This window comes from Syngnathus typhle, linkage group LG10 (genome assembly GCF_033458585.1).
Source record: "Syngnathus typhle isolate RoL2023-S1 ecotype Sweden linkage group LG10, RoL_Styp_1.0, whole genome shotgun sequence".
Lineage (NCBI taxonomy): Eukaryota > Metazoa > Chordata > Actinopteri > Syngnathiformes > Syngnathidae > Syngnathus > Syngnathus typhle.
The window spans coordinates 12,414,111-12,484,168 of record NC_083747.1 but is presented as its reverse complement, the minus strand read 5'-3'; the positions used below and the strand labels follow the sequence as shown (position 1 = coordinate 12,484,168).

General features: G+C 45.1%; 4 protein-coding genes and 2 long non-coding RNA genes across 10 annotated transcripts in view; 2 read left to right on the top strand and 4 right to left on the bottom strand.

Annotated features, from left to right (window-relative positions):
• Positions 1-4,370, bottom strand: part of LOC133161169 (uncharacterized) — a 15,663-nt gene extending 11,293 nt beyond the window's left edge. The window contains exon 1 of the long non-coding RNA XR_009716021.1: positions 1-4,370. This exon is cut by the window's left edge and continues 6,062 nt beyond it. This is a non-coding gene — a long non-coding RNA (uncharacterized LOC133161169).
• Positions 4,371-14,594: 10,224 nt separating this feature from the next.
• si:ch211-79k12.1 (uncharacterized protein LOC568891 homolog) lies at positions 14,595-25,737 on the bottom strand. The gene is made up of 7 exons (XM_061289448.1): positions 25,578-25,737; positions 24,298-24,419; positions 22,346-22,544; positions 21,408-21,553; positions 19,776-19,917; positions 17,140-17,281; positions 14,595-16,043 (listed from the first exon to the last, which is right to left on the bottom strand). The coding sequence occupies exons 1-7, from the start codon at positions 25,627-25,629 to the stop codon at positions 15,950-15,952; spliced, it is 897 nt and encodes a 298-aa protein (XP_061145432.1). The 5' UTR covers positions 25,630-25,737; the 3' UTR covers positions 14,595-15,949.
• A 2,221-nt stretch (positions 25,738-27,958) lies between these two features.
• Positions 27,959-29,931, top strand: taf12 (TAF12 RNA polymerase II, TATA box binding protein (TBP)-associated factor). 2 transcript variants are annotated; one of them, XM_061289407.1, is made up of 6 exons: positions 27,959-28,189; positions 28,636-28,827; positions 29,105-29,182; positions 29,282-29,396; positions 29,530-29,618; positions 29,686-29,931. In XM_061289407.1, exons 2-6 carry the CDS (start codon positions 28,747-28,749, stop codon positions 29,719-29,721), a joined length of 399 nt encoding a protein of 132 aa, XP_061145391.1. In that variant the 5' UTR covers positions 27,959-28,189; positions 28,636-28,746; the 3' UTR covers positions 29,722-29,931. The 2 variants fall into 2 exon arrangements, with proteins under 2 accessions (XP_061145391.1, XP_061145390.1); XM_061289406.1 differs by having other exon boundaries at positions 27,961-28,144.
• Positions 29,932-30,910: 979 nt separating this feature from the next.
• LOC133161139 (ras-related protein Rab-39B-like) lies at positions 30,911-33,823 on the bottom strand. The gene is made up of 2 exons (XM_061289405.1): positions 33,429-33,823; positions 30,911-31,752 (listed from the first exon to the last, which is right to left on the bottom strand). Exons 1-2 carry the CDS (start codon positions 33,644-33,646, stop codon positions 31,311-31,313), a joined length of 660 nt encoding a protein of 219 aa, XP_061145389.1. The 5' UTR covers positions 33,647-33,823; the 3' UTR covers positions 30,911-31,310.
• A 793-nt stretch (positions 33,824-34,616) lies between these two features.
• ctps1b (CTP synthase 1b) lies at positions 34,617-40,856 on the bottom strand. 4 transcript variants are annotated; one of them, XR_009715995.1, is made up of 19 exons: positions 40,680-40,855; positions 39,902-40,082; positions 39,628-39,798; positions 39,444-39,544; positions 39,114-39,230; positions 38,931-39,014; positions 38,777-38,857; positions 38,554-38,705; positions 37,947-38,079; positions 37,780-37,868; positions 37,499-37,593; positions 37,311-37,373; positions 37,191-37,234; positions 36,816-36,912; positions 36,673-36,728; positions 36,462-36,558; positions 35,556-35,700; positions 35,342-35,487; positions 34,617-35,146 (listed from the first exon to the last, which is right to left on the bottom strand). XR_009715995.1 is itself a non-coding variant. In XM_061289290.1 (18 exons), exons 2-18 carry the CDS (start codon positions 40,065-40,067, stop codon positions 35,409-35,411), a joined length of 1,770 nt encoding a protein of 589 aa, XP_061145274.1. In that variant the 5' UTR covers positions 40,068-40,082; positions 40,680-40,855; the 3' UTR covers positions 34,617-35,408. The 4 variants fall into 4 exon arrangements, 2 of the variants coding, with proteins under 2 accessions (XP_061145274.1, XP_061145275.1); XR_009715996.1 differs by having other exon boundaries at positions 34,617-34,683; XM_061289290.1 differs by having other exon boundaries at positions 34,617-35,487.
• A 10,502-nt stretch (positions 40,857-51,358) lies between these two features.
• On the top strand, positions 51,359-56,623 carry LOC133161075 (uncharacterized). The gene is made up of 2 exons (XR_009715997.1): positions 51,359-53,014; positions 55,670-56,623. It is a non-coding gene; the product is annotated as an uncharacterized LOC133161075 (long non-coding RNA).
• Positions 56,624-70,058: the final 13,435 nt, after the last annotated feature.

The window sequence follows — 70,058 nt, the reverse complement described above, 5'->3', positions numbered from 1 at the left end:
CGCGGGTGCTTTGCAATGATAGAAGTACAATTTTGTTGGAATGATTTGCATCCGCAGTTTACAACCAGCATTTATTCCAGGACAGCAGTTGCCCCAAAATGACAGTGTGTGACCAGCAGCTGGACGCAAGATATGTTTGAGATTCACAAAATAGCCCTATTGTCTGCATGAGCGGCAATAGACTCCACAAAAAAACTCAAAAACTTGCCTTGAACTGAATGAAGAACTTTCCATGATGGGAGCAGCCACTGCAGTGCGGCGTTAAATCATCAGCGTGCAATCTTACATCACACATCCAAAAGGAGCCTTATGAGGCTTTGGCAAGTAGGCCACGATCCCGAGTTAACTGGGAGCCCCCCCCCCTTCCAATCGACTCTTTATTGTGCCGTAATGAATACGCAGCCCATAAAAGAAAGTTGCTGCAGGAGAGAGCGGCAGAGAGCTCAATGACAAACAAGAGGCAACGCGGGTCGTTTACGGGCCGGCTGTAAAAGATCCCTCCTGGCTTTTACGACATCCAGTTTAGACTAATACCACTTTTTTGGTCACACTTTTGATTTGCACCCCAGGCGGCACCCTGTCGGTTTGCAGGTGCCTCTAAATAAGCCTCATTAAGAAGGCAAGCAGCAGAGAACCAAAGTGTCCACGCATCAAGGTGGGCTCGTCCCGTCACGCTGCCCCACCCCCAGCCACCCCCTTTTCACCTTGCCCACTTAAGGTTGCGATTGATTCCGGCTTGGTCGCCACCGTCCAGAATACAAAACTTGTTTTGTGTTTTGCCAGGAGCAAATAACATATTACGACCATCTTTATTTCCTACAAATATGTTTGCATTGTTTTCTAATATTTATTTTCTTCTTTCATGTAATATCTTCACTTCATTTGTATTTTTAAAATTTTTATATTCACAAATTTGTTTATTTTGTCAGATATTTAAGTATTTGGGGTGATTTTTTTAAAAATTATTTAATAATTTTATATAATATACAATGATAATGCTTTAGAGCAAATTTCTTCTCTGGCCTCTTGTCAATTAGGTCACTTCTACAGTTGGGCCTCCAGAGACCACAAAAATAGGGGACGGAAGGTTTTGGTCCCAAAATACAAAAGGGCATTTGATAGCATACAACCGGCACAAAGGAGGAACAACGGAAGATTGAGCGGGGCCAAAAGGAACAAGACCAAAAGGACACAGACAGTAGAAAGCTGGTGATAAATTCATAAGTGGACGAGATGGCGAGAGAAAATCGTGAAACTGAGTGACACGGGAGACGTGGCCGTGTGTTGAAAGGAACAAAAAAAATATGAATAAAAGATGGTGGAACAGACGGAAAGAATGGGTAAAAAAAAAGCAGAAGCAGAGGTGAGGGAGACAGCTGCTGGAACCATCATAATCCCAATAGTTGTGTGTGTGCGTGTGCGTGCGTGCGTGCGTGCGTGTGTGTGCGTGCGTGCGTGCACGCTAAATTGCCTGCAGTTATCAAGTCCAGCTCCATGCGATGATGTTAATGCGGCAGCTCGATGCATTCTCACGAGAATTTAGTGGGAAATTCACACACAGCAAAATAATTCAAGGCTATATTACTTTCATAACTTCCTCATAACAACTTCCAATAATGGGCACTAAAAATGTCATCATAAGCCAGCCTGACGGTTAATTGTATCTCATGTTTACATAGAGATGAATCAATTATGGCACTGACTTGAGATAGGAGCTTATTAGAGTGCTTACCACACTTCTCATTCTGCTGTTCATGAGCCTCCTGGCCACCTGAGGGCGGTATGAGCAGAGAAAACCAGAGAAAGCCTGGTTGCGGCAGTCAAATTTGTAGTCATTCATCATCGAGAAAAAAAGAATCACACTATCATCTTGTACTTAAAAATAATGAATTTGAATGTAAATAATTAAACAGTTAATGTGGCAATTGAATTCATTGTGCTGCTCCTTCTGGTTTGCAGGTCTTGGCCACGGGGAGGCAGTATAATGCTGTACAGTCAGACGGACAAATAAAGACCAAGCCCAGATAATGAATATAGTTTTAGGTAGCATGCCGACTTTCTTAAATTGGAGGGATGCAAAGCGCCTCAAGGGCCGAGTAACGAAGATGGAAAAAAAGTGGAGGAGGAACAAGATGCGAGAGATTGAGGAAGCGAGCGAGGGAATTCAAAGGGCCTGTAAGGGAGCTCAACTGCGCTTTACTGCAAATAACAGCAAGAAGTCAAAGTTAGGCAGGAGACAGCAGGTGGGTGATCCACGGGGGGAGCAAAGGATGGCGGGTGGGGGAGACGGCCGGTGGGGGTCCCTTAAGTGCACGGCGCCCGCTGAAAAGTAAGCCTCCGCCTCCAGAATGTTGCAGTGTGCCATCAAAATGCATACATCAGCATTCCTGCGCCCAGAAAGCCGAAAGGCAACGAGATCAAAAGGAAGAAGGAAATCGGCGGCGAGGAATCCAAGTGAAAGGACGACAAAAGAAGGGAGCCAAGAGGGAAACAAACTGCACAAGTGATGCAGATGCAAATTGGAATGTCACTCAGTTGAGCGGATTGCCAGAAAATGTGCGAGTAGGAAGATTTGTTGTTAAGGACTGATTGTTTGGATGACCTCACAAAAAGTGTAAAACAGAAAAAGAAATGTTTTGGTTTCAATTCTTTCCGGCGTACCTGGCTTGGCCACCGGGGGCAGTACACCAACAAAGAAGAATTTCACAACTACAACGCAACATCTTTAAAAGCATTACTGATGCCACCAGTTTATGGCGTTTTGCATTGTATGAGAGCATTAAGCTAGCTGTATGTTTTGTTTTAGGTTTGCTTTGGTTTATGGGTTGAAAATGATGCCAACAACGGAAAGGACACGAAGTCCCTGCTTGATTCAGTGGCTGCACACTGGGGAGGATTTCCAATGAGGCTGCGGATAGGCGGCTGGAAGGATTAGATTTTTGCTACAAGTCCAGTTTGGAAATGAAACCTCAAAGTTCTCTTCTAGGTGCTATGTGCATGACAAGTCGAACAAGTTGAAGCATGTCATCCCAGCTGAAAACGAAACCGCCGAGCTCAAACCTGCAGTGGAACAAACGGTGATGCTCTCAGCGAGCCCCCTGAGAGCCTGTTGAGCATAGGCGTCAAACTCAAGGCCCGAGGGCCAGATGCGGCCCGCCACATCATTTTATGTGGCTCGTGAGACAAATTTTGCATCGACTTTGTATCATAACCATAATTACAAATTGTCTTCACTTTTAAAAAAAATAGGTATCGCTTGCTATTTTTATTATCATTTGTCTTTATAGAATATTTGAACAGTTTGTATTACTCTCTGATTTCAAAACTAGTTCTTCATCAGTTTTTTTGTAGCCTATACTAAATATAGAAGATGTTGACAATCATAATGGCCCTCCGAGGGAAACTATGACTACGATGCGGCCCGCGAGAAAAATGAGTTTGACACCTCTGCCGTAGAAGCTTACGCATGCAAATGCATGTCCCCGCCGCCTCCCGCAATCATAAGACCGCGTGATTTATCCATCAGTCATCTTGGGGGATCCACCTGCTTCCTAATTACCGGTGTTTTATGTTTGTTTTTAATTCCACCCCCGCTAAGATCGTAAATCGCTTCTCCCGCAGCGCTGGGCTGCTACCTGAGCCTTGTAAATGGGGACTGTCATCATATTAAAACTCAGGCAGGGACAGATGCCAAAAAGCGGACAACAGACAGGAAAAGGGGGCTTTGCTTCTATTTTTATTTTATTATTTTCTGCTTTTGTTAAATGTGGGATGATTTTGCACTTGGTGGAGGTGGTGCTATATGCGACAAAAGTCTCCTGCAGTCACTGGCTGTGTGGAAAAGTATGCTGCGTTCCAGCAAATAATGCGCAATAGAAAAGTGAAGAGCAGCAAATCGAGAGATTACTGCATCTATTTGGAGGCCTTTATTGGCTGAGCGAATGAATTTGCTTACCAAAGTGGCCGTTAAAAATTGGAGCAAATTATGAGGCAAGAAATTGGGAAAACGTCCCCTCCCCCCTACCTCCAAACAAAAGCCACTTCAATTATTGTGAATGAAATCGAGTTTAGCCAATTTGTGCTTTTGTTTTTGGTCAGTGTCAACGTGCGGACAGAGTTACTGCGCTTGGTCAATTTCGGATAGCCATCGTGGCTCTTAAGATGAAGGGGAGAAAAAATAAGCGATTCCCCCCCAGCGCTCACTTTTATGAGCTTCTCTGGCAATAAAAGCGTTCCTCCTCTACACGTAGCCAAGAAATGACGGCGCCTCGCTGCGTCCACCGTGGGACAAAAAAAGGATTGTACTCGATGCCCTTGGATGGAAGCCTAAGTGCAGAACCCCACTGCTCCCTGTAGGAGACCCCCCCACTACACCCCCCCCCCCCCCCTCCCAATCCGCCAGCGTGACCCGGCAACAGCGGCATGGCCGCAAAGTACGCCCAAAGTATCAAAGTGCTTGCGAGCGTCTCGCTCCTTCTGCGGCACCACGATAACATTATTGGCCCTGCCAGATGGACCTCAACGATAGCGACGACTCCCGTCCGAGCCTGCAAGTCTCTTGCTCCGCTCAAGGGGGGGTGGGGTCGCTCACGCCAAATATCCATACGGCAACGTAGAGGCCTTATCTCACAAACGCCGGCATCAAATATCAATATTGGCGCAATTTCCCGTTCAAGCTTCTGTGGTTTATGATGTTTATGTATCACCTTCAACGCTGTGATAAAAACCTTTTATTAGGTCGTATTTGTAACGATTGGCTGCTCGCTTTGTCTCTATAAAGTGTAAAAGCTTACAGCCTCCCTCCCTTCATCCATTCTCTGTCTGCAGGGTTCATCCACAGGAGGATGCCGTACAACACGGTCGACACCTCACAGTTAAACGATTGCATATTTCCAGTAGCGGTACCACTGTGCCCACAAAAAAAAAAAGAAAAAAAACTTGCCGTTGCTAGCCGATTGTAACAATGCTAATCATAAAAATAATTCAGCCTTGAGTCACTGCAATGTCATTTTCAGTCAATGACAAGTATCAAAATGGCCGCCTCAAAATGGCCGCCACAGAGCTGGGAAAGAACAATTGAAATCTGCTGCTTAACTGGTAGTCCACAAATGGAACATTTTCTACTTGACTAATTAATTCTACTACAGAGTAGCTGATCAATACGCCTCCACAATCTGCGCTAGGACTTCAAGACACATCAGGCTTTGCTATACATGTGCACAAGCTCGTGGTGGAAATGTCACTCGACATGATGCCCTCCCCCTGCTCCCTCCCCCGCCCCCGAGCCCCAGCTGCGCAGTACAAAAAGCATCCTGGGAAGAATCAGCCGCCCGCCGCAATCCCCTGAAGGTCGTTGCGCTTTGCGGCCAAGTGCAGTAACAATCGCGGCGCTTCCAATTTTGCTCCGGTTGAGGCCGCGCAGTTCGTTTCCCGCCGTGAATTGACGACCTTGTGAATTTTCAATTTAAAAAGAAAAAAAATAGTGTAGGCAATCTCAAGTCGGGAGATAAAACAGCAGGAGGCTTTTAGAATTTTCCTTTTCGACCCATTTGTCCATCTTTGGCTCTTTCGGTGGGGGGGTCGGCGATACCTGTCTAATTCTTTTTCTGGGATTGTTTCCATGCGCCGCTAGTTAATTAGCCCTAATGAATGCTTGTTTGCCGACAAGTGATGAAGCGGTTGGAAGAGCACTTTGCCACGTGCCTACAGAAAAGCCCAAAAGAGTCGAGTCAAAGCTTCCACGTGCAGACAAAGCCAGTCGAGGAATTTACTTTGATCACGCAAAGAGATGAAACGCTTTTGCGGATATTATCGTTGCTAGCAGAAGATGTCTGGCAGCGCCTCCAACCCAAAGGAGGAACCGCCTGTCAACAATTTGTGACGTGACCAAAGAAAAATCCTATTCAAAACAAATCCATCAGCGGCATGTAGCTATCGGTATTTTTTTTCCTTTCTAGCCAAAGTGTGGCCTTCCTGACACCGCCGGCAATTTTGCTCCCGGTAATGGTGATAAAATGTTGTGATGGTTTCATCCGCAATCATGCTATAGCATTTTGGCTGCCTGTCACCCATGAGACACGTTAAACCCAAACGTGTGTTTTCCAAGGAGAGCCGCCATCATTTTCATTCCCTGAAAACCCACTTGGACCATTCTTGGAGCACAAAGTGTTGGTTGAATTTACGCAGCGATCAAAGCTTGATCAGAGCTAAGTAAAGAAGAGAAGCAAAAGCCAGTTCTCGTCCTGTTATCCTCAAGAGCCCGTCAACCGATATCGCTAATGGCAAAAGGCGACGTCTAGTGGGCGTGGCTTTTTTTTGTCCACGTCCGTCTGTTTTTTCTTCAAGGACGGCAAGCGCGCGTGGGGGAGGGGGGGGGGGGGGGGTCACAAGCCAGAGCATCTTTGGTGACCTCATCCATCAGGAGCTGGCGCGACTCTCTCAAGTGGTCCCTGACTTTGCCTTCACTCCATCTTCATCCCACACCATCACCATCCATCTATCTGCCTCTTGTTCTTTTTCCTTCCCGTTCTGCCTTTTTTCTCCCTCATCTGACAGCCCAAATGCCGCCATTGTTCACTCGTTTGTTGGACTTTCCCGCCTGACTCTCCTCCTGAGCTTTGGCACGTTTGCGCTTCACTGGTCTGCAACGTCTGCCCCTTGGCGACTCTCACCCCTACCTCCCCCACCCCTCCCCTTCCTCTTTTATACACTGTCCAGCCAGCCGGTTCTGACCTCATCAGCCCCTGGCTGGTCCAGGCTATCTGTCTGGTCACTCTTCATCAGCTGGCCTCGACTGGACTCGCAGACCTCCCAGAGGGCGACCTGAGAGAAATTGGCCTTTAGTGAATGGCTGGACTTTCTAATGTGGGATGAGCACCTCGTTACAAGTCGCCCTCTTCATTCCAGTTGACAAGAAGAGTACACAGAACCTCAGCCCATCAATTTTCCCAACTTCGCCCAATCACAGCATCTACGTTCTAGGAGGGGGTAATCGCCAAGGTTACCAGCGTTAGCGACCGTCTTGACGTGCGAGCGACGTGCCCTACGACAGGAGCAGAAACGAAGGCTGGCTGTTAAAGCGGCAAGGGAGCGGACAGGTTGAGTCCAAACATCATAGCAACAACTGGGAATGCCCCCCTCTGTGTTATCAAGCTCAAGTACCCCCCCCCCCCCCCCCCTCTGTTTAGCCTTCTATTCATCTCCAGGAGACCTTAAACATCACTCAGCGTTGACCTCCAAATAAAGACACTATGAAGTGGTGCTGCGGAGGGAGGGATTCTATGTTTACTCAGCCTCCCCCCCCCTCCCCCCCGGTAAAGACGACACACCGGGCTATGGCTTGGAGGAAAGCTGCTTGCTCAGGAAGCTAGAAGGCCAAGTTGTGCACCGAGTCCAAAGTCTTTAAGGACACCTGCATCACGGGCATCATGCTATAATTGCAAATGAAAATTATTGGCTGCTCAGCAAAACAAAGATCCGAAATGTTTCAAGAAGTGGCAGGCACGATTTGTTTTAAAAAGCAACAATCACTTGCATTAGTACAAAATATTAGTTGGAATTGATTCATTCAATTTCCATTGCTGTTAATGGGAAAACCAAAAGTTAAAATTAAAAAAACTTTTTTATATTTGTTGTTGTCGTCTGCGTCTCTCAGTGGCACAATAGGCTTTACGCCCCCTCGTGCAGACACGCGGCGTCGGCGTGGCCCGGCACGGGATGACAACACTCTTATCAATGGGACAAGCGGTGCAAAAACAATTACAAACGGCATTGGACACTACGGAGCAGCTTAGGAGAGAATCCCACAAAAACACAGCAAAGTGCCGCAGTGACCGCGGCTCTGAGTAATGGAGCCATCAAATCCTCCGGGGGAATAAAAGCCATCCCGCGATGAGCTGCCAGACGCTCTCAGTCATGACTTTGCCCCACTTGCAAAACGCTCCAATTTGTTTATGGCGCTCTTGCGGCCCGGACCGTCGGGACTCTTTCACATGCCATCGCTTGATCAAAACGCAGGTGAGATTTGTTTCTTCTATCGAGGCGACCGACATGCCGACTCGCCGACTTAACATCTTAACTGAGTTTTGGATTTGATCGAATAAATTGTGTGATGAACACACACACACACGAGGATTTATGACGGCAATTATCGAGCAGGTTTACTAGTCCAGCAAGCCAAATAATCACTCAAGATCTTTCGGATCAAAAAGAAAAGTCTCTTTTAAAACAACCAACACTGCAGAATAATCAATCAGGTTAATCTTCTTTTTGGTGGCTCAAGAAAAGAAGACGATCGAGTATCGCGTCCAACAAGCAAGGGCAGCGAGTCGCCCGCCGCCTTGAAGCTGCTGTGAAGAAGCTGTGGCCGACAGCTCGAGCAGTGCCGCTCGTTCCAATTAAATTGTTGACAAGTTTATTTGTGGGCCAATTATTCCTCCAAGGTTTGGATCAAAGGATAAAGTCTGCCGGCGCAGCGGCAACAAAAGCGCAGGGAAGGCCATTTTTAACTCCGGTGACGCAATCTGACAAGCACGGAAGGCAGCGAGAGCGCCGCCGCCTCTGACAAACGTCAGCGTCCAAGCGTGTTCCTCAACATGCCGCCTTCGCTCAAATAACGGCGGTGCCGCTCGGAAACATCGTGCGAGGGGATACAGTCCCATTTCAAGCCTTTTGCTAACCAAAACAGCAGGACCTAGCTGTCAAATGTCTCTTGGGTTAGCAAATGTGGGTTCTCACTGTTGATGATATGACGTTACGTGAAAAAGTCCAGCTTGCTGTTTTTGGAAAAACGTACTTCACCAGACAAGACTGACCGAGACTGACAAGAAATTCAGTAACCATGGTAACAGCCCGCGTGACCTTAACCTGATTGTTGGCAGGTTTTGTATACCAAACCTGGACTGTATCCCGCCAACAATTTTAAAACATGAGCAAACTTATTGATAGGAAGGTGAAACGGTTCAGTAGAAAAAAGTGACTGGCATGTAGAGCTGATGCCCCCCACCAAAGATGTGAAATGGTTGGAGGGGGTCATGAAAATGAGACACAACTCGGCCTGACCTGAATTGTAATGGCAATACGTTACAAATAAAGTCCCCCCCTCCCCCGTCTTCAGCTGAGTAAGTGAATGCAGTGAATAAACGAGTGCATCTATACTGTGTGCATACTTTCATTTCCCCATATTTTTGCATGTGCATGGGGACGCGCGTTTCCGCCATAATTGGTATTCATATCTCATCACACAGAAAGCAGAGTGCCCAAGCGAAGACCTACTATAATGGTGGGGGGCCGGGGGGAGGGGGGTCTCATTGCAGGCATTCAAACAAACAAATGGATGTGATTTAATGCTTACAGCCAGAATTCAGGTGCTCATGGAGTCACCAAATGGTGGGGGGAATGCAGATGTGGTGGTGGGCCGGGCGAGTTGTTAATTGTGGGTGAGAGGAGGGGGCGGAGCCAGTGGCATTTATCTTAGTGCAGGGGCTGCAAACGCTCGTGTGTCCTTCAGGGTAGCCCTTTAGGCACACTGTCACGCCGCAAGGCTGTCGCCGTCCTGCCATTTGGCACAACCAATGCAAAGATGACACGAACAGCGACTTCATCAACTGGAAATACGAGGAAGGCAATAATATAACTTGGATTATTTCTGGGGGGGGGGGGGGGGTTATGAATTCAGATTTCATCTGTTGCATGAAAATGGCTCTGGATCTTCACCCGGCCTGGCCTTCCATGACAGCAGCTGGCTGCCAGACGCGTATTTGAAAATAGGCAGACAGCAACAACAAATATAAATAAATAAATTTAAAAAGTATTTGCCGGTTTCATTTCACACTTGATGGGCAGCCAGAGCTGCCGGAGAGCAAACTATTTGTATACAAGCAATTAAAAAGTACATTTCCATATCAGCGAACGGCCCCTCAAGCACCATTCTGACGGGACCAGCGAACCAAGGCAACGGTGACGGCTGCCAGGACTCAACACGCGCCTGTCCTTCCACTTTAGCGACACGGTGGGCCATCCTCGCGTCTACCTCCAACACCCCCGCCCGCCATCTCCCCTCAAGATTGCTTCTGCTGATTTCCTCCCACAAATACGAGCTTTCCCGCACAATCTCACTGCGTATGATTCACAAAGAGCCCGCCTTTATGGACCCCCCCCCCCTCCCGTGCACGGCCCATCTTTTCCATCCCCTCCGTCTCTCCCAGCCCTGCCAGTGGCTGCGAGATTAATGACAGTGATCGGCCAGCACCCCTCGCCCCACTACTCCCCCCCCAGCGACTGCCGCAAAAAAGCCGCCGCTGTAAGCGACGTGCAAGCGGCCTGCATTTAAATGCAACACGCAGGCAATTTCATAAAGATGTGCCACATCACCTTTTGCATGAGACGCAAACGCCTCCACGTTCATGCATATAAATCCTCATTGCGTCACTCCTGGGGCCTCTCACACACACACACACAAACAGGAGGGAATCAATCAATACACAAGCTATAATAGAGGCGACTTGGCATCAGAGCAGACGTGGGAGCAGTGTAGGTCTCCCACCTGCGCAACAACAACATCACAGCAGCGTGACAAGAAGCAGCCTCGCACCTTTAACCGGCCCAACAAGGGGAGACAAGCATCAAGAGCAGACATTTGATTTCAGCCGCAGCATATTTCCGTAAATAGTGTGCACTTAGGGAAAAGAAAACGCATCACGTATATAAATGTCCGCTTTTATGCAATCACAAAAGAAAGTTGGAAGAATTTCCATTTGTAGCAGTTCCCATTGACACACAGACAAGAAGGCTCTGTTGCTAACCAAAACAGCAGCACCCACTGAGAAAATACTGTTACTCAAGTACAAAATACGTATTTTGTTACTCGACAGACTTTTTTTTGGTAAACTTGCAGGGCCAGGAGCCGATCCTTCGAACCCAACGACCTCGCCAGCTATAAATACAAAACAATCAAATATTACGCGTAAAAACTAACCTGATGCCATAAATGAACGTGCAAATACATTCTTATGCAAATGGGTTTTTTTGCTAATGTATTTTCCAAAATAACTTGCAGACTCCACAAAAGCAATATTCGAGCCTGACACCTCTCAACAACCCGCCTGAGGCAGAAATGCAAAACAAGCAAAAGCAAAGACTGAAAGTGTGTCCGTGTGTGCGCCTTCTCGGGCCAATCGCGACACGTCCGTCGCACATCGTCTTGGGAGCACCGGGAGGAGCACCGGGAGCCCATTCAAGGTGCACACGCACTCAGAGTAGCTCAACTGCAGTGTGACACATGCATTGGAATGAAAAAGGCACCTTTCACTTTTACAGTCCAAGTAGCGACGCGCACACAAGCAGCTGTAAACAAGTCAAGTACACTTGACAGCCAGCACAGGTTGAAGACGCAAACTTGCACGCGGAACAAACACAAAATCAAGCAGCGTCTTACCTCTGTGTGCCAAACAAATCACGGCGATGGCGACAAAGGGGACGCCGTACTTCCACACGGACGCGAGCGCCATGGTCGAGTATTCCTCTCTGCTTCTTCTGTCCTCCCTCCTCGTAGTAATTCCTCTAGACGTTTGCAGGACGTTGCTTGGAGGACTCGCTCGCAGCGGGAACGTGCGCTCGCTCGCTCGCTCCGGCTGGGCTGGCGCGCACTCGCGGTACGTGCGTGCGTATATTGCGCGCGCCACTTTTCTTGTGGTTGCGCACGCCCACGCCCACTTTCTCTCCGCGGGAGTGACAAAACACACACGCAAAAGGGAGCGGGACTGACTGACGACTCGGGCCGGTTTTTCCTGGTGCTGCTGACTGTTAATAACCCTCAGGCAGAGGCGGGAGCCGTCCGGGAGGAGGACTAATTGGAATCAGTGCGCCCCCCCTAAAATGTGATCGATCGCCCAAAAAACAAATCGGCAACTTATGGCTAACACGAAGCAAAGCGAACACTGGGGACGAAACACATTATATGCCCAAGTGGTTATTTATCTTGATATGCTTTTGTTAAGTGTACACGACTTGGAAGAAGTTAACAGTGACGTCATGGTTCCGAGTCCGACCCCTATGCAGTCAGAGCCAATTAAGAGCTTCAGCACCAAAATTGGTTGTCTGTGGAAAAACAACATTTGACTTTTTAGTCTCAGGTTATACAGTATAAATATTTTTATTCTGCTGTTTTTTTAACAACCGTTTCAAATGCTGTATTTTTCAAACCTGTATCTTTGACGCCCTCCACAGTTGACATTGTGTATAGCGTCAGTATTCAGTTCTTTCAATTTACATGGATTCTCGAGTCGATACATTTTGGTGCATACAAATGGTGTCATAAAATTGCAGATTTATTTGAAACCATAAACTCCAAGTTTTTTTTGTGATGATGGTGGCAAACGTTGAGAACCCAAGTACAGATTAACATTAAAACGGTTAAAAAAAACTATGTGTATATATATATATATAAATTTATAAGACGACGAGGCAGACCTGGACAAGACACGAATGATTGATTGTGACACAAGGAATGGGACTGACAAGAGCAGGAGGTAACAAAAACCTAATAAGTTGACAAGAGACAGGGAAACACAAAACAAAAAATATATTTAAAAGACTGTCTGGAAACACAGATTGAGATATTTTCTCCTTCAAGATGATGGAGCAGCATGTCGACGGAACCGAGCTTTGGCGGGATAACTCCTGGCTGCTCACAATGGCCTGAGCATCTGACACTTCCTGACCCAGAAGACACCAAAGAGAACCTCTTCAAATTTTGCACACAGAGCAGGGGGGGACATGTCCTCCCGTGCGTTCTCACAAGTCAGCTTGGTTCCTCAACTGTCCTTGAGGTCTTTAAATGGAACCCTCAAGAGACCTTTTAATGTCACATCAGCAACAGTAACCTTCGTCTCTCGCAATCCACCATTCCTTTCCTCGTCGTCATCCTCTCTGCGAGTGTTTGTTCTCTTTTTGGCAGGGAGTCTCATCCTCGTCCCAGCAGCAGATGGGTCATTGTCAGAGAGTAATGAGTGGCAAACACCTGCTTGCTTGCGCGCTCTCAACTCGTTTCTTTCCTCGCCAGCCGCGTGACACGGCATATGCGGTGTACACATACAAAACCAAGCGAGCGTGACGCAGGCAGCTTTCGCCGTTTTTACGCCAGCCCCGCGTCTCCTGATGGAGCTCCATTCAGCAGAAGGGCTCAGAAGAGAGGGCTGCTTAGGCAAACGGCCATGAGGTCATCCCAGATGGATTGTTTCATCTGACAAAGGACAAGACAAGGGGTCCATGCGTCGTTGTGGGAGTGACCACAAGTGATTCAGTTCCAAGTCTTTAAATTCAATGCAGGAGGGGCACGCATAGTTTTTGACATTGCTGAAGCGGAAACAAATTCGCAGATTGAAGCAAATCTTTTTTTCTGGGATCTCAGGTTATGTGGAATTTTCTTTGGAACATCATTCCTAGAATTCCAACACTTGGTCAAATTTGTATTGGGCAAGGTCCATAGGTAAGCTAATTTAGGGACCTAACATTGTCATGAAGTGAATGGAGCTGGGCGACCACATGCTGTGACAGATCTTGACAAACATGTCTTAAAGTAAAACATCCACTGAGTCTTTCTGGTTGAACGTAAAAAAAAAAAAAATTCCATCAGCAGGCAGGCCCATACCAAGGTGAAAAGGTCACTGTTCACCATGCACAGCATTGTAGCTGCAAGTTGTGCTGTGCCGCATGAAAATAATCAGCCACACCTGAAGCCTTTCGGAACGTACGGCTGGCTGACTTCCTGACCTGTGATCTCCAACTTCTTGAAGACTTTCTCCCAGCACCCCTGAGGCGTTAAGCTACTTGAAGCTGGTGTCGTTTGAGCGGCCATACATATAGTGCGTAAAACATTCGCTGGGCGCTTGAATAATCAGTTTAATAACATTATCCCGACCCGGCGCGGCGCAGCGCGGGCTGTTAATGAAGTGTCATTGTTAAAGTGCCACTTCGCCCCGTTTATTAACGGCGGCCTACGGTCAGCTACGCGCCGATAATAAAAGCGCATAAAAGCCAACATAACTTCAGCCGACAAGCATCATGAAAAGCGCCGTGTTGCCAGCACGCTCATGTTAATAAGCGACGGCGGCAGCGACAACCAAAGCTTTGTGGAAAATTAAAAGATGAGCTTGCGGTCCGTGACGGTTATTTTGGGGGAGGAGGGGGGAATCGGAACTAAGCTCATTTGAAGCTGCCTGCACTCCTCATCATTTTCGTTTTTTGCGTTTTTAAGGGTACCTGACTTTTCTACAATCTTCTTATTATAGTTCACAATTTCCCTTAGATTAAATTATTGATCACAGTTTAGATGTCACATAAAATGATGTAATGATGAATGCTCTAAAATCAGCTGTTTGTTGGACAACAGTAAAATGCAGAACACGGCAAACTCAAGGCGAGCAGGCCCTGCCTCTTTAAGGCACATGCGCGTATCTAACGCCAACACGACAAAAAGTACTGTACATTTTAGGCTTACAATTTGTGTGTAGGTGTGTTGGAATACACTTACAATGTGTGTAAAAAGGGTGTATTGAAGCCATATGAATGCATATAGTACTTTGTACAGAAGAGAATATTTTTAATTTGGTCTTTATTGCAGATTTTCCCCTATGGAAAGTAAAATAAATGCGTGTTGAGCGTAGTTGGCATCCCACTTGTGGAAGATATTGACTGTTTGTGCCCTCAAAAGTGCTTCTCCATATGGAGAGCAGCCCGTGGCCTCCCACTGATCGAACATTATGAAGATTATTATTCATAATGCGCTCTCTCCGATATGTTGCGACTGTGGGCGGTCAGTGAAACTGTCTTCACAAAAGCGCAAAAGTTGTAAAAAGCTGCTGAGTGTTAAATGCTGTCATGGGAACAAGATGAAGACGTCGTGAAAAAAAATCAACAAACTTAGGTATCGGCTTGGCACTCGGAAGAAGGAAAATTGATTTTCAAGTGCGTACACTTGAGAAGCGGCTAGCTAACAATGCTAAAAGCGGAAAGCTCATCACCTGCCAGGTCGCCAAATATATAGGAAGAAAATTGCCTGCCTTTTGTACCCCGGCGAGCATCCGCAAAGCAATTGTTAGTGCTCACTCTAACTTATTTGCAAGAACCACATGGGAGACAGTATGCCCTTTGTGCACCAGCTTAGTGGCCTAGTGGTAGGGTGTCCCCCCTGAGACTGGAAGAGTGTGGGTTCAAACCCTGGCCGGGTCATACCAAAGACGATAAAAATGGGACCCATTGCCTCCCTGCTTGGCACTCAGCATCAAGAGTTGGACTTGGGGGGGTTAGAACACCGAATGATTCCCAAGCGCGGCACCGCTGCTCCTCACTGCAATCACACGGGGATGGGTTAAATGCAGAGGTCAAATTTCACCACACCCAGATGTGTGTCTGTGTGACGATCATTCGGACTTTAACTTGCAAGTGGAGAAATCGTTCGTCACTGTGCATACAGCGATGTTCGAACGAAATCTGACTTTGGATTCTTGCAAGAGAGTATTTATTTGGAGAAAACAGGGTGGGGGTGAGAGTGGACAGGTTTGGTGAACCCCTGGCCTCTGGTCAAATCAGAGCAGGGGGTGTTTTATGACGTTGGGGGAAACAAAACTACTTAGATTGCTTCCTCTGCAGCTGGTCAATCAAGCAGAGGATGCAACCACTTTATTTTATTGCGTTGTGAGAGCAGGAAAAGTTTGGTTAATCATTATAGTCTACATTCCAACATAATCACACGATCAAAATAATCTATCAACCTTAACAGCAATCACTTGCACTTCTACTTTTTTTTTTTTTGCTAGCTACTTATTGTGAACTGCGCCGTCCATCTAGCATGGCTCGCTCGGCCGCCCGTCATCAATAAACATTCTTGAGTAGTCACCCGACGCCATCCATCACTCTCTGGCCACGCACTCCGTCTTCCTCCTCGCGATCATTAGACGGCAACCAGAGGCTGTTTGTCTCCGTAGTTGCAGTGGAGAGCCTCCGTGCTGTCCTTGTAGATGGGCTTGCTCTGACACTTGTCATTGCTACAGAAACCAAAAAGACAGGCGGGTGCCGTTAGGTGGCTCAAAGCACGTCAGAGACCCTCAGAATCATACCATTTGTGTAGGAACGCACTACCCCAAGTCACTCTTAAGCCCATATCTCACTGAGCGTGGCAAACTCGTGGAGCGCTTGTGATCGTAGAAAATGTTCACAAAGACGTTTCCCAAACATTCCCAAACTGTTTTAACGGTCACAAAAAGAAATTTTGAACATCTTGAAAATGTTGAACAAACTATCTTGCTGTTCTTTGTGTTCTTGATCCACTAGCGGAGCTAGAGGGGGAGCCACGGGGGCACTGGACCCTTTAAAATATGCTTGGACTCCCCAGATGCCGGGCTAAATACCGTATTGCCCCAAATATAAGACAACCCTGATTATGAGACGACCCCCTCTTTTTCAAGACAAGTTTGAAAAAAGACTTTTTGAACACCAAATTTATTTTTTATACAGAAAATAATTACAGTACATCTGAAAGAAATGATTATAACAATATATTCGAGAGAAAAAGCATGTTATTTTGCCTCATTGAAATCATGCAAAAACTGGCTATCACATCTCAATATCTGAATATTTAAATATGTAAACTAAAGTGCAATCACATTTGTAAATGAATGGCTTCTGGTTTTAGAGATGTAAATAAACCTACTGTTTCTCCATTTTCTGTTATCTCTTCTCTCATTTTCTTCTCTTTTGTTTCTTACCGCAATTTTTTATATTTCTTATATTCTATATTTTTATTTTTATTTTTATTTTTCGTAACAGGGGTTCGCTTTGGCCTGGGGAGTTAAGTTCAGTATTCGCTTTAAAGATATCTGGCGCATCTAGCGTTGTGAATGGGTATAATGTATAGACCCCGAATGCAGGACGTCATATTTCAATGCAAAAAACACCATCTTATATTCGGGCCAATACGGTAATTGATTTGTGGCTATATTCCGGGGTGCTTTTTAAACTTCAAATAGTAGCAATCTGTTGAAGCTGCGTTTGGCTCGGATTTGCGAGGCAACACTTGTATATTCGCCACATGCGCGCGCACACAGATGCAACGTAGCGATCCAGGTGTTGGGTGTGGCTTACATGAGTTTGGTCTGGACTCGCTTCTTCCTGCAGTAGAGGCACACGCTCAAGGCCGTTGCCCACATCACGACGATACACGCCACCACAAAGGAGGTCATCAGTACTACACGGCCGCTTTGGGTCTCAAACCAACTGGCGTCTTCTGTCGGCAAACACATTTCACAATTGGGATTTATGTTAGCAAATATAATTAGTATGGATGTCAAATACAGTCAAACCTCGGTTTTCGACCACAATCCGTTCTAGAAGGCGGTTCGAGAAGTAAATCGTTCAAATTCCGAATCTAATTTTCCAATTACAATTAATTGAAAAGAAATGTATCCATTCCAAGACATAAAAAAACGCCTTTCTTAAGCATTTTTTCATTTGCGCATTTTTGTCCAATCGCGCATCTGCAGCGCACCGCCGACCGCGCAACCGTAGCGCGCTGCCGACCGCGCAACTGCACCGCGCTGGTCGCATTATTGTGACAGAGCCGTCGCTGAAATTTAGAAAATAGTTTTAAAGTCCTGATGCATGATTAGAGGGTAATACAATCCTCAAAGTAACGAAAACACAAGAACAACGGAGTCAGTCGGCATCCGGGCCGCGCGGTCGGGTTTTCTCGGGTCCTCTCGGCTCATCTTGCGAGGTTTGACCTTCGGAATTTGTTCGACAACCGAAGCAAAAGAATCTCGAATTTTTTGTTCGAATTTCGATTTGTTCGAGAACCGGGACATTCCAAAAGCGAGGTTTGACTGTACTACTGTTTTAAGACTTTTCACGCTTTTTAGTATTTTTGATCAAAATTTGTGAAAATATTTTTTGACTTCATTATCGGTGACTGCTATCTACATCCCCCTCGGTAGTCGATACTTCAAAATAAGGCCGATATTGCTCCGGTACTTATCGATACTCGTCCGTCCCTAAAAACAAATCGGCGTCAATTCCAAGTTTTTTACGTAACCGCTGCGTTTAAGTTTGTTTGGGAATCACGAGCCTCGCAAATTGAAAAGACAACTTCAACAACCGTAGAACAATTCCTAACAGGCCGAGGCGCGATTTTGAACGATTTTACCTGGCTGTTTTCCAGTAGCAAAGTAGCTAAATGTGACATTCCCAAGGATGAAGAATCATTAGCAGCATCCCCAAGAGTTTTCCTGTTTAATTAGCAGACGCACTCAAGGGGGAAGTGAGGAGAGACACTTTGGCACGCCGGCGACCCGCGAGTCAATTGCCACAGCCGTACCATCTCCCCCCCATCATGAATAACGCACGGCAGCTTCATGACACTTTTAGTGCGCGAGACAGGATGGCGTTTAAAAGCGGCCGGCGCATCCCAACGCTGCCGTCCTCTCACAGGTCACTGATAAAGATGATGGAGACAGATGAGGCGCCCTAATTGGATTAGCCGGGAATGTTGTAATGAAATTAGCAGCGGGGGAAAAAAAAGACAGTTTGCCTGTTGGGACAAAGACGAAGCATCGGTCCCGCGGGACGGCGGCCGTCAAGATCATCCGTGTTTGGCATCGACGTGACTTGCACGACTTTCACATTTCATTACACTCGTCTGTGATCGAGCGCTTCGGAACCGGAAAGGCGGTGTGTCGGGGGCTCTTTGTGCCAGGGAACAGAAAACTGATTCAAAATGCTCCAAGTTGCTTTGTTTAGGACTAAGGGGGCTGGCGACAACGCTGGGTGGGTGCAGTTATGGCTAAATGACAATGAATGTTTTTGCTTCAATCCGATACATTTTGTGCCACTCCTTCTGGTGCGTGAGCCACAAAATAAACATGGATACATGTGGAGTTGGTCTTTGTCGTTCTTTGCAGAAGATAAATAATACATGCCTATGAGAATTGGTACATTATCTGTCTACATGTGTTGCTACACAATTTTTGTTCAAATATTCATCGCTTTAAGCCAGTGGTTCTTAACCTTGTTGGAGGTACGAACCCCACCAGTTTCATATGCACATTCATCGAATTATTTAGTTCATGAATTTTTTTTTTTTTTTTAATTCAAGACATAGATCTTTTTTACCAGTGTACAAAATGAGCCGTGCATGAATATCACCTTGTTCAACGAACAAAACCAACACAATGCATGAACTCACAACAAATTACATATTGGTAAATCTGAATTTACACAATAAATCAGGTTTGTTAGGACCTTCTCAGTGGAGTCTCTGTTGAACCCCTGAGACCGACTCACCGAACCCCTAGGGTTCGATCGAACCCAGGTTAAGAACCACTGCTTTAAGCGTTGTAAAATCGTAATCGTCAATGCTACCTTTAAACATGTCTGTGGCGTTTACCATTCTCTTTATCTCTCTTGTAAGTTAGCATAAACCTAGCAGGACATTCTTCAGCCAACGGGGTTTACTTGTTTTCAATTCACAAGGTGTAATTGTTTTTTCTATTTAGTGTGAGTGTAAACGTCAGGTGGGAGTGGCTTGAAACAGCTCCAACCCACTTTTGCAGTTTGCATCTTTCATGTCCCTGTTATTACAAGTGATGTTTTGCACATTACTACTTTACTCGAGGCAATTTGAAATGAGCCGTCACCTTCAAACTGAGGCACGATCGTGACTTTAGGCGTACCGTCATGCTACCAATTTTCCTTCATCGTCTCGTCCTCTCTGTTGTTTTCCTTACCAGGCAGAACCACGAGGGTAACGTTGCGCATTATGCTCAGCGGAGCGGTGGGGTGTTCGGCCGTGCACGTGTACATGCCGCTGTCCTCGGCGCTCACGCTCTTCAGAGTCATCACGGCTGAAGGCAGGATCCAGTCGCCACCCTGAATGGAACAGCAACAGAAAGTTCAAGAGAAAAGTTCTATTCCCCAAGTAAAGTCGGTCTCATCGTATCCAATACAACCTACGTGAAAAAAACTGCGCGGGCATTGACACAAGTCAATGACCTAGATAAGGCCGCCGTCTGCAGAGGGATGCGGCAACGATGACAACACAAAGTGTAATGAGATGGCGAGGGATGAATCCTGCCATGCAAATAGCAAGACTATTTACAGACGCCGCTCCAAACCAACGCGGAGGTGGCGCTGAGGAGCAACACAAAAAAGCACCGTGAAAGCCATTTGGCTCCTGGGAGCGGCGGCGCCTGCCAACAAAGACCGTTTCCATTTGAATGCATCCCAATTAAGATGATTCCAACCCAAGCCCTAAAAAAGAAACAAATAAACAAGCCAGCTTTGGCCAAAGCAGCATTTTCTATGCAAATCTGCCGGCGGGCCCGATTGTGTCTGTGTGCCGCCGTCATTGCTGCCGGGCTACGGCGCCCACGCTTCCTCGACATCCAGCGCGCTTTCAATGCTGCAATTTTCACATTTCATTTATTATAAAGATTAAAAATTCTAATAGTTTATTACATTGATCTACTGTTATTATTGTTCATCCAAAGTATTTTCATGCATTTTAGAGATACACCCAATAATCAACAACCAATTATCAAAATAATCAAAACTTTGATAATCAATTCATTATTTTGAAACCTTTTCGATTGAAATTTCAGCCTCTGAACTGCAAACTGGAGTAATATTAAAATTCATTTTTTTAGTTATGTAAAATGCAATTTCTGAAAGGAAAGCTTTTTTTTAACAAACAGATTTAATAAAAAGAGATGAAATAATAATGTGCAGAACTTTTGCCACACTTTCTCGTGCGGCAACGTGCCTTCTCAGCATTCTGGCCATAACGATGGCTCGGAGCAGACTCGAATGACGATGTCGCCGCCGCCTTGACTTTTGACCCTCTTCGATAGCGCTCAAAATCAATAGCGTTATTGATTTGACATTTTGTATTGTCCGCCTTGGCCTCCGACGTTGACTTTGAAGCTGGCGCGCATCTGCCAATTCATCAACTTTTGTCCGCTCGGCACATTCCCCGTCACCGTGCATCACATTCCATTCCCTTCGGCGACGACTGGAGCACACGGCTTGAATAATTCAAACGTTTGTTTTGCCCGGCAGTCAAAAGAAAACATCATTAGAACTCGGCCCGTATCATTGCTGTGTGGTGGCTTCCTTCGCTCTCATCCAGACCTCCTTAGTCCGTCCCTTCTTTAAATGGGCCAGCGAGACGAGATGACGAGAAAAGGCCAAAGAAGCCGCTTGACGCCACGCTGGACAAAATGGCACCAGGTGTTGCTCTCCAATAGTTGTCTTTTTTTTTTTTTTTTCAAAAACAGTTTTTAAATGATCTACCTCATTTTTTGGATATCACAAAAAGCTGATGTTTGAGCTGGGGCGTGTAGAGTGCACTGTGGCCTCACCTCCTTATACCAATAGTAGCTGGGCTCTTCCGAGCAGCTGGCTGAGCACTCGAGCGCCACGTCATCTCCTTCCCGCACGCGAAGCTCCTGCGGCAGACCCAGGAACCCGCTGAAACCCTTCCTGGAAAGATGTATCGCTGCCAAATCTACCAAAAACACACGCATAAAGATTGACAGCTCAATCCTTGGCGAGAGGGATAAAGCGCTGTGTCGTAGATGGTAGTTATATTAGTTAACGTTAGCATTGAACTAGCGGACTGAAATGCCAAGCTACGGTTGTTGAAGTCGCAAAAAGTTGCTTCTCACATGAAAATCAAAGCACCGCCCTGAGTATTTGCTAAGACGTAGCTAGCACTTCACAACGACAGAGTCAAACTTTACTTACTTGGCGTGTGATAAACTCAAGTAAGAAAGCCTCGTGGCGAGTCATCAATAACGCTCATACAGTAATGGACTTATTGAGAAGGAGTGTTGTGAATAATGGCTCTTTTTCTCCTCCATCTCAATAGAAGCCCTTCGTCCTCACCGTCCTCTCGCCACCGCCTAATCTCGACTTCTTATTGATCCCCCCCATGAGGCCGAGGCGGTCGATCAGACGGCCACGGAGAAGATGGAGGACGCCGATAGTCCGAGCGGCCTCGCCGCATAACGCAAAGCATGCTGAAAAATTTGATCTCCTGCTGAGGAGGGAAACAGTCTGAATCTGCAAAAGAAAAGGGCAACATTCGAGCTGCGCCGCGGGAATCTTTCTCCGGTTATGAACTATGAATGCATTTTGGGTCCCTCGCTGAGGAGAGCTGAGAAGAGCTACAGAACTGCACAGAAGTGTGTTTTACTGGCTGCTGGGACACAAATATGAACAAAACTCTAATTCAAGCAAATACATACATTTTTAAATATTAAATAGAATGAATTTAAGATTCGATATCAGCACTCACATTGCATTTTTAAGGACAGCGTCTTGGAGACGTTGTTGGGCGCGCTCAACGTGTGGTCGTCCGACAAGCAGCGGAAGCGCCCCTCGAAATACCAGGTAACATGGGAAATGCGCAACACCATCTTGTCATCCACCTGCTCCATAATAGAGTTGCAGAAGCTCCAAAAGGTCGACCTCACTGGGTGCCACATCTGGAGAATCTGGGCAGTGTGTAAAATAACATGAAATAAGAACAAATAAAAAAAGACATGTGAAAAATATGTATAAAAATATATTTTACCGTATGGCCCGAATATAAGACGATCCTGCATATAAGATGACCCCCACTTTTTCAAGACTCGTTTAAAAAAAGACTTTTTGAACACCAAATTTAATTTCTATAGAAATATATGTATATATACAGAAAATAGGGGAGCCTCGGTTTTCGAACACAATCCGTTCCAGAAAGTTGTTCGAGAAGTGAATCGTTCGAATTCCGAATCATATTTTCCCATTAAAAATAATGGGAAAAAAATGTAGTCCGTTCCAAGCCCAAAAAAAAACCAAGGCCTTTTTTAAGCATTTTTTCATTTGCGCATTTTTGTGCAATTGCGCAACTGCAGCGCACCGCCGAACGTCCAACTGTTGCGCGTCGCCGACCGCGCAAGGGCACCGCACTGGTCACATTATTGTGACAGAGCCGTCGCTGAAATTTAGAAAATATTTCTAAAATCTTGAAGTACTTTTCAAAATTTAAGTGGACATCAGTGCGCAGGGAGCTTAATTTTGTCCGATCGCGCAACTGCAGTGCACTGCCGAACGCGCAACCGTTGCGCGCCGCCGACCGCGCAACTGTACCGCGCTGGTCGCATTATCGTGACAGAGCGGTCGCTGAAATTTAGGAAATATTTTTAAAGTCCTAATGTACTTTTCAAAATTAAAGTGAACCTCAGTGTGCAGGGAGCTTAATTTAGTCCGATCGCGCAACCGCAGCGCCCCGGGCGCTCAGCGTCGCATTGCTTTGGGAGCCTCTTTGTGTTTTAGGATGGCTTTACTGCTCCCACTTGCTTCCTTTGGAGGCATAATTAGAGTTGATGCAATCCTCAGAGTAACGAGAACGTATACGAACGGAGTCAGTTGGCATGCTCAGTCAGTTGGTCCTCTCGGCTCATCTCGCAAGGTTCGGCAACCAAATTTTGTCCGACATCCGAAGCAAAAAAATCGCGAATTTGTTTTTCGAATACCGATTTGTTCGAGAACCGGGACGTTCGAAAACCGAGGCTCCACCGTACAGTACATCTGAAACAAATGATTATAACAATATATTTGAGAGAAAAAGCATGTTATTCTGCCTCATTCAAATCATGAAAAAAAACTGTTTATCACATCTAAAGTGCAATCACATTTGTAAATGAATGGCTTCTGGTTTATAAACCAACCTACTGTGATAAAACAACAAAATTGCAATAATTATCTCTTCTCTTATTTTCTTCTCTTTTCTTTCTTACCGCTCTTTTTTATTTTTCTTCTTCATGCTACTGCTATATTTGTTTTTATTCTTCGTAATAAGGGTTCGCTTTGGCCTATAGAAGAAAAGATTATTGAGACCCGTCTCAAGAGGTTTTCAAGATATGAGCCGTAGTTTGACCAAAGACATATTACATTAGGGCAAAAGAAGAGATTTGTGCAGGGCCGGTTATTGCTATGGGCAATATGCGCAATCCACGTGGGGGCGCACGAGTGCTATCGAGAAGAAAATAAATTGCCAGTTTTCTACCTCAGTGAGTCGTGTCGGGTCGGGGTTATTTCGTTTGTTCTAGGTGCGTGCATGTCAGAAGAGCAGCCCTTTCCTCTCGCCCCACCCCTCCCTGCCCACCTCGTTCAGGACTGCCTCTGGATTTGTGACCATCACATTTTAAAAAAATATCTCAAGGGAGCACCTTTACTTTACAAGGAAGTCCCTCGATAACTCACCTGCGAGAAGCTTTCAAATCTTACGCTGCTGATGTTGTGCTCGTTGTCTGAGTACTGGCACTCCAAGGTCACGCTATCACCTTCCAAAACGTTCTGGTTTGGTCCCCGAATGGACAAGTCCCCTGCACCCAAACAAAAATTAAAACGATCGCAACTATACGTCAGACCAAAGAACAGCAGGAACGGCAAATGAAAAAAAACACTGAAAAGTAGCCAGGGTCTGGGGGCCGCTGCCCTACTAGAGCCCCCCCCCCCCCCCACCACCACTTGCTGCAGGGGGCCAGGGGCCGCAGGCCCTTCCGAATGGGGGCCGCAGTGGGCCAGGGGCCACAGGCCCCTATTGGGGACCACAGGCCCCCATTGGGGGCCGCAGGGGGCCAGGAGCAACGCCCTGGAGTAGGCTCAGGGGGAAAAGCTCCCTGGAAACTCCTGGATTTTGGCAGTATAGCAACCCCAAAACCATTAATTTCATCACTCAATTCCAAGTTTGGTTAAAAAAATATTCCTGCTTGGTGAGCTACCAAGGTAAATATAATACAGTCAAGCCTCGGTTTTCGACCACAATGTTCGATAAGCGTCAAATTCAGAATCTATTTTTCCCATTACGAATAATAGAAAAAAGAATTGTCCGTTCCAAGACTTTTTTAAGCATTTTTTCACTTGCGCATTTTTGTCCGATCGCGCAATTGCAGCGCACCGCCGAACGCGCAACAGTAGCGCGTCGCCACCGCGCAACTGCACCGCGCTGGTTGCATAGCCGTTGCTGAAATTTAGAAAATATTTTTAAACTCCTCATGTACTTTCCAAAATTCAAGTGGGCCTAAGTGCGGAGGGAGCTTAAATTTCTCCGATCGCGCAACTGCAGCGCACCGCAAAGTAGGCAAATGATGTGACGAAAGTAGCGCCAAAATGCTACACCCCCCCCCCCCCCCCCCACCCCATATAAAAACTATTTTCTCAACGGATCTACACGATTCACGAAATTGATACTCCAGACGGAAATAAACACGGAAATCCCCGGATCTGCAGAAAAAATACAAGGTACGTAGCAAAACGGGTTCTTCCATGGGAACGCCCTAACTTCTGCAATTCCGGAAAAGAAAGTGGAGAACTCCAGTTGCAAAATACACAATGTAAAAACATAACATTAACTTTTACTGTACAGAAAAAGCGGCAATACTTAAAGAAATGTGAACTTCTCAGTCCTGAAATATATTCAAATAGAAGAATGAATTAAGATTTTGAAACTTTTTTTTGATTTTGAGAAAATCTAGATTTACCATTAACTATGGAGGCCATTCCAAGGCAAAGAAACACAATGCTCGAGTCCATTTCTGATAATCCAAATCGCTAGTTGTTTGTACACGAATGTACGAGTTAAATCGGCCTGTGTGTTAGTAGAAAATGAAACTATGAAATTGTTTATAGAATTTGAAACAGGCGTGGCTTACCAAAGTGGATGAACAAGTCAAACCCGTCTTAAATTATACACTGCTCAAAAAAATTAAAGGAACAGTATTTTATCAGGGTATGGCATACATTCAATTAGACTTTTCTGATAAGGTTTTGGTCAGGTACGTGGCAGAGGGGGGTGTTAATCAGTTTCAGCTGCATTGGTGTTGATGGAATTAACAACAAGTGCACTAAAGGGGCAACAACGAGATGGTCCCCAAAACAGGACGGATTTTGCAGGTGGAGGCCATTTCCAGTTCCTCCCTCTTGAGCTTTTTTTTTACAGTTTTTCCACAAGTGTTGGCTTTAGCTAGAGTCATTATCACGACTGGGAGGCGATTTCTTAACCCTCCTGAAGTTGCGCAGATTGTCCAACTCCTCCAGGATTGCACATCCATGTGTGCTGTTGCAAGAAGATTTGATGTGTTTCCCAGTACAATCTCCAGAGCATGGAGGAGATTCCAGGAGACAGGCAGTTACTTTGGGAGAGCTGGTCATTCCATCTGCTGCTTTGTGCAAGGAGGAACAGGTTGAGCACTGCCCGAGCCCTACAGAATTACCTCCAGCAGGCTACTGGTGTGAATGTCTCTGCCCAAACAGTCAGAAACAGACTTCACAAGGGTGGCCTCAGGGCACGACGTCCTGTAGTGTTTCCTGTGCTCATTGCTCAGCACCGTGGAGCTCGACTGGCATTTGCCATTGAACACCAGAATTGGCAAGTCCGCCACTAGAGCCCTGTGCTTTTCACAAATGAGAGCAGGTTTACCCTGAGGACCTGTGATAGACGTGAAAGGGTCTGGAGAAGCCAAGGAGAGCGCTATGCTGCCTGGAACATCATTCAGCGTGACCGGTTTGGTGGTGGGTCAATGATGGTCTGGGGAGGCATTTCCATGGAGGGACGAACAGATCTCTACAGGCTCGAGAATGGCAGTCTGACTGCCATTAGATTCAAGATTCAAGAGGTTTTATTTAGGGGGTTTTTAGGTATCGGGATGAAATCCTTGCACCCATGGCTGGTGCAGTAGGTCCTGGGTTCCTCCTGATCCACAACAATGCCCGGCCTATTGTGGCAAGAGTATGCAGACAGTATCTGGAGGATAAAGGAATTTACACAATTGAATGGCTCTCACGATCACCTGATCTAAATCCAATAGAAAATGAGGTAAATTTTGGATTCTATGCGTCTCTGTATGACACCTTAAATGGCGACCTAGCAGCAGTGAGAAGACCATAAGCTATTTTTGCGGTACAGAGAAGCTCTAGTTTCAGTAATGTGTAGGTACTTAGAATATGGAAAGGCCATTCGTCCGTGATCAGGAAGACCCTTGTCTATGCCCTTTTAAGGGCACCGGAAGTAACCAGTAGAGTGAGACTCTAACCGCAACTGTTGTCTTACGAGGTACAAATGATGGGGGAGAACAGATAGAGAGGGACAAAGGGCAAGAGCAAAAAGCGCGAGGGCTTTTTGGGGCGAATATGTTGGCTGTCGAGAGCTGAAACATTTTTGCTCTTGGGGCCACTCAAACCTTTGGAGAGACATCACTCTGACATCGGTTGAATAAAATATTTTCCCAATCAGCCGTGTGTCGCCGAAGTGCTTCCTTAGCCAGCCATCGTCCACCGAGTGTTTTTTTGGAGACCAGCGAAACAACAAAGACCATTCACCACAAAAACCTCTGGGACATAATGTTTCGGTCCATCATACGCCGCCAGGTTGCTCCTCAGACTTTACAGGAGCTCACTGATGCCCTTAGACAGATCTGGGAGGACATCTCACAAGACACCATCCGTAGTCTCATTAGGAGCATGCCGCGACGTTGTCAAGCATGCATACAAGCTCGTGGGGGCCCACACAAGAGTTTTGAGTGGCAGAAATTGAATTTAGGCCAAAAGGACGAGCCTGCCACATCATTTTTTCACTTTGATTTTTGGGCTGTCTGTATACTGAGCTCTCTGTAGGCTGAAAACATTTATTTCCATCAAAAGATGTGGCATCCTTTTGTTCCTGAGACATTAAACTGTCCAAATCAGTACAGATATCCCCCCCAAAAAATGTCACCATTGAAATCTGATGTGTTTTCAAAGTGTTTTTTGAGGAGTGTATATACCAGCCGGCGCATTTTAGAGCGAAGTATGCACCGACGCAATTGTATTTAGTTGTAATGTGTCAACATATCCTAAGAGTGGCGTAAGAGAGAAGTTGGAGTAATACCGGAAGTGTACGCAGGCAACCGGAAGTAGTGGAGTGAGAAGGGGGGAAAAAAAACAATCCCGCTGCCTAATTTTTAACTCCCTACTTTGAAGCAGCCTCAAGGCGTAACTTTTCTGGACTAATCTCATCAATCTTACCGTTGTGGCAGCACCAAAAATGGACAGATGATGTCAGCGTAGTTGGGTAAGAGGATAAATTCGGTGATCTGCATCAATCTGTGTTGAAAAGGTACGGACGCTAACCTTAGCTTCGTCGGCTAACGTCAAAGCGTCACGGCTGCTATTGTTTTTAGCATAACTCGCCGTCACTTTGGACGTTAGCCACGAGAAGTCCCATTTGGAATCATCCGCTGTTATTAATTGCAAGTCTATTGTTGCGTGCGGCGCTGAAAGTGAGGCTGCATCTGCTTTCGTAGCGCCGTTATAATATTGTAATAACTGGATAATGACATTTCTGTAGCAATCGGATGCTTGACATGCGTTGTAATTCTTGTTGACATGTAAAACGTGAAACTTGCTGTGGCTGGACGGGGCCAACAAGTGTGTGCGCGTGGGGTAATAAAATCAAGAATAGTTACTGTAGATGGAAGTGAGCTGAAAATGTTGAATGTTTCAATCGCACAACAGGGTCCCTAATATTGTGGGGCCGACACAATTGCCCCTCTTGTATCGCAGGTGTATGGACGCGGTGCCGCTCTGCACATAATCCAATCGGCAGTGTTTCCTCTGAAAGTGACCCGGCACTCGAACGTTGTGCATCCCGCCAATCATACGGAGGGCGCCGGCATGGCTAACAGTACCGCGACGGCAGTGAAGGTGATGGGAGCGCCTGGTCCTGCGGGCAGAAGCAGCCCCGAAGGATCTCAGGTGGGTGACGTGGAGTCAAACTGCCTGGCCTCGACGACATCGCAATCTTCATTTGAGTTTGATCAATTGTTCAGTCCTACAATGGGGAAATAACTACTGGATCAAAAAAAAAACGTCAGTACATGAGGGGAAATGTGACAATAGTAATTTACAAGAAAATATTTTGTCTTCTGAACCAGCCATTAAATCTCCCTGCTAGACCCAAAATAAGTTTCACAATTGTATTATTCAAAAATCACACGTGTTGTTTCCTAATTGTTGAAATGATCTATTTCAGGTGCTGAGCAAGAAGAAGCTGCAAGACCTGGTGAGAGAAATCGACCCCAACGAGCAGCTGGACGAGGACGTCGAGGAGGTCTGTCACTGTCTCGCCGATGACATTTCCCCATGTTTTTGTTTTCTTCTTGTCCTCCCAGCGCCATTTTAAGCGTGGATTACAAACACATCTCCGCAGATGCTGCTCCAGATCGCCGACGACTTCATAGAGAGCGTGGTGACGGCCGCCTGCCAACTGGCGCGTCATCGCAAGTCCAACAGCCTGGAGGTCAAAGATGTCCAGTTGCACCTGGGTGAGCGTCTCTCCTACACAATTGCGACCACGTTAAGTTAGCTTTTCATGCGTCACGCAAGCCACTCGGGTCGACTCAAGTCATCCTGAAGGTTGGCTTGCAAATCGCACGTTGCCTTTTTTTTTTTTGCCAGAGCGTCAATGGAACATGTGGATCCCGGGTTACGGTTCGGACGAGATCAGGCCTTTTAAGAAGGCGTGCACCACAGAGGCTCACAAACAGGTAAAGCGCACATTTCAGAACATTTCGGCTGTGGCAAAGTTCAATATTTCTTTGTTTATTATTGCAGAGGATGGCCCTGATCCGCAAGACAACCAAAAAGTAGCAAGACTCCATTTTTTCTTGTCGAGCGCATCTTCTATTTTTTTGGGGGGGGTCCGGAATTAGCTATCTTCAAGGGAGATTGGTGACATTAGTATTTCCTTGTTCTGTCCTCATTTTGCAGTTTCTTGCCAACATCCTCATGTACTAAAGTACTTTTCTTTCCTTTTGATTTTCTTCCTGTTTTGTGTCAATAAATAAGATCACCAATTTGCATTGTGACAACCTTTTCTGACACGTAAAGATCACATGATGCAAAACGCAGATTGCAAAATTGAGGTTCTTTGACGTTAGAGCTTTTTATATGTTCAAAGTTCAAATTGTAGTTTGGTACTATTATGTAACAATTCTCATCCTGAGAACATTGTGTTCTCAGAATGAGGGAAAAACAAATCAGCCTGCAATCAACCATGTGAAATGATTGGCAGGTTTTTCAATAGGGTGTTAGTTTTATTGTGCCTTTTATATGATCACACAATGTTAAAAAAAAATCTCCAATACTGACATTTCAGCACCAAAGTAATATTTCATGCAACTTGGTATTCATCCAAATGAGAGGACGAGAGAGCCTCACGGCAGAAGGAAAAGAACCTGACTAATTTTTATTCACGTTGGGAGGGAGTTTTGGGGCTATAAAGTGCCTTTAAATCACTCGGCTCGCCGTTTCTTTCCACACAAGCGTCGCGCCGACAATGCGAGTCTTTGGGGAAGGAAGGTGTCCTGTACTCCAGGCAAAAGAAATGTTGCGGGGACACAGGAGGCTCATCCGTCAGAGCCAGCGCGCCAGCCAGTAATTGCCTCAATGACTTCTCGACATTGCTCGGCGACGATTTCCAACACCGCCCGTGGCGTTCTTCGAATAATTGTCAGACTTGAAAACAAATCCACTCGATTTCCTCGGGAGCTGAGCAATTAGCGAAGATACGACCGAGGCCGCTCGGTGCAAAAAAAACATCAATTTGACTTTGATGGGTTTCCTATTTGTGAGCCATGGCAAATTTGGTTTAGTTTCTTGATTTTTTTCAATTATTTTTTTGGTTGGTTGGTTCGTATGCCTGAATAGTGGAATATTTTTAAACTTTTGAGAATTACCGCAACCATTCAGTGCACACAGGGCTGTCGACTGTAGGTAGTGAGACATGTAGAAGAAAAACAAACACTTGTTCCACAAATGACGACATTCAGACGAACGGTGAGCTGTACATTTAATGTTTATTTTTACAAATGTTCAATATTACTTTTTTTAGACCGATATCCGTACAAGTATTCGATATTTAAGCGATACTGTGTACCGATACCGTTTGTACTTTTTATAAAATTTTATTTGACAAGTTATTTTTCTGATGCAGATGATTTTCCCATGTGTCAAACTTCCACAGTTTAGTACCAACTACTGCCGAGGTAGACTTACTCTGTCATATTTTTTTACCATAAGGATCGGTGGCAAGTACCAAAAGCTCCCTAACTACTCAATGCCTTAAAATACTACCAGTTTCAGCCCAATACAGATAACTTGTATTGGTACTCGCCCATCCGTATTTTTTTTTAATGCGTTTCTGATAGCTCATCAAAACATTGTTATACGGTCCGTGTCTAGTCACAGCATTTCTTCTTGTGGGATGGGTCGGGCCGAGCCAGTCTGCTGTTCTTGTGTCCCTGCAGAGTGAGCGGCGTGGCGCACTTGACCCCGTCCCAGCCCTCGTGCAGATCCACCTCCCCGCTCATCAGGCCCCGATAGATCTGGCGGGCCAGCAGCTCGAAGGTCTCGTTGACGTTGTGGTCTGACTTGGCTGAAGCCTCCACGTAGGGCACGCCCAAGACGGCGGCCAGCTTCTCTGCCTCGTCACGGCTGACCGCCCGCTTGCTGTCGCAGTCGCTCTTGTGGCCCGCCAGGACGAACAGGAGCCGGTGGGGAAGCACGTGTTCGCACACCTCGGCGTGCCAGTCCCGGATGTGATCAAAGGACGAGCGGTTGGTCAGGTCGAAGACCAGAAGGCCTCCCACGGAGTTACGGTAGTAAGACCGCGTCACCGACCTGAAAGAGTCCCAACATCAGCCGTGTTGCCAAACGATCAGCTTCCTGTTTGCCTCTTGGCTGGAATTTCTTACTTAAAATACAAAAAGGCGCAGCGCGACAGCATTTTTTTGCCCCGATTGAAGTTGGCTATAACCACTCCCACAGCGGTGCACACCTACCTCTTAGATCTGCCTGCCTGCATTCACCTGCAAATAACTTTCTTGCGCAGCCTTCAACACAATTCATGAAGCCCATAAGCAATGGCGTGCTGAGTAATCGCAGTGCTTTCTAAGCTATTATCTTACATTTTAGAAGATAAGTATATAGTTTTATTAATGAGAAAAAATATTCATAATGTCAAGTTTATTTATATAACTCTTACTCACAGACAAGTCTCAAAGGGCTTTACATGGGCAAAGTTGACAATTATTCTCAACATCCCCTGATCTTAACTTCCAGAACGGCAAGGAAAAACTCACAAACCCCCGACTGGGCAAAAATGAGAACCCTTGAGAACGGACCGCAGATGGGAGGATCCCCCTTCAAGGATTACCAGGCTGCAATGGATGCAGAGTGGGCGACATTGAACACACAATATAAAACAATCCAAAGAAAAGTAGATGTCTATAGTCAAAATGAAGAGCTGCAGGAAGATGCTCGAAATTGTCATGGCAGTGTCTGAATGCAACATAAAACATACTTTAAATGCTACAGTACCCTACCTGAATTATATGTTTTTGTATAACAAACTGTGTGTAATTAAATGTACGAACGAATGTTTCGAAACTAAAGTTGCAAACCTATTAATTCATTAATTGCATGCTTTTTGTAGTATCTGAGCAGCACTCCTTAGGCCCACATTGATGTTTGTTCAACTGCACGTAGGTCTGCTATCTCTGATTGCTTGGTTCATTTGGTGTATTATTTAAAGCAAGTTTTGGTTGTGTTCTTTATATAATTTGTAAAGTTTTTCATACTTTTTTTCCAGCAAAGATAAAAAAATTATTTTCAGTATTTTAATTAAAACGTTAATTATACCACTCTTGCCCTTAGTGTGATTTCTCCAGCATCAACATGCCTTTATTTCTCAAATATATGTAGTGTAGGAGCCAAAATGCTTGTTACAACCACTAGGTGTCACTGTTGTCATTCGGAGGGGCCAAAACACACATTAATGTATCTGTTGTATTGCTGTCACGTTACTACACTCTTCTGATAAGTATTAATGTTGTTTCAGTGTGCATTTATAGACAAACTACTCTTGTGGACATTTTAATCAGATGCTGGACCTACGAGAATGAATTTATCGCCAGCTACAAGCCTGTTGACAACACTTAAGTCAGATCAACACGAATGGGTCGTACCCCATCGCTTTGCTGCTTTAGGGGGCCTTCATAATGACGTTAATGTTGTGATGAGTGCGAGAGACCCATCTTATTTTAATTTAACTTTTCATCTTCTTTGATAGTCACCCACAGTCAGCACATGAATAGTGGAATTAAGAGGTGCTCTATTATCCCTGTGCGCCTGCCATCGGGCCGGTGGGATTTGAAACCCCCGGGCTGAAAATTGGTCCCAGCACGCCACTGCCCATAAGTACAGGGTGAAGGTATCTTCATCTTCACATACGTCACAATGACGGAGGACCGCTGGTCTGGCCTCGACTTCAAAGTCACACAGTCCTTTGGACTCACCTGAAGCGCTCCTGGCCGGCCGTGTCCCAAAACTGCAACTTGACCCGAAGGCCGGGTTCCAGCTCCAAGAAGTGCACGTAGAAGTCCACCCCTACCGTCTCATCGATGGCCTCCAGGAACCGGTCCTCCGTGTAGCGCCTGAGCAGCGACGATTTGCCTACCGTCGAGTCGCCAAGCATGATGATGCGTAACTGGTACTGCCATAGGCTCGGGTCCATGGCGCAGCTCTATTAAAGGCGATCAAGACGCCATACGTTAGGAACCACCCGAGCGCAACTCGCGGCTTGCATTTCTTCTTGCAGCCGACCGCGGACGCGCTGGCTTCCTTCAACGCAAGGCTTTGCCAAGTCGCTCGCATTTGCTTGTTCACACACGAGTTCCGAAGGAGTGCCGTGACGTCACACTTGAGAGTGTGCACACGTGGGAGTTATTGCGTTCATTTACGGGCCTCGCGTTACGGTACACCCGCAAAAACGCTCGAGTTCTCATAGGCGCAATAAAAAAACATGACCGTAGTACTGAGGATCTCTCCCATCACGTTCACAAATACTTTAAAAGATAAAAATAGTTTTTTGAAATGCAATAGATATTCTGATAGGAAAAGGGGAGGATAGGCAATGAGCATAGGAACAATTAAAAAACAATTATTTGAGTTTACTTCGACAGATAAACCCGTTTTTCTCTTTATAGAAAACTTTCATTGGGAAGGCTTTCACACGTTTTCTCCAGCAGTTTCGTAAACTGATGCTGAAAATAGACCGTACTGAGTTCTGAAGCCATATTTACCGATAGTCTGTGTGAATGTGAGTAACTGCTCATAGCTTTATCATGACAGACGCTTGTGGGGAATAGTGCAGGCCCAAAAGAGGAAGTTGAGAATCTCAAGTTCTTCTGGGAAAGGCAATACAGAAACTAACCTTGCACAAAGGTTGCACTTTGGTACATAACCGTATCAAACAAAAGGTTTGTATGTATATAGCTCATCGCTTTTGTTCTTGTTCTAAATGTTCATGTAGCTTGAGTGAAACATGGTTCTGGTGTCATCATGCTTGGGTGCCATTTATCTGCAGCTGGATCTGTGGTCTTAGATAAGGTGGAAGGAATTAGGAACACTTTTAAGTAAGAGTTTGTGTTAGCACAGAACATTGAGGCTTCTGCTAGAAAGAAAAAAAAGGAAGGAAACACCTGTTAGAACATCTGACCTTTATTTGGGGTTGTGAGCGTTGACTCCCATTTGACATGTGATTGTTTAATTCTGGACACAGATACATCCCTGTTAGAAGGTGCGCACACTTGGGCAACTACATTATAGCAGTTGAGTATGTTTACTTTCTCACTTGAAAAGATGAAAAGCTTATACGTGACTTTCGTGATGTATATTGATATGCATACACACACAGATTGTATCTAGGAAAAACTTGGAACGTCGGGTCAATCTTATCTCAAGGCAGACTGCTATTTAATTTGCTATTTCAAGCAAACACAAAAACTTTACGACTGCGGATCAAGTTATTCTGCCAAATCTAGCGTTGCTTTAAGGCTGGGTCTTTATTTCATCAAGGCATAAGTAATAAAAATGAACCTGAAGTACTTTATTATGACAATACTTGTAAGTATAAATACTCAATATTAGTGTACAAATATTGATATGTACATAAAACTGCATGGTGGGTGGAGTAGTTTGCAGGGCAGCCAACCAACTGGCAGAACTTCAGTCACTGCAAAATAATTCATTTGTGTAAAAGCATTTAAGCCACCATCGAGCGTGCTAAACTCATCGCTATTCTATCCCCAACATAAAACTTTATACTGCTCATAATAAGCCCACCCTTGACCAACAAAAACTATTTGGGACGTCCCTTGAAGCTTTATACATTCACCAAAGAGTATAAATAAGCAACAGTATATTTTACCCAATAGCACGATAACTCGTTTCGAACAGCACTTTGTCTCAAAGTCGACGCCGAGTCGGCTCCGGCCTCACGACAATGATGGGAACTTGAGCTCGGCGATGTCGACGTCAGGAGAGCTGCCTCCGCTGCGGTCGCTGTACGTGTCCCTGCAAAGCCGGATGACCGGAGTTACTGCGGCGACGTTGGGGGCGAGCGGAGATTTTGCAGTGGTTACCTTGGAGATAGGCGACAGCCTTTGGCCAGGTAGCTCTGGAGTTTGCCGGCGGAGGCCAGCAGGAGGCCGAAGTAGGGCGGCGACGGTTTGATGGGCCTGGAGGTGAACTCGGGGTGATACTGCACACCGATGAAATAGCAATGCTCTGAAAAGAAAGCGAACCAGCACTCTTGTTGCCCTCTCAGCAACGGATATCTGAACGCAAACAGCAACGCATATATTCTTAACTCTCTGGCAACAATGCCGAATTGTTATTACTGTGCTATTTTTCTCTCATTAAAACACATTGTTTTCATGGTTACGTCTTTTGAGTTTTCCATCACAATGATTTTATTTTCCCACAGGAGACAACTCTTCGCTGGTTACACTCCTAATTGGAATGACGCCTTCAACCCGAAACTAAGCATGCAGGTCAGTTCCGCCTTAGTACATTTTCCTCACGTTAAAAAATGGCCGGTTCAAATGAATTTTCTTTTCTAGTGGAAAAGTTGGCGAAAACAAAATAAAGACCTCAATTATTATTATTGCAAACACATAAAGTACAAATACTAAACAAGACAAATGTCGGTGGCAGACGAATAGAACAAGCGACCCCTGTGGGATGCAATAACAAAAAAATATGAAGCCCAATAAAGGACAAAGCAGAAGCAAAAAAAATATAGCAAAGACTACAGTTTGGGGATGCATTCATTTTGGACAGCGACAGCTTAAGATAAGAGGCTAATGAATAGCAGCCGACCGACATAAGCGTTGGAAGCGGTAAGTGACTCTTAACAAGCCTCAGCGTGAGCCAAGGACAAAACCATAAAGTGCTGTGGCGCAGTCATTTAACATGGTGAAAAAGTGCCCGCTGGCCTTGATGCAAGTACGCACTCGCAGCTTCATCAACTCGGGCTCGCAACTCACCTTCCAACTGAATGATCTCCATGCGCTCGCCCGCCACGTCCTGGCCCACAAACTGAAGGCCTTTCTCCTCAAAGTGGTGCTTGAGCTCAGGGTTGACCTGCGTCGAGGAGCAATGTCAAATCATCTCGCAAAAGAGCGTGTCAAAGAGTTGGCGGATGACGTGCGATTCGGGCCAGAGAAGGGCCCCTTGCAAAGCGGGCTTTCGTCTCACCTCAAATCGGTGCCTGTGCCGCTCGTCGACGTGGTCCACATCGCCGTAGAGTTTTCCTTCAAGGGTGACAAGGCCATGTCATTAAAATTCGAGTGGCACAAATTGGCGCGTAAAGATCACGGCGGTTGCGAGTGCACACGTACTCAGCACGCTGTTTTGGGATTTGAAGATGGTCCTTCTCTGGCCAAGCCTCATGGTGCCACCCATTTGGCCCGGGTTGTGCTCGGGCATGTCGATCACCTGCACGGAACAAATGATTGCAATTTAAAATTGACCAAGGAACAATACCTATTTCGTTCCGACGTTTTTTAGCGCACCCAAACTACCTTGTAGATGCTCCCAAATTACTTATTATTCATTTTCCCATCCTGATCAAGATGTGATTCGTCTGGAAGTGTCCCCACAAATCCAATCAAGCCAATCACTACCCATAATCACAAATGAATAATCTCTGCAAACAGCAGATATAAATTATTACTCTTGCTCTGTTGTCAATGTGAACATTACCCCAGACCTACCACAGGGTACTTGGAGTCTGGGTTGAACTCAGTGGAGTTGGCATCTGAGAAAAGAAAATGCAAAGGGCTCAAATTTCCTCCCAAACATGACGCCAAAGCGGACGTGTGGCAATCACTTACCTTCCCAGCCCAGAACGTTACGGGCAAACTCGCACACGGCCAGCTGCATGCCCAGACAAACGCCTGCGTGCAAACAAGACGGATGACATTTTTGCAGAAACAGCACATTGAATACAGGAGTTCTCGAATGTAGCCGTTTCATTCACTTGCATTGCTTTGTGCTCAAATGTGAGCCTTTGATGTCTTACCTAGGAAGGGTTTATTCTGTTTTCTTGCCCAGTTGATTGCCAATATCTTGCCTTCGGTCCCTCTCACACCAAAACCACCGGGCACCAACACGCCACTGTGGTGGAGCATTTGGTTAGTAAGACTTATTAACGACATCAACAAGAGACACGAAATGCTGAAAACAGAAAAAAAAAAACCATCAACAAAAAAATAAAGACTGTCTTGAGACGTGCCAGCATGGCGTCAGACGGCTCTCTGCTGCCATCACGTGGCGGCAACAAACAGTCATTTGGGTACTCACTTGGAGCTACAGAGTTTTTGCCAGGCCTCGTGATATTTCACCGGCTCCTCCTGCAAAGTGGCCGGCTCCAGGTCGGCCGAGTCTATGTACTGGAAAGCCGGCAGACGTGGCGTTTAAAGAGCCGCCGCTCAAAGATGGCGGCGTTCCGTGACGAGGCGCTGCCCTACCTTGACCTCCAACTTGTGACTGATGGCGAGCGCCGAGTGCTCCAGGGCCTTAATGACCGATGTGTACGAGTCGGACAGCTTTGTGTACTTGCCCACCAGCGCGATGGAAACGTGCTCCAGCAGACGGTCGGACCTGGAATAAGAATCAGAGTGAATTCAAATGAGCACGCTCTGCGGGAGAGCATCAAAGATGCCAAACGATGGGTCAGCTTATTACGTAACCGCCTCGTGTCAGTTGTGACAAACGAGCATTTCATATGAAACGTCTCCAGCAATAAGCTACATAAGGGATTGGGCTACTTTTCTGCAAGAAACGATCTGAGCTGCTTTCATCCATTTTTTAAAAGATAAATTCCACTGCCTTTGGGCCTTTAACGTTGCACAGAGACGTAGAATTTAGCGGGCCACAAAATCTTTTACGCCCAGACTGTGTAATTCATCTTTTACTTTCCTGTGTCAGAGCATTTCATATTCTTGTACTTCTCTTTTCAACCCAAGGCTGTCTTCCCCAGTGCATTTTAGTTGATGGAGAAAGGAAGCAAATAAATACGCATTTATCTATAATTGAGTTCATTTGGACACAGAAACTTCTGACAAGTTTTCCCACCTATCAGCCATCTCCTTCCACTTGCAGAGCATTTTCCTGGGCCTCATCTCGATAGGCAGGTTGAGCCTGTGGCAGAAGTAGCTGACCACGCCCTGGTCCTCCAGCAGCAGAGGCACTCGGTAGACTGAAGACACGTCGTGCACGCAGATCACCTGCGGCGAGACGCCGTTTAAAATTAATCACAAATTCTGCCCGGCGAGCGTCACAAAAATATTCTCGGTACCTGCGTGGGTTCCACGTGACAAAACATGGAGATCTTCTCCTTCACAGCTGTTTCCAAAGGCGTTACGCAACGGCACATTATCTGAAGCACAAATTTGATTTCTCTGCTCAAGAATGACAACTCGAATTTGTCTACTGGTGGCATTTTGCCTCACCAAGTCAGGAGACAAGCCGAGGCCTCGCAGCTCCCGCACGCTGTTTTGCGTTGGCTTTGTTTTCTGCTCTCCAGTTGTGTTTGGCTGAAGGAAGAGGGGGGAGTGGTCATTCAGGTGTGGACTCGTCTTAATAAGACATATAAATACTGTAGCATTACAAAAACGTCAAGCCTTCTTCCTCACCTGTGGCACGAGGCTAACGTGGATGTTGCAGAAGTTCTCTCTCTTCACCTTGAACTGGAACTGCCTGAAGGCCTCGATGAAGGGCATGCTCTCTATGTCTCCCACCGTGCCGCCCAGCTGCAGACGACACACACACACGTGACCCTTGTCAGATCGCCGTAAAAAACAGAATTGTCACACATCTTTTTGCCCGATTCCTCATTGTGTGGCTGATTTTTCGACAGACGCGTGAACGCCTTAGAGCGACGTGCCTCCCACAACATATTTTGTGTCACACTACTTCTTTTGTGTAGGTGAGCAACAAAGTATATCAACGCCAAGCAGACCGACCTCTATGACACAAACTTGCGGCTCCACGGCATCACCGTCCACGGGGATCTTGGCCTGATTCATCACCCACTCCTGGATCGCATCTGTGATGTGAGGCACCACTGGATGCGGGCAAATAATCACAATTAGAAGGCCACAAAATGGCTGCTTTACACCTGAAACTACAATATAGGACCCTTTTCACCTTGCACGGTCTTGCCCAGGTAATCGCCTCTCCTCTCCTTGTTGATGACTGACTGGTAGATCTTCCCTGTGGTCAGGTTGTTGTCCCTAGTCAGGCGGATGTCCAAGAAACGTTCATAGTTGCCCAAGTCCAGATCGACTTCGCCGCCATCATCCAAGACAAAAACCTCGCCTACATGTACATTGAAGATGTACTATCAGTGCATGTGCGTTCGGTAACCACGTCGTCAAATATTAAGCACAAATAAGGCAAAGAATAGCCACGGGTGGCCCACCGTGCTCATAGGGCGAAAAAGTGCCGGCGTCAATGTTGATGTATGGGTCGATTTTGATGGCCGTGACGTGAAGGCCGCACGACTTGAGGAGCGTGCCTACGCTGCTGGCGATGATACCCTTGCCGATGCCGGAAATCACGCCGCCAGTGACCAGGATGTACTTCATTGTCGCATAGGAGATCTGGACCAAAAGATCAAATAAAAATTGGAAGAAAGAACAGAAGACAATGTCATAGTTGCATGCGGTTTACAGCTAAGAGCATGGCAATGATCAGAGAAGCTCGCCAACGAAATGCTTGAGGATGCCTGTCTGTCAGCTGACTTCAATTGATTTTACTTCATTTGCTTTTCCTCCGCGTTACATTCGTTTGCATGCAGCAGGCTTTTTCGACTGTTTTCACGGTCAACGCTTGACCGTATTTTCACATCTTGAGTCACTAAGCTTTAAAAGGCATCGCATTTAGGAAGACGTCATCAAAGAAGCGTGTCCAGCATTTAACACATGCACGTAAGTGAAAAGGCGGGAGTTCGACCTAGCTTAGCGGTTGTTCCGCACTTGGGCAAAATGCCACGTTGATGTATTCACTCACTTTTGGTGTTCATTTCTAAAAGTTAAAGAAAACTATTTCAAGTACTGTGATGCTCCAAGAAATGATTCAAACCCGAGTCACGTTAGCTTGCGCGTGGTAAGCGCTCATTGTCAACAGTCGACAAAATTGCAGACGTTCGCGTGTCAAGACGGTCGCAAATAAAGGTCATCAAGACTCGCCATACTTACCAAGCAACTATGCACAACAGTCGGGGAAGTCCAATGGATGCGTTGTGATAACCAGCGTTATTTTTGCGTTTTGTTAGTATCCGCGGAGAGTTTGGCACGCTTATGTGAATGGAGGAACACGTGCGAGACGGGCTGACGTTTCTGCATCTTCTTCTTCTTCTACATGTCCCGCCGAATTAAAGGACTTTCAGTATGCTGTCGCCCTCTATGGATTACTATTAGATTGCAGGTTGAACAGAAAATTATGACAATTGCTTTTTTGCGTCTGGCGTCTAATAATATTCGTAATAATTATGTTGTCATTGTTTCTATTTTATTTGTCACAATTCATGTTGACGGATGTGTTCTTATTCGGGCAATAGGTTATTTATTCATTTCTTTATTTGGTTTATTCGTGTTTTGCTTCCGCTGCTGCTATCACGTGGTTTAATCAAACTTTTTACTTTCGGAGTCACTCACTAAATCCCTCCCCCCTCCTCAATTCGCTCCGCCGCGCCTCTTTCAAGATCGGCCAATCAGGAACGTGGCTCGTAGTAAAGAAGGACTTCCGGAAATATTTGCGCGAAGTTCCCATTGCAGAATTTTACAAAAGTAAATAGATGGTTTCAAGGACGTTTTTCGGGTTATCTATTGTCCTCATATGTAAAAAAAATAATAAATAAACCGTTTTTGTAATTTCTTTTACAAACATCGAATTTCCTTTGTTTGTTCTGATAATTTGGACTGGAATGTTTGCCGCTAGATGGCGTAAAGCTTCCACGATACGTTGCCTGACTGAGACACTGAGCAACGTGAGCCAACAATAACATGGGTAAGGTTATTCACACATAATGGAGGGGAAATGAGACATCATTCAGTGTGACACGGGTATTTGTTTTATTGTTCCAGGAGGTAATCTCTGTGGTTAAGTAACGCTTTATAAAATCAACGGGTGCTTCCCAAAATGTCACTCATGCCAAACAGATTGAGACATTAAGCGTCTCCCTCAATGCATGTACTACTGTGGCGCATGCTCCAGTTTTCTAATCCTGCACCAGTTTCCATCTAATTAAAGGCCTCATCCTCGCCACCTCATTTTCAAAAGTCGCTCCCTTCAATTACTGATGACAAGTGAGCACCGACACACATTAACCTCCTACGTGACGAGCTCCTCTGGCTGCCCGCCATCTCTCCCTGCAATAACAATCCAAAGGCAATTCCACCTTTTTGGAATGTACTAATCGCATTGAAGCAACGACGATAACACACTGCCTTGTCATGCCATGTTTTGCAATATGTTTTTGTCACGTGGTCCACTGTTGGCCAAGTCAGCTGTGAGGGCTCGTGCTGGGGTGTTAATTATTGTCTATACGTGTTTGCTATGTGATGTCTCTGAGCTTCCCACAAGAGAGAACACCAAGACTGACGAAACCCGAGAAACGGATGAGGAGCCACCTCAAATGACTGCAGGCTACGCGTCTCTAAAAATCGAAGACGTGACCTAATTCTTGCACCTATTTCATGTCGAAGCTCATATAAAATTGATTGACTTTGCCACGATTAAAACGGTCGTCGTAATGTGATCACGGCAGGGACGGATGTCTATGCTCGGTGACGTTTAAGGAGATATTAAAATCGACCAAATTAAAAGTGGAATTGCATTCGCCTTTGCACGGTTTGATGCAGAGTAGCTCAGGCGTCAATCTGAAGAAATGGATGTTTGCTAATGTTCAAAATCTCTGGAAAGATTTATCTCGCAACCTTCTTCCTGAACTAAAGCAGGTTACCGCATGCTAATAATGGGGCCCATTTGAACCCGTCTGATCAAATTTAGTAAGGCCTGATTTTCGAATGTGTTTAAAAGATTATCCAAATTGATTATCTTGTGCTTTGGGGTATGTTTTCAGTGACATTTTCTTCATACCCTACCTGATGATCATAAATGTTAATCACGTTCGATATCTACGTATTAGGAATGGGCGAGTACCCATTGCAGGGTCATGACGGCCTTATTCCAATGTATCGGGTAGTCGTGAAGGAAGTTATTTCCTTGGCAAATTTGGACAAGAGCAGATAGCAGAAAACAGGAAGTCAGACAGACACTCGTCAAGGAAGTGACTCTGCAACCAGGAATAAAAGACACATTTGTGTCTAACATATTAATCGCAACACCAAATACATTAAAACAAATTTTTCTGAAAACCAAAGTGCCCTCAAATATGGGGTCCGTCGGGGGTCTACACCTCATGCTTCTCATGAAATCAACAGAAATGGAGCCACAGAGGATTAGAGTAATAGTCGATATGTTGTATTTAAGTTCTATCGCTGTACTGCAAAGTTCGATATAAGGTTGGGGTCAGGTGTCAGACGATGTGTCCTGCTCTGAAGAACTGAATCTTACACAAAAGAAACGGGAGCCCGCCGCAACCCCCGTGCACATTATTTATGAATGGGATTGGTGCCTCTTGCTATCTTCCTTCACTTTTGGAATGCGCAAGGTGGTGGATCAATTCAAGACGGGGTGGGCCACTGGGTCTGGGGGTGGGGCCCCAGATGGCTCCAAAAGCTTCCAAGCAGGACGAGAAAAAGTGAGCCAATTAGTGTCACGGAGGGCAGCTCGTGTGCTCGGCGGCCCGGATAAATGCCGACGATGGCTTGGCCATGTGATGTGGGCAAGGTGGCGGCTGCGCACCAAACCGCAAAGCACCATGCAAGCGATCCAGACCTGCAGAGGGAAGTCACGCTAATAAACTTATTTTTGTTGATACTTCATTTACGGACGAACAATTGATCGGATTCAAATTGATCATTGTGTCTCGATAAGTTGAGTGCTTCGAGTCAAGTGGATCATTGATGGTTCATTTGCCTTTACTGGATCTCAAGCCTAACCTCTAAGGCCAAAGCATTTCTGTATTTTTATTATCATACAGATAGTTTGTTGCTTGTGTTTGTTTAAAAAAACAAAAAAGAGGGCCTTGACAAAAATACCATATCGTATCATTAATCGCAATATTGAGAAAGAAATGGCCGTTTTTATATTTTGCAAATCCTTCCAGCCTAATTTCATCTATGGAGAGCATCCAAATTACAAATTGGAGGGAAAGGCAATCACAGTGGGCTGCGTCATTTGCATAGCGTGATCGTTGACAAAGGTATCGTTATCCTCATCACACAGCGGGGCACTACTCTTTTACCCCACCCCAAAAAACGCTACTCTAATTTCTCTTTCTGATTGATGTGCTTTTTCAAAAATGCCATTTGCTTTCTCCTCACTGTACGAACGTACAACAGAAATGCATAATTCATGATGAAGAAATGGATTTGTATTCCTTTTAGCAAGCACGCAGAGCAACGGAATTGACCAGATTCTTTAGTGCTGGTCACTTGTTGCAAGGCGAAATTTATGGTGCATAATAATTTCTTCCCTGAAGGCCAACGCATATGATTTGCATATGCTGGTCGCGTCTCAATTGGAGTGCGCTTCAATCAGCACAGCGTTACCTTGACTTAAGAATGGAATTCATCGCGTGACAAAACTCGGGACTCCTTGTACGATGCATCAAATCAATATTCCACGTTGAAATAAAGTGCGTAGAACCTGTTTCAGACCCCCAAAAATCCAATAAAACTTTTGTTTTTATGTCTTATGTATTCGTATCTGCATGGTCTGCTCTCCATCTGACTTTTTCATTTGATTGACAGGCCGGCATTCAATTCCAGTTCCAAACATTTGTATCAAGTAGCATGTCAACAATAGCGCCATAATTATAGACTGTGAAGTGCTCCGGATTCGCACTTCTCCGTGGCTGCCCACCATTGTCTTCCCATTTACGTAAGCCGCCAGATATTGAGAAAAACAATGTCGCTCGAAGGGCGTTGCCTGTTTGTCGTGCGCTCAGACTTAAGTCTTCTGCCCTGCCTTCTGCTACTTGTGACAAGTCTCATTTGATTATACCGAAAAAGGGAGCTTGTATCTTTGGGGCCCTAAATAAGCCCTTGTTCTGGTGAGTGAGAGGCGAGCAAAGATGAGGTTGAACCTTGGTGACTTGTGACCGTGCGCGTAAGGTCCGTCCGCCACATGTCCCTCTCAAGTCAGATGTTGGGCCCGGTCGAACAAGTGGCCCTTTTATTGACAACTCTCATGAGCTGAATAGCGCTCGCTCCAATTGGCTGCGGCGGTGACCGTCTGTCGATACCAAAATAAAAAACACCCATGACCTCTGATTGTCAGGTTTGTTCATTTCTCATGAGGCTTGTCAAAACATGAAATAACACAAAATCTCACAAAAGTCAACAAAAACACAGATTATGAAATGTTTATGTTTTGGGAATGTCAGTCAGTCAGTTAGTTAGTTAGTTAGCTCCCTTCCTTGCTAGCGAGCTAGCTAGAATGATAGATTGGATAAATAGACTTGTCCCATGCAGAAACGTAGAACAAAACAATCATAGTCAATGTATTCAAACCTCTTGCCACTGCCAGTGTAAAGATACAGAGTTATGTAACCTCTTACAAAATGGATGATCATGATTAGTTGTTCTGTATGCTGCGATGCTCCGCAGTCTTGCCATTTGAAGCACATTTGATTTTGCCACCAGGACATCATAAGTCAAATGTCAGTGCATCATGTCCACAAAGGAGCTACAGTGTTGCACAATGCAGTGTCCTATTTTGGTAGCCTTATCAATAGGGGATGTGTTCCTCAGCTTCTCAGCCGCGTCTTTGTCTGTGAGAAGTCCTCATGGAGCAGCGCGGGGGACAATGGGCAGCTTGATGGCAACGACGTCTCACTTTGGATCACATGTATAGAGGAATGCGGGAGCATGACCGGCCAGAACCGATGCGGTTATGGCCCCCGTGCGGACCGTAACCGTCTGCGAACGAGCCAAACGAGCGCTGAGGTTCATCGAGGTTTTGTCCGAGCTTCAAAGCCTCCCGTGGCTAAGTGCGGGAGAAAAGGCCGACTTGTTGCCACGAGAAACAAAAAGCTATTGACCGCTGACCTTTCCTGTCACAGAGCCCGTCTCGCGCTCGGTTGCTCACAAACAGTACCTGGATACAGTACCTCTCCATAATATTCCTCTCTGTCCTGAATTTGATGGGCTTGAATTTAGCGGGAAACCATCCACCTAAGACCGTTGACTTTGAGGACACTCGGCTTCCTCGCGCTTCCAAAAGTAATAATGCGAGGATCTCCCCCCCCCACAACCAATGAGTTTGGAATGCACCGCGCTTGTGCGATCAACCCCCCGCTGTCACCCGGCACTCGTGATGGGCTATTTTATGGCTAGCACGAGGGTGAGAGCAGCACACAAGACGTTAAAAAAACAACATGGGGCAAGGCCACGGGGAGGCATTGCAATCCTCAGCTATTTGTAATGGACAACAAGAGGGGAGGGGCCAAGATGGATGTGATCTCACGTTAATTGCGTGGGCGCGCATGCATGTGTGCCACCGCAAGGGTGGGATGTGTTGGTGGAATTTCTGAGAGCAGTGCATATTTATTTTTTATTTTTTTTACAAGCGTGGCAGGGGTTTGCACTGTTCTGTATGTGCAAGTCAGCGAGTAGAGTGAGTGCGTGTGAGCCCGTGCTGCTTATCAAGACTGTGTGCATTTGGCCATGTGTGTGCGTGAGTGAGTGCGCGACCTCGACACTTGGCTGGGGGTAGTGACTGGAATCTTGCGAGTGTGATGTTGAATTTGCAGAGTCATTGAGGACCGAAACAGACTAGCGAGTCATCGACCATTTTGCTGCGATGTTTTGGTAACAAGCACACTTTTGACTGTTGAATCTGTCACCGTCATCAAACCTTCCTTAAGAGTACAGGAAATTGAAATACGAATGGCATGCTCCACCTGGGACCGGTTTCCGGTCCGTCACAGGGTCTATATGTGCCCACATCAAGACAAACAATCCCTTGCACACTTGTACACTTTGTTCACTTTCAGTTTCCAAAAAGTCATAAAATGAACTCATTTCTTTGCTTGTAATCATTTGTCCTCTGCTCTTCTTCTTTCCTCTTCTTGCTTTTTCCGCCCGCCTGCCTGCCAGCTGCTAAGCCATTTGGAACCGAGTTGGTTATATAAAGACAAGTCAAGTTTCCTGCCCCGGCCAGCCAAGGTAAGCCAACTTCGCTTCCAGTACATCCCGTGTTGCAACACTTTTGTGTTTTGACACCTTCAAGATTGTTTTGGGGCAGGAGTCGATATTTTCTCATCTGTAACACATCCATAAAAACGCCATTGTTAACGCTAAGTGCTGTTAACAAGTGGAAACTAAGTCCTGACCTGATCAAAGTTAACATTTAGTGCTCTTAGACTCAGTCGTTTAAGATCTCGCCCAAGGTATCATATCCCGAACTTGGCATTATCTGGTAGCTTTCTGCCCAAGACCATCAAGCAAGAGTCTTTTTAAAAATGCATTTCGTGGGATTCAGTCCACAGCATGCTCACTTTTAGCTTGAAACCCTTGTTATGGCTTTTGGCAGCATATTTCTCACGTGAGCCTTTTTGATGTTTTTTTTTTTTTTTTTCGGCTAGTCTTCTAAACATGACACTGACATGAGTGTGTGAGTGACTCGACTCAAATGACGCTCTGTGTGTTCATTAGCTGGCAGGAAAACATAAAGACTCCAGATGGATCTGTAAACAATCTTGGTGAAGCTCGAGATAAAAGTTTAGATTGGGGGAGGGATTGCTGCTGGTTTCTTTCCTTAAGCTTTCCGTTTGACTCTATAACATGTTTGGATTCCACACTGGATGCGTTCCTCACTTAGTGTTCTTTTTGTGCTTCTGGGTATCTTTTCTTTGATGTAGTCTTGAATCATTTTAGTATTTTTTTCTTTTTACAGCGTGTCACTCACATCTCGGCTCCATCCACGAGCAGTTTCCTTCCCACTACGTATCATTTCTACGTGTAGTTTTTGTTTGTTCCCATTGTTTCCGTTGTCTTCTTTGTTTGCTCATATCTTGTCTCGGTACTCGCCCGTCCCTTTTTATTCAAACGTAACATGTAAACGCTCTCCCGACTATTCATGCTAATGACATTCAAAGAAGCAACAAATAATAGGTAACATGAAACCAACTCACTGCATAGCAGCTCTCATAAAAGACTTTTGAAATGTACTGTTTGGATTACGTGCGGTGTTTCAATTAAACCGGTCACCATACAAACTTCTAGCATTATGGGATGAGCTTGGAGTGCCACCTGTTGCTTTGACATGCACTTTAACACAGCTGACTGTGTTTTTTGGTCTCATTCCACGTGCACACACCTTAAATCAACTTTACTACATGAGCAGGTTGGCTCCCGCCGAGGAATGATGAAAGTCAATTCTAATTGATCTTCTCTCTTCAGCCATCAGTCATACGCTCCCTTGGCTCAGCCGGCAGTCTATCCAGACCAGACCATACCAGACCAGAGGTGCAACCAACATGCCCACTCCGGCATGCATAATCCCCCAATGCTGACCTGGATTCCTCTCAGTTTTTTTTTGTAGTATTCCTGTCAGTGGCATCCACCCACTTTCCATTTCCTCTCTTTGGCTCCCGATGCTCTTTTCTGCCACATTGTTACTTTTGTCACGTCACTTGGTGTGAATTTGACACATTGGCTGCGCGTCACCTGTTTATCAGGATTTCACTTTGCGTAAACACTCAGGAAGGAGTGTGCGTGCGTGTCAATGCGGGGAGGGTGTTTCCAAGGTTACCGCAGAGGCACTAAATAACTGTGACAGCTGTGGCTGGGGACTCTAGTCAAGCAAAACGATATCGCCATAGATACAGAGCACTAGACGGCAACAACACTTCATTCCCCCGTGGCGTAAACACAAATAAATGAAGCCGCAACCGCAATTTGTGCGTCCTTCTTCAAGCAGGTCATTGAGTCTGTCATGTCATTGATTATCAGGAGATTGTGGGCGTGTTGCAAACGACAGTCACACCATTTCTAGAGGGCCGCTTTTGAGGGACAACAAAACAACCGACGACAAACCGCGTTCACTTTATACAGAGCGCTCGGAAGCAACGGAGAACGCTTCGATTGTAATCTTTGCAGTCGTGCGCCCGTGGCCATCTGTGCCGCAGCCATGGTGTGTGCGTGCGCGTTGATGTGTGCGCCTCTCGGCCTGCGTGACGTCTGTTCTAAGCCCCATGCGGGCTGCTGCACGCATTGGTCTCTCAGTCACCCAAAAGCAGATGTCGCCGGGGCGACGGGGAGTGGCAGATTGCGGTGGCAAGCGACCGGTGACAGGTTGAAGGTGTCTCCGCCCCACCGTGCCCGGCAGATGGAAGCTGAGGTCATTATCTGCTCGCTTAAAAAAAACACCTTGAGTCAAGCTCCTATAGGAATCAATCAGTAACTGAGCAAGACATGAAAGTCTGAGCCAAATTTGTGTTCTCCATGAGATTCTCTGGCGAGACTATCGATAAAAGCTCCATATAAGTACACTCAGTTTTCTGTTTATCATTCCTACTCTGTAAAAGAAATAAATGAATAAAAGCTTGATACACTGACAGAGAGTCGACGATACAGCTATCCAACCAAAGATGAACTGCGATATAGCGAGGGAACACCCCATTGACGTAAACTGCAATGTCAGCAAAGTTGAATCCTTATATCAAGAGACACGCCTTCCAAACACACAGTAATCTCACTCTGCCTGTTTGTTGCCCCGTCACAAAACAGTGACTTGTTTCTGTTGTTATACCTTAGTGCTAACCCTAACACAAACACAAACCTTCCTGTGTCCTTAAATCATCAGAGTTCAAGTTGTTTTATTCGCCTGCGCCATGTTGACCAGTCAAGAAAAATAAAATACAAAAAATTAAACATGTACATGAGTATGTGTTTGTGTATATGTACTATATGTATATAGATAGATAGATAGATAGATAGATAGATAGATAGATAGATAGATAGATAGATAGATAGATAGATAGATAGATAGATAGATAGATAGATAGATAGATAGATAGATAGATAGATAGATAGATAGATAGATAGATAGATAGATAGATAGATAGATAGATAGATAGATAGATAGATAGATAGATAGATAGATAGATAGATAGATAGATAGATAGATAGATAGATAGATAGATAGATAGATAGATAGATAGATAGATAGATAGATAGATAGATAGATAGATATCTCTATATATATCGATATATGTAGATATCGATATATATATAAAGCAGAATAGTAGTTAGTATACTTGCAAGTAAGATGTCTAATATCATGAACGTGTGTACGTTCATGTACAGCACTATCAAACACAAGCATACGATCAATCGATTTACGTTACACAATATACAAGAAATTTAATCTGTTTGTTGTGTCGCTGATTTAATTATTTTTCTTTCAAAAAAAAGTGCCGCCCATCTTACCCACCGTACCTTATTTGTACCGTTCAGCACGCGCGCATTGGGTTGCTCTTCTTCTCTGCCCCCAATTGTAGGGCCACTCAATTTGCTCTCATAATAACCAGCCAAAAAAGGAGCAGGAATAAGTGGCCATTACGAGCAGATATACGAGTCATCAACTACACAGGGAAAGTAGGGCAGCCTGGAAGAGAAGCGCCGTGTCACAGTAGGCGGCCGTTGCCGCTTTATTGCATTGCCCGGAACCCTCGCATGAGAAGCTGTATACTGTACGTGCTGTACGGAAGACGCCATTAAGTCCGTGTTGACATGCGTCTCGTCGTGTCCTTTGCCTAAGATGGATGTCACTAACAGAGGCTTCTACTCACTCGCCACAATAAGGCTGAGTTGAGTTGCTACCTCGCAATCCGGGGGGCTTAGCGCTTATCCCCGCAGGCTACACTCGTCTGAAAGCAGCAAATATTGTTTCCTACGTGCGTGCGTGTGTCAATTTCCTCCCGCACACGCCCCACATGCGTGATTTGCATTTTTGAGGCCGGTGTTTGTGTAAGCGTGTGATGTTTGCGCCCGTGGCGTCGGGCCAAATGCGCAACTCTTCTCTTTTGTTTGCTCCCCGGCTCTAAAGTTGCGTTGGAGCTCCAGACGGGCGAAGACTCAGAGGTGTCGCTTCTTTTACGGCCCCTCGTGCACATGTGGCGCGCAGATGTGTGCTCCAAGGGCCTGCTCTCTGGGGTGTCGCCGTCCGGCCCTAAGCGTTGTTTTATTGAGCTACCGAAGTGATCAAAGGTGGCTTTGCTGAGCGTTTGCTTTCTACTGTTTGCCCCCTATCAATGCACAGTAGTTTACTTTCGTCAAGATGACCACATAACTCGCATTAATACAATTTTTTGAGTTGCCAACATTTCTTCTCATTGTTCAAGGAATCGCAGCTGAATGTGAATGTCAAACTTGAGCCGTGCCTTTGTTATCTCTGACAGTGTACTGATCCCAACAAGGTTTGTTTGGCCTTGGCAAAGTTCAGAGTGCTGCATTTTAGATTAGACGCCTTTCAAAATAAAGACGAACGAGGAGAAGAACCTCTTTGTATTGCATAGAGCAGATGTGTCTTTACACATCTACACGTCTATAAGTTCAATTTTACTGGACCTTAATTGAATTTCACAGATTTGCCTCTTTGTGCCAAATTGCGGACAAACAATTCCAAGCAGTTGCTTTTTGCTTAAAGCAACAATTGGTAGTTAATTTAGCTTAGAGCACAAGACTGTGGCTCAAAGGAGACTTTTTATGGGGGGGGGGGGGGTGCTTCTTGGGTCGCTCATTAAGTGTGCTCATGCACCACATGCACGCTAATTGTGGCACGGGCACTGAACGCGTAGCCAAACACAATTAACGTTCGCCTCCATTCCACCAAGCATTTGCTGGAAACTCGGACTGCTAAACTAAAATTAATAAAACAACGGCAACTAGATCCCAAAGTAAGAATCTTTGAAACGAACCAACAATGATGCAAATTTATGACGTTAATGGAGCGTCGGGCCCGCCGTGTACTGCATACGTTTGACTTGACTTTTACTCTCCACGCCGCTGCCCACACGGCGGCGGCTTCCCGTATCATCCAGAAGTAATTCAATTACAGTGGAGACTGTTTGGTGAACAGACGGAAGCTTAAGCATTAACATAATTCCAGAGTGTGAGGCACACTCCAGTCTGTGGTGAGCCTTCACCACACGCACACCCATCTAACCCAAAACCAACTGAGCATCTCTGAGAATTTAATTATCTTTTTTTTTTTCGGGGGCTCTTGTAGCATTTTAGTGAGTAATGGTTGGGATTTGCAGCTCCCAATCCTCCATTTACATGTCAAAACCTCCCCGGGCTCTGGATGTAAAGAACACAATTTGGAATGACAAAGCTCAGGCAGACACAGCTGATCCACAAAAGAAGGGCTGGTTAAGTTCTTCCTCCCAGTCACCAGCTGCTCCACTGACCCACAGAACCCCCACTTGGCGCATCGCGGCAGCGCTGCCACGTGTGAGGAGCTCGCCGCTCATCAATCTCATTTGCTTCCATTGATTATGTTATCGGGACACTCATTTAGCAACATTGTGTTCACATTCGCTTTTTATTCACTCAATTTGCTACCTGATTGGACGCAAATGTTTTTCCAAAGGATCGGCACTCGCCAGCCAAATAACAAATAGATGCAACAATCGCTTTGTCAACATATTCCGTGCCTGCTGGACGCTCTTATGTCATTTATTTGGGTCCTGACACTTAGTTCAGAAAATGGAACAAGGTTGCACAACAAGCTAATCCCCTCGCTGTTGCGTCTTTAGTGCGATTATGTAAACTCCAGATGAGTCAAACCTTCCCTTTCATGCCTTTTGTTTATTCCATCAGGCAGGACGAGGTGAACGTCGCCATCATCGATTTGTTCTAACACCAGCGTGCGCAGCGTCCATCACACGGGCGCGGGCTCTATTTGTGTCCAAAGTGGTTAAGGGATGTGTCACCTCCCTGCATTGTGCAATGCAAAGACAGGATCCGGGCCGGAGCGGCGCCCATTGTGTTTTTCTTGGATTTGGCCGTCACTTCCAAAAGGACTCGAACATTTCGGTTTCCGTAATCGAGGCTGGAGAGTACCCGACTGCTTGTTCTAAGTGAGACAAGCGCCGGGGCCTGAGCCCAGATGGTCAGGTAGAGCCGACTCCTGTCAATGTGAGGAGGAGGATTATTTAAGTCGATTTAAAACGGGGACGCGTTTCATTAGCGTCACCGGTGGCAGCACTATAAATGGAGCAGAAGCCCGCAGAAACAGACGCGCAGGGATGAAAATAGCCTCTAATAGCCCCGTTTGGGGAGCTTGATTCCATTCCGCTCTCCTGCCACGAGGATAGTGACAGACGGCGCACGCTCAGCTGAGAGCAGCTCCATTCACCCAATCGCCGCGCTCCCTCGGGCCTACGGGGAAGGAGGTGAGTGTGGGAAAAAGGAGGGGCGCTGGTGGAACAATAGAGTCGGCCGCAACGGAAAGAAGGGGTACCAGAACGAGCCGGATGCCCGTGTTGCTTAATAGGTCATTCAGGAATTATTCAACCTAATATTTTGTTTGTATTGAGCCACTTTGTTGTTCCAGCTGAAAGTTTACCAGGCCTGACCTCAAAACGTTCCAGTACATCGTAAAAAAAAAAATGGCGCACAGCTGCCAGAAGTTAGAGCTCCGTTGGTTCTTGAATAGATCATTCGACTTTTGGCAGTCTTTAACAACATTTACAATGAAAATATATTTTACTGAACTGTTACATATAGAATATTCAGTGAAAAGCGCTGCTAGCAAAGGGTGGCATGTGACATGCAGTCAATATTCGTGTTAAGGTCAAAATTCATTTTTCTCCAAATATCCCATTTACATGCCTGAGTCACTCACACATTTAATTAAATATCCCAATTCAAACGGCGACGCAAATGTCATTTTCCCGGAGAACCGAAGACGATACTGGGATCCGGTCCGTACTCAAAACTCACTTCATGATTCAAAAGAAAGTGTGTCCAAATGTTTGACTTGTAGCGTAAACTCAAACATAAACAATCCTGTTGAACTATGCTTTAGTGTTGAACATGAAGCACTCCAAATTTCTCAGTTTTAGTGTTTTAATTGTGTGTGGGAGGGGGCAACTTTAGAGTGACAAAAAGTTGTTCATAGCTTTTACAAACGGTGACCGTTAGCTGCTAATATTAGCTGTCTTACAATAAAAGCTCATTTTCACAGCCACAGTGAGTTTTGAGCGATTTTCTTGCGGCCAAAAATAGAATCATCAGAGTGCCTGAAGCAATTAGTGTTATCTTGACACATGCGGGACATCAACTATGTTGTGGAAGATTTCTACAGTAAATGTGATCAGAATCCTTTCATAAGCGTTTGTGAGCTAGCCCAAGCTTGAAATCAAGATCAAATGAGACGTGAATCCAATCGGAATCACACAAATAAAAATGTGATTATCGCAGCCATGCTACTGCTATTTTGCAATGTCTTAAGTGCGAGTTACTCAACGTATAATGAATGTCTAATGAAGACTTAGCAGGTCCTTCTAATGTCACCTAGCGAGGCTATATTAAAAGGCTTGGGTCTCTAGAGGCACATTTACTTGTAATAGCTTTTTCATCCAGAGGTGTCCTTAGCGGGAAGCACATTCACAGTTGCTGCTGCTGCCGCTGCCACTGATGCAGATGTGTTGGGGGTTGGGAAGCCCGCAAAGATGGAGGGAGTGTGTGTGGTAGAAACCCAATCTCCTCATATTGGGTGCACATTACCCCCAGAGAGTATCCAAGAAACCGGAGGCCCAGCTGTCCTTAACAATGGACCTGCCCCTCAGCCACTACTCAAAAGGACTTGGGGTGTGTTTGGGGGCGAGGGGAGGGGGTCTCATTGTGGCTCCTCAAGGGCTGCTTCCAGGGAGACGGGCCAGAACATGCTCTCATTCAAGACAGACAGGACGATTGCTGCTCCTACCGCCATCACATGGCTATGCTAAAGCCAATGCCTGAGAGTCGTTGTGTCGTAGTGCCATTATGCAACGTATGAATAAAGGCAGCAGCACAGCTTGTTGCACCGCCACCCAAAATAAATTAAAATAATTGAGGCCCCCGCAAAATGTATTCAAATCACAAGTCTGTTAGCTTCTAATGTTAATGGTGGCAATCATTCATGATGGCTGATATTGTATTTTTCAAATGTCGTCGAAAATTATTAGGTTTTGTTTGTTTTGATTTGTTTTGTTTTCTTACATAATATTAAAAAAAGAAGTTTCGGGAATGAAATATGTCAAATACAATTACAACGTGTTTTCCACAAAATATTTTCTTTTGGAAATAAAAATAGATTCAGCATTTAATGTGTGAGTCATCATGTTTCTGGTAAATCCAAGAAAGGTTTGTTGAAATAAATCCCTTGGTTAAAATAAATCCCTTGGAACTGAAATTTGTGACAAGAAATCAACTTGACCTTTTTAAGTGTGCTAGGTAAAATGAAATTGTCACTGCTGTCATAACACACATTATCACGTGGCCTTTTCCTTCAAATAGTTTTCCCAATTCTTATTGGTGGCTTGGTAAAATGAGTGAGAAAATGCCTACTGAACGAGAGCCAATGATGCAAACGGGTGTCCCACGACTTTAGTGGCAGTTGGCTGCTAATGTTAGTTTGCGTTTGATGTAAGCCACCTTCTTGGAATCATTTTTGCCGGGGCCAGTGTTGTTATATGTCTCTGCCGCTGCCTGCGTGGGCTTTGCCGTTGTTTTGTTCAAAGCCTCTGAGGTGAACAAAAGGGACAACTGAAGCTAGCTATTCAACGTAAATCCTCATGCTACAGTGAAGAGAGAGAACAGCCAACATTAGTTTCAAACAAGCTAACAGAGCACACATAAATGACAAATAACAGGCTGATTAAGTGACTTTATTTATTTATTTATTTATTTTGGTCACAAACAAGTGTTTTATTCATTCTTTCTGTTGATAACATCCAGGTTGACCAAAATATCTCGTTAATTGCACAGTTAGCTTTGAATGTCAGCCTCATTTTAGCGTAAGCTCATATTTACATTAAGATGTCCACATGATGATTGTTTTTCAGGTCACTGGTTGGAAAAGCATCTTCAAATTGAAGAGAGAGCAACAGCTCTATACTCCACATCTTTGTTTTTCCTGCCTCAACATCGGACATCCCGCTCAACACGCTACAAAATGAAACTTAAAACGCACGGCAAAAGGGATTGGATTGTAGTTGTGGCAGTTAGCTGCTTATCGTGTATAATTTCACAGTCTCATTGAGTGTGTTTCATTGTTGAACTCATTCTTTTAGTAGAAACTTGGGAGTGTTCATCTCTTCCCGTAGTTTTATATGTTGTGTTTTGTTTGAGTTAAAGTTTTAAAGCATTCACATGATCAAAAGCTACAACAAAAAAACCCATCATGTGTTAGCTTCTAATGTTAATTGTTGATAAGAATGCCACATACTATTTATTATAAGAAACAAGCAGATATTATGTGATAACTGGCTGCTAGGGTTAGCGAAATGTTTGGCCTAAAAAAGGATGTGTGGAACATTATAGCCAATTAGTGACACCTCGCCCCATGTGGTACTTCTAACACGTGGAGAAAAATATTTATTTGGCAATACTTGTTGATTGGCACCTGCTTTCCATATTCATAAACAGATTTTCATTTTCTTACAAACACCGGCGTGAGCTGTCAATCTTTATTGTGCGCTAACTGCAGATTGTTGATGGGGACGATGCTGCAATAAGTGACTTTGGGAGAGACGTGGCTGAGACAAAGGGAGGCAAACGTTGTTGTGTGATGCTTCTTTGTGTAGGTGAGCCTCCCTCAGGTATTGCTCCTCCCGCCAGCGAGCTCTTTTATTCCGTGCTGCGGCACAAACAGGCAAAAGTCCAAGGGGGAAAGCAGCAGTCTGTCAGTTCTGAAGCTTAGTTGAAGGCTGCCCCTCCCCCCACAACACAACAATGACTCTCTCTCTCTCTCTCTCTCTCTCTCTCTCTCTCTCTCTCTCTCTCTCTCTCTCTCTCTCTCTCTCTCTCTCTCTCTCTCTCTCTCTCTCTCTCTCTCTCTCTCTCGCACACACACGGACACACACACGCGCATGCATGCATGCAAGCTACACATGCTTGAAGGCATATTACACACACATGCACACGCACACACATGCACGCAGAGGGGCGGCCCTTTTCTCCTTCACACACTCAATTGTCCTCTATGCCCTCCCTGTGTTTATTCATGGCGACCCCGCTGCTGATACCATCTAATTCTATCTCAATTACATCAGCCAACTCCATAACCTCCTCACCAACTGTTTTCCTTCATGCAACCGCCTGTCTACCACAATCTGCACAATCTTACATAATAATAATAGTAATAATAATCATCATCATAATCATGATATAATAATAATAATAATGACACAATTACACAAACAAATTAGATAATCTGCAAAAAAAAACTTCCCCCCAATTTTTGTTATTGTTTTTTGGTCCTCAAAATAATAAACGCAGTGATTCTAAGAGGTTCTTTTCGCCGTCTCGTGCTCAGGCCCAATAATGGTGTGAGGGGAGCAAATATAATCGAAGAAATAGCAAGCGTATGATTGGCACGGATTACAACCCAAGCAAACAAACACAAAACAATGTGAATTAAGGACAAAGCGAGAATGGCCAATTGGACCGTTTTGCTCAGTTGCATCAGCTGGCTTTGTTCTACCAAATAATAAGGTGGTGGTCACGCGTTCTAAACTTGCAAATTGTGATGCAATGAAAAAAACAAATATGATTTAGTGCTTTCGCTACATGCTGCTTGGTTGTGTTTCCCTCTAATTACACGCTGCTCTCATTCCCAGAGCCAGAAAGCAAGAAAACGCCTGTACCTGTCTTTTCCTTGGGAGGTGAGCCATAAAGCCACAAATTGCTCTCTGAGCCAGTTGTAAATCGCCCAATGTGTTCTTTTACTTTTGTGGAGTTTTATCTCTATCTTGTAACCCCCCCTCCCCAAAATGCGCCTTGTGCCACTTTAATTCCATCCCCACCGGCTTTTATCGTGATTTCCCATCTTTGTTCTTTGTTCGCCGTTCCACATTTCCACATTTAATCGGCAAACATCCAGAGGATTGTCCCGACCGATGCTAAAAGTAACTGTTTTAATGACTTGAGCGACTCGGCGAGGAGGCCGGGTCAGGTGCTCCTAATCCTGCCGCACGACTTGTCTTCTGCAGCGCGCTGGCGGGAACATTTTGTGATACAGAGAGAACCTCTAAAGCTGAACATAATCCGTTTAGGGAGGAGGAGGATTTGCAAATTGTTATTTATTTCAAGGAAAACATGGAAATGTGTTTCAGTCAAACAAGTATCCTAATAAGTTAACAAATGTGAACGTAAAAGGAAATTTGTTTGTTCACATCTTATTTTTAAAGTCCTCCCTTCAGTGGCCAGTCATATTCATATTTATGCCTCAACTACCCGCTCAGCTCATCAGTATGATGCCAAAATGATTTGTTGTTGAGGATAAAGGAATGGGCTCAGCGTCCACGTTGCTATTTTCAATCTGTAAAGATTTAAAGCGCCGCAACATACATGCTAAAAGATATTAGCATGAAGGTAAGCTGCGGTTGTAATGCACAAGTTGCCGTTCTCTTTGTTTATGTTTACTTTGACAGTAAAGCTCAAGTGGGCGTGGCATTGAATTGCTTTGAAGCCATTTGCTTTGAACTTATTTTTTCACGACTTGCCAAAGGGCTGTTATTGTGAGTTCAGTTGAGTGTCCGATAAAAGAAGAATCCATGCTTATTTCTATACATGGATCTTTTTGAGTCGATTCAGTACGATACGTCGCAGAGGGTGTGAAGTAATAGGTTTCTTGTTGTCATTCCGCATACATATGAATAAACTTAGAACTTCAATCAAGCAAAAAAAAATCAAGCATTACTTTTTCCCGCTGCTTTGCAGACATTTGACGCTGTGTCAATGAACCCCCGCAGTGCAATGACCATCAAGTTTCTGTTGCAGACAATAACAGGAAGTGGTTAACAAGGTACCCACCAGACGGCTGCAAGGGGAGAAATTGGACACAGCCTTCCGCACTTTCAATCTTAATGATACAAAATATAATTGCATCAAGCGCATCTATTTTGCATGGCGGCGGATCTTTGTCGAACGCAAAATACAGCGCAGCAGAAATGAAAACAGCGCTTTGGGTGAAGTGAGAAGCTTTTAAATCATGCATGCGTGCATACAAACTGCAGGGGCTGACTTATTATATCTTTGCAAAAGCAGTGACCTTTACCTTGCGCGCATACAAATGAAGCCAGCCAGCGCTTAGACATAGCCGTCATGTTTATGTGAATGTTAATCATGCCTGGCTTGCTCCCGGTGGCGGCCGGCCACGGCGGAGGATCCCGCAGGGAAAACAGCCGCACTTCCCCTCTCGCCCAACAGATTAAACTGGCAAACAAACGCTAAAAACAGAACAATGTTTTCATTTGCGGTTTGTCATTTATGTTTCGGAGTTATTTCTGGGAGGCAGCCTTTGCACCGTGACTAATCAATGGAAAAAACGAGCACAGATTGTCGCCTTTTTTTATTTTATTTTATTTTCTCGAGGGCTTTTGCCAGGATAAACAATGATGCAACATTGCCAAAGGTCATGTGTTAGTGAAGAGGCATTTTTCCTCCGTTGTGCTTCCAAGCTGTCTTTCTTCATCTGGACGGATGAATGTGTTTTATTGTCACACACACGGATAAAGATCTCCATGAGCAGGGTTGACATTTGCAGGATTGTTGCTAATGCCTCTTTAAGACAACATGAGCAGGGAGCTATGAATTGCGACGTCGGATGAAATCGCATTGAGTCACATGACTCCACTTATTGACAACTGACAACTATTCCAGGTAGTTTGCTCAGCGAATCTCGGAACGCCACCTCGTTACCAACCCCCCCCCCCCCCCCTCCGACAAAACGTCGCTTCTGCGCAAGCTAGCAGTTCAAAGTTTGCTAAAAAGCTAACGACCCGACTTCGTATTGAATTTTATATAACTGCATTCTCACTTTTTCTGGTTGGCGCATCAAATATATTAAAATAGCAAATTTAATTATATTGAAAGGTTTTTGGATTTTATTTTTAACTTTAACTTGTTCCCACTTGACAAAAGTTAAAAATGTGGAACTTCAGGTAAAGGGAATTCGGCTAGGCTGTAAGCTGATTTTATTTTGTCCTCACCCCGTCCAGAATATTCCCCACCATCCTTTTACAAAACAGCCGCCGCTTCTGGAACGCTTTTGCTCGGTTTTTCCTTTGCCTCAGCCTGTAATTAATGTTCTTCGGGGGGGGATGTGTAAATATAGTTGCTCGGTCTTTTAGCCAATTACGCAGAACAAAGACAGCGGATGTCAGCAGAATCTTCTGCGCCCGGGGAGCTCCGAGCACCAGCAGGCCTGACCTTCAGGCTTTCACGTCTTTACCGCTCCTTATCTGCCACGCGTTCCTTCCTTATTGGCGTCCTGGCTCAATCTACTGTAGTCTTCCAAGGACGGAATGAAATAAGCGCATTTTTTGGGGGGGGGGGGGGGTGGACTACATTCTCCAGCTGGATTATCATAGGAGAAATAACAAACATCCGCCAAGGTCGGATAGCCCTAATTTGGATCAGCACCAAATTGGACGCTTTCATACATCTGGCCACACTTAAATGTGGTGCCTCTTACTCTAAGGTTTGGTGAAAGTGAATGTTTACTAAATTTGTTTTCTTAATCCTGCAAATTCTATTAAAAAAATCAAAGAAGAAATTGGTTGACTGAATAATTTTGCTTATTTTAAAAAATACCGTGAAGAAATAAACTTCTATGAGGAAATGAAATGTCCGCACTTCACACAACAAACAAAATAAATATTGATCAATATCGATATAAAACAATATAAATAAAATAGATATAAAATAGATATTTATCATATTGTATTGTAGTACAATGTTGTACTTTGAATGTTGTGAGGCACATTCGGTTAGCTTGCCTATAATGAATGATGTGACACTTCTTCCTCTGTTATCAAAGTGTCATGAAAATCTGCAGCAACTCTACAAACTATTCACGGGAAAGAACAACAATGATGAGACATCTCAAGGCTTCCAAAACGCAACAAAATCTCCAATAAAATGTAATTGATTCTTTTGTGGCAAATGTCACATTCCTCTACAAAGCTTCATGCTAATTGTTCAATTCAGTTACGATTCTAAGAAAGAAACAATCTTGTCATGTTCACAAGAAAGAAAATCCGGGAAAACGGCGGCTTTCTTAACACAATTTGGTAGCGCTCGTCGTAGAAGCGTCCTCCCGCCAGCGCGTAAACAAACTGCAGTTTTGAAGTCATTTTATGCCTGACCTCTTTTGGACCCGGTTCATCAGCAAGGCTCTGTTTTATTTGACAAAAAAAGCTCCCGACACTTGCAAATGATGCATTTCGAGTAGCTTGGGATGCCGGCCGGGACCAGCTGATTTTTCCGGAAAGACTGGCTGTGCAAAGAGGAACCTAGACTTGCTCCCACCGACTTCTTCAAAGCTGGGAGCCGGCACGTGCCGTCTCTCGACCCGTCCACCGCACCATTCATATTAACACGAGCCTGCTACGCCGCTTATATTCCAAACGTGTGTTTTTCCAAATTGTGCCGAATTGCATTTTAGTAGATTGCCGTGTTGATTTGACACAGTTTGTACTCATGGCTCCCTCTGTTTTCTAAGTGGCAGGGGAATCGTTTTTAACAAATGGATCTAAATTCACTTTACAGTTTTTTTTAAGTCACGGCAGCATATTTCCTCAGAACTTTGTAGGACTTCTTTTTTTTCTGAATTTAGAATTCAAGAAAGCTTTGCTCTTCAAGTTAATATTCAGGCGACGGTTGAAAGGCAAATTCAGTTTATTTTGCCTTGGAGTAGATGCCGTTCTTGTGTTGTTGTTTTCAGTAAGTGTAGCATCTTGTCACAGCCCATTTGCATTATTTACATGGTTTAATTGATTTAATTAGCATATAAGGAATGGCCAGCTTTCGTCTCAGCATCCGGCTTAACCATCTCGCCTACAGGGGCTTCAAATTCTGCATAACACCGGCGTCACTATTCATAAGTCTTATCTGAGAACACTTTTTGCACAAGTCAGGAAATGTTAGCGATATCTGTTTCGTAAAAGAAACACAAGGAGCCTCGATTAACATTGATCCGCGACAAAAGGAACGACTCGAGCTCCTTCTCTCCGTAGGATCCGCAAGAAACGCCGTGACCTGTGGCGAAGGCAGCCGGAGGTGTAGCTCACTGCCTACAGGACGTCTTGAGGAGGGGAAAAAAAAATAGGTCACACATGTGGGAGGACAGATCCTTGTCTGCGCACGCCGGGAGCGCTCGTATACAGCCTGATGGGATGCCGTTTTCTCGTAGGAAGTGGGGATTGCTTATCAATTAGATTTGCTCCGCCGGTGCAGGCAAGCAGGAGCGAGCGAGAGGGGGTGTTTGTTCCAACAAAGTGGACATTCATCAATGTTGCCCACGTTATTAAGTTACACGCGGCGGGGGGTCGCTTGCGTACTAGCGCTCGTTACCAAACTGCAAGGACAGATGCTGGTGTGCAAAAAAAGACCAATATTTTTGCTAACCCTAAAAATAAAAGAGAAGAATAAATGGAAGAAATAGTGGTAGTCATTTGTTAGCTTCCCAAAAAAGAAGGCGCTAAGAAAAACAAGAACAAGAAGGCTAAGGCCTTCATACTACTTCTACACCATTCACTTTCTTCTTCTTCTTCTTCTTCTATTTTAGTCTCCTTATTTTTCTGTCCTTCTGCTACTTCCGTTTTCTCAAAATTCGCAAATTTACGGCAAATTTTTCCCCATTCATTCTTAATGGCACATTCAACATTTCACTTTTACGTCGTTCCAGTTTGAAATTCACATCATTGAGCACATTCAAATCACATTGGGCAAGATTTTCAACATTCCCAAAATTGCTAAGTTAAAAGATTTCACGTTTTCACGTTTAAAATTTGCGCAAAATTTAGTTTTTTCACTTCTAATGTCTACATATTTCAACTGATTCAACCCATTCAACTTTAAACTGTTCATCTTTTGCCTACCTATTCCACCACTTACCAAAAATTCCAAATATTCAATTTTGAAATTCACGCCAAATTTTCCAAAATTCAGTTTTTCCCTTCTAATTTCTACATTTTTTGACCGATTCAGCCTGTTCCAACTTTCAAATGTTCATCTTTTGCCTATCTATTCCACAACCTGCCACTTAGCAAAAATTAAAAATTTTCAATTTTGAAATTCACGCCAAACTTTCAAAAATGTTGTTTTTCCTTTCTAATGTCTACATTTTTCAACTAATTAAACCCGTCCCAACTTTGAACATAGCATTCCCCAAATATTTATTCAGCTTCTTCGTCTTCACATGCAATTTCTCCAGGAATTGCATTTTCTAGTTGGAAAGTGTCGTTGAAGTGTCATGGCCAGCGGCGGCCCGTTGAGTGGCCTCCCCGCACCTTTTATTCGCTGACATGAAACATTCTGTAAGGCGGTGAGAAATGTCTTGGCGACGCGCACGCTTCAGACTCCGAGCCATCACGTGTCCGCAGCGTTGAAAGAAGGAAGCTTTTCCCCACTTTGAGGTAATGGTGTTGTCATTTGTTCACGCTGTTAGCATGTTTTTCAACCTTTATAAAATCCATGCATTAAAGATACTTCGGTTTATGTGAATTTTTGATTCGAACAAAATGTGTTGACCCGATGTCAAAGTCTTAGCAAATGACACTTGTATGGTCGCCTTCCAAACTGATCAACGGGTTCAACAGGCAAATGACGCACTGGCTTACCTCATGCAATTCATCATCCACTTGCTGCAATGATTTAGTCACTTCCATTTGTCTGATGTAAGTGCATTGACTGATTTCATGTCTTGAATATTACAGTCAAGCAGAGTTGCATCACGGGCTGTTAATTAGGGTCAGCGTGGAGTTCCGCTCATCTTTTCCATCACAAGCTGCACTTCTCTCCACTGGTCACGTCGTTCTTGAACGTTAGTCACCTTGATCCCTCTCAATTAATCATTATGGGTGACACAAAAGTTGGATTTAGAAAAGGGTGACTTGGAAGCAAAAAAAATAGATTCTTAAGTAAGAGTGGTTTGTGGATTATGTCTCGAGGGATTTTCTTTTTGGGGGGCAAACCCAAGCCAAATTCAGTTGGCAGTTGTCACAAGAGTAAACAGGATGTGCGCAGGGAGGGGTGAAGGGGGGAGAGTCTCTAAAAGTGGCGCAAAAAAAGCTAAGTTGAGTGCATCCGCTTTTTGACAGACAACGTGAGTGTTCGCAGTGCCGCAAAATGACACGGCCGCACATCATTTTCCTGACGGGGTGTTTGGATTCAGCAGAGCACTGACTCATGATGCTATAAAAGAAGCAGCTGATCGCTTTAAGACAAACAATGACAAATTGAAAAGAGGAACTCGAGATTGAATCAGCGCTTCTATTATTACGAGAACAAACGCGTCAAGAAAAGTTGAGAGGATGAGAAACCTCCTCAAGTCCTCGTCAAAATGTCAGTGAAGTATCCCGAACAGAAACTCAAGGTTGGGGTTTAGATTCACTTAGCACGTCCTTAATGTCTCCAGGACGCAAACCATTTGGTGATTTGTAAACAAGTAGCAGAAATATATCTGCAGTTGACAGGAGGCCAGTGGGACAGCTTTCTTTGTTCTGATCTCTGTTGCAGTCATAAACCATGCCGCAAGATTCTGAGTGAGCTGCGGCTGTTTGATGCTCTTTGGAGAGAACCCAGTCCGGTCAGAACTGTAATAAGCAAGTCGACTGAAGAAAAAAAAAAAACCCCATAGAGGTCTGCTTGGTCACCTTTGACCCAAGGGGAATGAACGTCTTGCAACCCCAAACCGAGCCTATCGATATGACCTCGAAGTGAGCCAGCTTGCTCCATAGGCGGTCTTTTGTGGCAGCCATGTTGCTTTTCACCGTGCAACTCGTTTGCTTCCCAACGGGTGAGCGACGGCTGTCAGGCTCTCGTCATGTAAATTTCATGACTGCGGCGGGTCTCCGCCCATGCCATTCACTCGGACGCTCAGAAAAACACGTTGCGTTGAACTTTAATAATGCAATTTTTTTGGTCCCCGTGCTAAAGATTTATGGGGACGCTTTATCCCGCGGGTGGAGTCAGGTCGAGCACACGGCCGTGTGGGGACAGATGGAGGCGGGGTGTGGACTGACAAGCAGACAGACAAGCGTGGCTGCTAATGTAGCAGGCGAGGAGGCGCCGATGGCCTGTTGCCAAGGTGACACAGGCCAGCCGGCTCGCGTCTCATTTGCAGATGCAAACGAGACCTCGCAGCTCTTACCGACGCTTGCTAAGTCTCCTCCGGAGACGTCGACTCAAGCCTCGCTCCCGGGAGAGCGGCTCCCGCTGCCGCACACACCTCATATGACCAAGGAAGTAGGCGTGCGCCGCTATTTGTTTGCTTTTCACGTTTTCCTGTGATCTGCCTCCTTTGTTGGGTCCTTTTGAGAAGAAGGATTGCTAGTGGCTCCTAAATGTCCAGCAACCCCCCACATTGACATCTTCCCTCTTGTATCCTCCAAGCCTCCATTGATTCTCTCCCTGTTGAATTGAAGCGGGGGGGGGGGGCTGTTGAATAACAGCTCTCAGCCGACGCAGCACTCCATCCCGGCGACAACAAAAAGGCAGACTCCTTTGTTTAGCTAAAGGTAAACAGCTGGGGACAGATGATGCTGGCCGGCCTGCTTTATGTGGGGTGACAAGGTTTTGTTGTGGATGACACACATATGAATAGGGAGCCATTCAAGTCAGACAGGAAGACAAATGAAAAAAAAAACACCTTCTGATTTGTTTGTCAAGATCAGAAAGTATCGTCGGAGGGCCCCAAAGCACCTGAAAGATCAGCACAATGCGCTGTCGTTTTGTAGCGAATCCTCCCGTGAAAACAAACACTCGTACGGCATTGACAATTTCCCAGCAAAATGATTCAGCACATGCTGACTCGAACTTAAAGGGGAACGGAGGACATGATGGCGCAACTTTCTCTTACATGGAAACGTGCATGTCATCTTTATCAGCTGTCGTTGACTTTTTTGTTATTCTGTGTTGGTCGCCGATGTGGAGGCAAATCCTGACTCCGCTATTTGGCAGGATAAAACGATTTTAACCAATTAATTGGCGGATGACCTAAAAACAGGATATAACAATTGAAATAACGTCTTTTTGGTCGTTTGACCCTTCCGACAATACGGATATGAATTACAGAAAGGAAAATTTGTCAATTTTAGCTTTTTTTATGGGATGAATGGGATGTCAATCTCAAATGTCATCTTTGTCGTATGTTGTAATGCGTTGTGTAAAAAAAAAAATACATTTGGCAAAAATGTGCCAATATTTACCCATTTTAAAAGAGCTGATATTGGCTTATTAAAAGATTGGACCCCAATCTCATTTTAAGAGCAGTGAGCACACACCAAATATTTCCTCGCCACGCTAAGGTCTTGCACGTATTAAAAACGTATTATGAGGCTAAAGATTGGTTCATGTGTAAAACCCTTATATAATCTGGCCTGCATCCATTTTGTTTTCATTTCAAAACAATTGCCAAGGAAATTGCAAAGGTTCTGGAAAATTTCCCAATGGTACCAAAGCGGCAGTCGGACAAGTTTACCATGACGCATTTTGCTGTGGGATATGTCGATTCAAGAATCCGTGTTCAAAAACAAGCTGCCATTGTCACCCTTGCATGAACATCATCTCTCCCCCTCAAAATTGCAGCAAGTAATTAATGAGAGTGAAACACGCTATTAGTTGCGAGCATTTTGCAGCGGCGAGTACAAAACGAAGGGCCATTAACAAGTGAGGCCGACGCTCACTTATGAGAAATGCCACATATGCTGCCGCGCCGCGCAAATCCTGAATGCTTAAATGCTCATGAATAATTAGGGCATTCTCTCGGCGAGCAGATGTCTCTTTCTGCCGAGCACCGCTCCTCGCAAGGATGAACTGCCAGCGAGATAAGCCTGGTGGAGGAGCCTGTTGAGTGGGGGGGGGGCGTCTCATTCTACTCTTTTTCCGGATGTTAAAGCAGAAAATATCGGCCGACCCGGTCTGCTGTGACAATCGAGCATTTGGCTGCACTCCCCCGTCTGTCCGTCTCTGTAACGTCCTCTCACACCGAAAGCTGATCAATGCCTCCGGCCCACTGGCTGACCTTCCCCCAAAACACACACAGAGCCCATAACACGGCTTATTTACGAGCATTCCCACTTGAAGCCCCTCAAGTCCGGCATGGCTGTGCTGGGAAGGACCCAGCCATAAATTTGCTACCTCACCACTTTAATATTGATAATCGCTTGTCTTGTCTAAAGAAAGACGACACTTTGTCTTATGAGTACGTTGCTGAGCTCCGAGGACTCTTGTTTTTAATAGCTAGGTGCTCGAAGGCGGGGGGGGGGGGGGGGGCTCTTAACCTAGGCTTCAATGACACCCCGTCGCTCAATAGTATGTTCGGGAGATCGGTGGAGGTTAAAGGGAAAATTGACTTCCCTAATGACTCTATTCTTTTGTTACAGCCTACAAAAAAAAACTGATCTCCTTTAAGCCTACTTGGGCGCCATCGCAAGTACGCAGCTAACTGACTAAACTCGATCATTTCACTCTTATCGGATTCAGTTTGACTGTTTACTGGTTTTCCAATCAAACTGCAACGGCATCGTCAAAAAACATGATCAATATGCAGGAACAGAGGTAGCGAGAGATAAGGCTTGCATTTTAATAAGCTTCCACCCTGGGACCATATTTTGTGATGTCGTAGCAAGCAGAAGGCGAAGAAGAAGCCTTGGAGCCAAAGTCGCTCGAGAGGGATTGAAAAACAAAACAGCCAGATAACAACATGGAAGAAAAACAACGGCCTGCCTTTACAAACACGAGAACGTTTGTCCTTTGGTGACCAAAACCGATTCCAATCAACATGCTGGACGTCACAGACGACATTACCTTAGCACAGATACAGGGATGAGAACTTTCCACGGATTTCCGTGTTTTGATGTATCGTGAATGAATCACAGCAGGCTTTAAGATATCGGCAAATATCGTATCCGACACATTTGCCATTCTCATCCCTGCAGATATTGTATAAAATGCCGATGTCCATCCGATGCTTCCCGTCCGGTCTCGTGCGTCATTGTTTCGCCAGCAAGTCGAGACGGCTCGCCTCCCGAGGCGGCTCCGCTGTCCAAGCGGGATTTATATCCGGCCAGATCGCGCGCCGCAAATTACACTCTCCTGGCCGACACGTTCAATAAAAACAGAAGCTAACAATCCCCTGGAGGTTGGCGGGATTTATGCTGGTATGATGCTCATCTACTGAGGGAGGGTCTTCATATGAGCACTCGCGGGAGGCGCCGGGCGAGCAAGCCCACATTGCTGGATTTCCCCTGAAGGTCCAAATCCAATTTAAGACCGATTATTTTTTGGGCTTCATTTCGATGTAGATTACACATGATTCTGATCTGTTTCCATTGACGGCCATCGTGAAGCAATCAGGATGAAAGTCACAAAGTGTTGAATTTCTTTTGATTACATTTAGTTTCCGTGTCACTTTTTCATGTCCACGTGTTAGTTTTGTTTGTTTTCCACGAGCTTTGTTAGTTGGTTTGCGTTATCAGCTCAAATCAAAATAAATTAATTTTTTATTTATTTATTTATTTATTTATTTATTTATTGATGGGGTGAATGCTGACTGATTCTTTTGCGTAGGCCTACCTTGTTTGCATTTCTTTAATGAGACTCAGTTTGCCTCCCCACATCCCTGCATGTGATTCCTCCACTTTTAGTCGTGCGTTAGTGACATGAATAAACATGAAAAATAGATATATTTACAGTATTTCATTCAAAATACTGGGTCGTCATGTGACTTACTGAGCAACAGACCAAATTCAAATGTATCTGTACTGTTTTTTGGGGGCTGTGCATGTCCTACACAAGAATACACCCGTGAAGAAATTGATATCAGCACAGCTCAGCTAACTTTAGCCTGAAGCTAGCTAGCTAGCAGCTATAGCTCGTCAATTCAAACCCGGTGGGCCTTTAATCCAATCTGCATCAGCATAGATCCCATGCATGTTTTAGCTGCATTTGGATTCCGAGCCAAACATATCCAATTACATGCTTTTCTTTTTCTTTTTATGCTTTTGTTGCGCATATCCAAATTAGGAAAACGGCGTCACTCAAAGCATGCCTATATGTCTCACGGTTCCGCTTATCTCATAAGCCGAGGAAGCCTCGGCCTTTCAATTAGCCATCCTCCGCACAGAATGACGTTCCGCCGGTCACAGCCCGACGGTTTTATAGCGTGTAAATGCAAAATAATAAAGGTCTGTAAAGGTCACGCGGCGCCCGCCGCTAGGAAGTGGATCTAGCGCAGCAATGTGACGTGACTGGCGAAAATCCACGGACAGCAATAACTGTCAGTGGCAGACGGCGACACGCCATCCAATCACGGAGAGTTGCATTAAAGGTCGGCCAACGCAAACAAGCGCGCCGGCGATGTAAGCGTTTATGGATTTGTTTCTTGGGGGATTGACATGGAGGGGAGGCGACTTGAACTCTGCAATTTCAAACAGGGGGGGTCTACCGGGGAAACAATGTTGTTAAGGCGATTGAATTACACGCAAGCAAATTTGAGCAAATCAATGAGGCGCAAAACATGTTTAGGGCTCCGAGCTCATTGATTGTGATGCGTTTTCTTTTTTTTTTAAGGGCCTGCCTGCCTGCCTTCAGTTATGACTGTACAGCACCGGGGACAAAGATATGAGTCACAAGGAGACGATGACTTATTCCCTGGCTGAGCCGCTCGACAGCTTTTAGTGTTCTATCTAGACATGTTGTAACCTTCCACTTTTCGTATTCATTCGTGTACACCTGCACAATCGGATGACATGAGAGCTGTGGAGACTCGCAAACAAAAAAAAATGGACATTAAGATGGTTTTGGGTTAACGCCATTGCAGTTCACATTTTGAGATTAATTAATTGATTCCTGAAAGTCTTATCGCATTAGTTATTAGCTAGAGGAATATTCCTTTAACAAATGAATCATGACTATAAAACACAAATTTGCATCAACCTGTTTTGAAAAAGGGAAGGGGCACCTACATGAAATTTAAAAGAAAGTTGGCCATTTTGCTCGTGCGGGAATACCGACGCAAGGACACTAGCTAGACGTGTAAACAACTTCCTCAAAATAAGATTATGCTGGAGTTTATCTGACTCTGTGGGTGTGCCTAATTTTGTGACCGTTGGGTGCACAAATTGTGTGGCGCTGAAACCGTTTGACTGTGGAAAGTGAAAGCGCGTCTCCGTCATAGGTTTTTTCGTTTTCGCTCAGGTGCTGACTGTTTTTGTCAAACGAATC

Bases quoted from the DNA above. Each gene is read 5' to 3' on its own strand.
- LOC133161139 (XM_061289405.1), bottom strand. From the start codon at position 33,646: ATGGACCCGAGCCTATGGCAGTACCAGTTACGCATCATCATGCTTGGC. The intron at 31,753-33,428 runs GTGAGTCCAAAG...GGACTCTTTCAG, and splicing joins GCCGGCCAGGAGCGCTTCAG to GTCGGTGACGCGGTCTTACT.
- ctps1b (XM_061289290.1), bottom strand. From the start codon at position 40,067: ATGAAGTACATCCTGGTCACTGGCGGCGTGATTTCCGGCATCGGCAAG. The intron at 38,858-38,930 runs GTGAGGCAAAAT...TTTGTGCTTCAG, and splicing joins TCGGCTTGTCTCCTGACTTG to ATAATGTGCCGTTGCGTAAC. The intron at 36,913-37,190 runs GTAGGTCTGGGG...TGTTCCGTGCAG, and splicing joins CAGACTCCAAGTACCCTGTG to GTGATCGACATGCCCGAGCA.
- si:ch211-79k12.1 (XM_061289448.1), bottom strand. From the start codon at position 25,629: ATGGACTCGAGCATTGTGTTTCTTTGCCTTGGAATGGCCTCCATAGTT. The intron at 19,918-21,407 runs GTGAGGCCACAG...TGTTCCATTCAG, and splicing joins GCTACTATTGGTATAAGGAG to GGTGGCGACTGGATCCTGCC. The intron at 17,282-19,775 runs GTAAGGAAAACA...GTTTGCCGACAG, and splicing joins TACCCTCGTGGTTCTGCCTG to AAGACGCCAGTTGGTTTGAG.
- taf12 (XM_061289407.1), top strand. From the start codon at position 28,747: ATGGCTAACAGTACCGCGACGGCAGTGAAGGTGATGGGAGCGCCTGGT. The intron at 28,828-29,104 runs GTGGGTGACGTG...GATCTATTTCAG, and splicing joins GCAGCCCCGAAGGATCTCAG to GTGCTGAGCAAGAAGAAGCT. The intron at 29,183-29,281 runs GTCTGTCACTGT...ACATCTCCGCAG, and splicing joins TGGACGAGGACGTCGAGGAG to ATGCTGCTCCAGATCGCCGA.